Source organism: Aotus nancymaae, unplaced genomic scaffold, assembly GCF_030222135.1.
Source record: "Aotus nancymaae isolate 86718 unplaced genomic scaffold, 86718_ANA_hifiasm-v0.15.2.pri h1tg000040l, whole genome shotgun sequence".
Taxonomy (NCBI): domain Eukaryota; kingdom Metazoa; phylum Chordata; class Mammalia; order Primates; family Aotidae; genus Aotus; species Aotus nancymaae.
The window spans coordinates 67,021,549-67,093,637 of record NW_026988454.1 but is presented as its reverse complement, the minus strand read 5'-3'; the positions used below and the strand labels follow the sequence as shown (position 1 = coordinate 67,093,637).

General features: G+C 36.1%; 1 protein-coding gene across 1 annotated transcript; it reads right to left on the bottom strand.

The window, feature by feature from the left end:
• Positions 1-24,206: 24,206 nt before the first annotated feature.
• On the bottom strand, positions 24,207-57,213 carry MCHR2 (melanin concentrating hormone receptor 2). The gene is made up of 5 exons (XM_012444178.2): positions 57,032-57,213; positions 48,280-48,489; positions 43,848-44,042; positions 33,316-33,435; positions 24,207-26,294 (listed from the first exon to the last, which is right to left on the bottom strand). Exons 1-5 carry the CDS (start codon positions 57,211-57,213, stop codon positions 25,979-25,981), a joined length of 1,023 nt encoding a protein of 340 aa, XP_012299601.2. The 3' UTR covers positions 24,207-25,978.
• Positions 57,214-72,089: the final 14,876 nt, after the last annotated feature.

Here is a 72,089-nt window from a genome sequence, read left to right as displayed (position 1 = left end):
GGGCCAGTTTCTTCAGAAAATAACCTTCTAGTTATCTGCTTGGGGAGAATATGTATGCATGATTGTCAGCATTTGACAGCAAGAGTGGGGAGGAATAGATGAGGATCTTCTCTTGGCCACAAAGATGGTGAAGCAAATTTAGGGGTGTGTAATTACTCAACATCAAAACTTTCATCACTTTCCTTTTTAGTCTTGTGCCTTGCCCCTGCATTCCCAATATCTGGCCTTTCCTATGTCTTGCTAGATGTGCTTCCCTTCGTCCTCTTTCTCTGTAGACACTTAGGTTTCAGCCTCTTCTATATCAGTTACCACTTTTCTGTCCGTTTTCCATTTTTATGTTTTAAAAAATATTGTTCACTTGCTATGGTCTTCTCTTTTAACTCTTTGTCCTTGTGCATGTACATAATTTAAAAATTCCTTTACTGAATTCCTTTACTCTTTTTCAGAAGATAGAGGGCATGAAAATGTGTGCTCAATTAGCCATGTTGATCTGGAAGTCTTGCCTTTACTTCAATATAGGTTACCATTTTGGGGTTCAGGTGGGACTTCTTGCTTCAGATGTCATATTTCTGCTGTTCTCTTAAGTAACTTCTTAAGGACACATCTATTATTAACCCTTCTGGTCCAGATCTTGGACAAATCCTGATGCCCAAATATTCATTCTTTTAACCAAGCACATGAGTCTATGTGGGAGGCTGTCCTCCAAGGGTGATGGCCTAGCCAATGAGCCCTTTATCACCTAACATCTGCCTACTGGTCCAACTACCTACTCAAGTTGCCTCCTCCTCCCACCCCCATCCCTCCTGGTGCATGTTATACCTAAATCTGACCGAATTTTACTCTCCAAAACTTCTAAGCATGTGTCCTTCCCTCTGCCTAGTATGTCATGCCCCATTTTGTTTACCTGGTGAGCTTTTACTCAGCTACCAAGACTTAAGCCTAGAGATACGACTTCTTTTTAGTCTTGATGGATAGCTTTCCTGCTCTTACCCTTAGGCAGAGGTAAACCTTATCTCTGTGCCCCAAATCATCTTTCATTTACCTTCAATATATAGCACTGATTTTGTTTTACTTTATAAATTGCTGTGTTTTAACTTTAAGGGCAGTGACTTATTTGTCTTTGTGTCCTAGTGCTTGAAACTGTCTTTGCCACAGAATAAGCACTTGATACGTGTTCGTTGAAAGTACTCAGGACATGTTTCCTCTATTCTCCTGCTACTTATTGGTAGATGGAAGTCTGAAACACCCAGAACTCAGGGCCCTTTGTGCTTTTCTTTGGGAGTTCTGGGAAGGGAGAAATTATGACCTTCAGCAGAAGCCATTTACTCTCAGTTGACACCTTGTCCCTAACAACTAAAATCTCTCATGCTGCATTTAAGCCTATTTCCTCTGTCTAGATTTAGGCTGGGCACAGTGGCTCATGCCTGTAATCCCAGCACTTTGGGAGACTGAGGCGGGTGGATCATCTGAGGTTGGGAGTTTGAGACCAGCTTGACCAATGTGGTGAAACCTCATTCCTACAAAAAATATAAAACTTACCTGGGCCTGTAGTGGCATGCACATGTCATCTCAGAATTCCAGCTACTCAGGAGGCTGAGGTGAGAGAGTCACTTGGACCCAGAGGGTGGAGGTTGCAGTGAGCTAAGATGGCACCACTGCACTCTAGCCTGGGCCAGAGAGGGAGGCCCTGTCTCCAAAAAAATTATATGTATATATATAATTTAATTTTATATATTTATATGTATTTTAAATTATATGTAATTTAAAATACATATAAATATATAAATATATATATATTTAATATGCACATACACACACACACACACACACACATACACATAATCTTTCAACCCCAGTAAATTCCTCCTGGATCACATTTTCTTTTCTAGATCCTATAAAGTAGGATTGTTAAAATGAAGAAAAATGTAAGTAAGGGAACCTGATCCTCTAATTCTTTTACAGAAATTGCTGTGTGAAACACTAGGTCAATACTTCGAGCTTTATGCTGGGTAAAAGGATTGCCCAGTCTTTATACTAGAGTAGAGAATAGTGAATGGCACCTTTTCCCCAGAGTAAATGCTCCAGTTGAGAGCACAGTGGATATTGTCTTAGCAGGATGCTAACAGTTTCAGCATACTTGCTATGTTATTGTCTTTGATTTCAGAGAGTGATGCCTAATAGGTCAAACCAGAGGGCCTTAATCTTGTAGAAAGAAAAATCAGCTTGCTCCAGCCCTGAGTCATGGTGAAATTGGAGTTCCATGCCTGTCAGCCTACGATTCATGTACCCCAAAGGCTCATATAGTCTATCAGAGAATATTTTACGTAGGGCCACCATTTTAAGCAACAACAACAACAACACTACAACTGCCCAGAAAACAAAGGATACAAAGGAAATAAAGAAGAGCAAAAAATGTGCAAACAAACCTTTTTGAATGTTGGATGAATTTCAAAAAATGATAAGAGTTTACTTTTTTTCTGTTTACTTTTAGGGAATTAAAATTTTATGCAAAAGAGGAAGCATAAATACGTAGGTAGTTACTAAAATAAAGCTCACAAACTCAGGAGCATTCAGATGACAGCCAAATAACTTAAAAGGGACAAGGCCCCAAGGAATAACACTTGTAAGGAGTGGGTTCTGGGGAGACGGGTGTGTTTGTTTCTCACCTAGATGGATTCAAACTTTGAAAAACATCTACCACCATCTGGGAGTTTGGAGTTTCCTAATTAAGATGATGCTATCAAATCAGGCATGTGATCATGTGTTACCCAGAGTGTGGTTACAAGCAAGAATCCCAGGGCTTTCCTATAAACCTCTAAACAAGAAATTTCAGGGAAAGGTCCTGGGAATTTGTCTATCAATACAGCTATCTACTATTTATTTATCTACTAGCTAGATGATACTTATGATTAGGAAGTTTTGGGACACACTGAAATAAAATGTATAGCCTAGTGCTTTCCAACCAAGTGCAGAGCTATCTGACTGGGGAAGGGTGGAGGCCAAACAATGGGCTCCCTTGGGATGAGTGTCATGAGATGGCAGTGAGGGCAGGAAGAACATCCTGAGTGAGGAGATGTGGATGCTGTGAATGGCTTGAATCCAATTGAGGAAAGAGATTAGGGTTATGTTGAGGTCTTGCATGTGAGACAGTGGATTTACTAAGATTTCCACAATCACAGGGATTGATTTGAGTTATTTGGAACTTGATGAGTGGAACTGTCTTGAAAGTGCATTTTGTCTCTACAGGAAACATAAGCTTGGATTGGGAAAATGAAGCTTCTGCTGATAGGCCTACTGCTTTTTGAATGCCTCTGTTGTCATAAGGTATATTTGACATTTTTCTGGATCAAAAGATCCCAGAAATTGTCTAATTTTTATTTTTTCTTTTGTAAAAGTCATTGGCAATAGATCACTTGATCTGCCAACTTTTGAAGGTAAAATAAAATTCCATCATGAAAAATTGATGGTTTTCTCTGTGCCTTTTTGAAATGTCATATAGGTGTTAAGACAAAGATTAAAAATGCCCTTACTACAATTTGGTATATTAAAGGTAGAACAATTGTCAGATTGTAGTTACATGTCACTATGCTCCAGAAAAATAAAATAAGCTCATGATAAATGGAAAGAAGAATTAAACGAATGTAGTATGGCAGATAAATACATTGAAGTTCCCTTTTCAAATAGATTAAATAGGTATTGTACATAAACACAGATATTGGCCAACCAAGCTTGAAAAGTGTACTATTTATGTATGTTGTTTAGTGGTTTAGAACAATACTCACTTATTATTTCATAATCTCTTTAGGCCTGAGCATGGAATAACTGGATTTTTTGCTTACAAGACTAAAACCAAGGTATCAGCTAGGTTGTATTCTCATTTGAAGCCTGGGTCCTCTTCCAAATGCAATCAGTTTGTTGGCAGGACTTGGCTCCTTGTGGTTATAAAATTGAGATCCTCAGCTGTAGAGGCTGTCCCTCTCACTAGGCAGTTCATAGCATTAGATATTTGCTTCTTAAAGGTAGCAAGAGAGCATTCTATTGCTTGAAGTATCTAATTCAGGAAAGGCCTGAATACCCCTCTTTTAAAAAAATACACTTTACTGTATATATTTAAGGTATAAAACATGATGTTTTAGGAGATACATAGACAGTTAAAAGGTGACTATAGTGAAGCAAATTAACATATTCATCATCTTACATAGTTATCAACTTTTTATTTGTTTCTGTAGCAAGAGCAGCTAAAATCTATTCATTTAGCATGAAGGCCATATACAGTTCAATTTTATTACCTATAGTCCTCATATTGTACATTAGAGCTCTAGACTTGTTCATCCTACATATCTGCTACTTGTATCCTCTGACCGACATCTCCCTATTTCCTGGCCCCTCCTTCTGCCACCAATGCCCCACACCCCATCTTGCCCCTGGTAACCACTGTTTTGTTCTCTGTCTCTGTATATTTGAATTTTTAAAAGGTTCACATGAAAGTGAGTTCATGCAATACATTTTTTTCTCCTGTGGGCCTGGACCCTTTTAAAGAGCTCCAGTCAAGTCCACTTGAAACTTGGTCCAATTGAGCTCTTTAAAAGGGTCCTGGACCATAGGAAAAGAAAAAAAAAGAGGTGTGAAAACATAAAATTATAAGCCTCATATATTTTACCCCAGTATTGTCTAGAAAACGTATTAGGGCAGAAACTACTAACTTCAATGACTGTAAATGAAGAAACTTGGACAAATGGTGACTGTTGACGCAAGTGCTTTGGGAGGACAAGCACGCAGCTAGCCATCACTTACGATGAGAACAATGTTAGTGAGTTCTTGCATAATTGTTACTACAAAGTTTAATCACTATTTATTTGTATCCCATCACTATAAAGTTATCCTATCTCTATAAAGTTTGCTGATCCTAATCAGCAAAGAGCTTTGCTATAGAAGTGAAAGATTTTTTTGTTTACTAGCTCTCCAAATTGTTGACATATAACCTCTAGACTGAAATGTTTGTCATAAGAAACTACAGGCCGGGCGTGGTGTCTCACGCCTGTAATCCCAGCACTTTGGGAGGCCGAGGCGGGTGGATCACGAGGTTAAGAGATCGAGACCATCCTGGTCAACATGGTGAAACTCCATCTCTACTAAAAATACAAAAAATTAGCTGGGCATGGTGGCGCGTGCCTGTAATCCCAGCTACTCAGGAGGCTGAGACAGGAGAATTGCCTGAACCCGGGAGGCGGAGGTTGCGGTGAGCTGAGATCGCGCCATTGCACTCCAGCATGGGTAACAAGAGTGAAACTCCGTCTCAAAAAAAAAAAAAAAAAAAAAAGAAAAAAGAAACTACATTTACTAGAACACCATTATATAAAATTGTGTTCACTTAAGGTTGTAAGCAACATTTGGTTTTACTTATCAACTTTGGTATGCATTCATTTACAATGGCATCACTAGCTTTGGTAAACTTAACTTGTATAAAAGGTCTGTGAAAATTTTCTTGAAAATAGGCAGATAGCTGAAGGCATATTTCCTCCTTGAAAATGAATTCACAAGTAAAATACAAAAGTGTCTTGCACACTGACGTTAGGCCACAACTCAGAATTTGTTGTTAAGGTGGAATGGATTTCAAAGACCTAGGAAGGGTGAATGAGTAGAATGTGTGATTAACTGATGGTTGCAGGACATGCTCGGACATAGCTTCTTGCACGTGGGGACTCTTGTGCCCAGGACTCTCACTCATGTGGCTGAGGCAGAAGGAACTGACTATTCAGTTCTTGTCTTCACTGCCTAACTCATTGTTATAGGACTTCAGATAAATCTTTTAATATCTTGAAAGGATATCTAAGGTCCAGTGAAGTTCTAAAACACCATTCTTTGGTGGTTTCATTCTATTTTCATGGGACCAGTAGAATATATTTGCAGGATGACTGGGGTTTGAGACTAGCCACTGCCATGAAACTGAGTGGAACTAACTGGCACTTCTAGAGTGTGAGATCACGATTCTGTCACTATGCTCTGATTACTTTTAAATATATTTGACAGTTCAAAGAAAGGCAGTAATTGCTTCTCAAGACTCTTAGCATAATCTCTGATTTCTCAGGCAGCAATGCTGTTAGTTGCTAGTTATTTTAAGCCAAGATGGACAAAAATATGTCTTTGGAAAATATAATATTGCCATTTTATCAAACTTGGAATTTTTTGTAGCATTATATTTACCAAACCAAAGCTTTCATACCAAACTCCAAACATATTTAGACTTGGTTTCAATAGTTTCAAGGTCCACATATGTCTCAGAGATAATTTGATACCATATTTCATTTGATGTTCACTTGCACGTTCTGCTTTTGCCACACTTCCAAGTTAGCATTCTGAATTGATTCAGCAGAATTTATCTTCAAACACTCTTGCTTCCTTCTGCCAGCTGGTCCCTTTATAAGTTCTTTAGAAGATATTGGGCTGGCAAAAATAAAGTTCTTACTTTGTTAAGTGGTTATCCTACCATAAGAAGATCAAAATAGACACTAGTCGATTTTCAGACCAATCAATTGAATCCCCTTGGGCAGAAGTGGGCAATATAAACCATTTAATAGCTATTGAAGAGTTATAAAACTAAGAAATAATTTGTTTGGGTAAAGTTTATCTCCTTGTAAAAGTGATTGTTTCTTATTATAGTATTTAAGAGCTGGTTATGTAATCAGGGTAATATTTTTAGATCTGTTTGTAAAGCTGAAGTTTTGCTCTGCTGGCAAAAGAATCCACCCAAGTCATCATGAGCAGAAGATGCTTAGCAGTAAGCATTCAGTGTAGCATTCTTCTTTTCTCTTTTTGTCAGAACTAGCATGATATGTCATGTGAAAAAATGCTTAAGATTTAATTGTGTTTTAAGTGGCCCCTTTGAAGTGACTCAAGTTATCTCCCTTTTAGAGGGAAAAAACTCAGCATTAATAATAATTCATTAACTTTCCTCCAACAAGTTTTTCTAATCATAATAATACACATATAACAAAAAATAGGAATACTTTTGTACTCAGATGTCAAATCTTTCTTGGAGAAAAGGTTGGAAAACATATAATACAAACAGGGTGAAAGGAAATATGCCTATCTCTGATACTATATGTCTCATAGGAGTCTATAATTTTGAATGAAACACTTAATTGTTAAATTAATAAAATATAAGGAACAAAATGGGAGAAGATCAGCAGTGACAATAAGTACTTTCTGTATTTGTCAGAGTCCAATATGGAAAATAGAAATCACTTCGGGTATCTCAAGCAGAGAGGAATTAATGCAGGGAATTGGCTGAACACTTGTTGGAAGGATGGAGGAGCAACTCAGAAAAGGGCATGTTACCCAGTGATGAGCAGCCACCTCTCCTATTGCCACTGCAGCAACTGCTGTTGGAATCACGCTGCTGAACTCCTGCTTCTGCTGCTGCCAGAGGTACCACCTGGAGGTGAAAGGAGGTGAGGTATTTTAGCTGATTTGCCAAAGACTCTTAGGTGAGATGCATGCAGAGAGGGTTGGAAGAGTAATCTCAAGATGGACTGGAGGACAATGGCTCTGTATTTGCTGCAGACTAGGATTATTGAAGGAGATAGAGTCAGTAATGACTGAGACATTTTTACAGAAAATTGTTGAATCAAGGATGTTGTAGCTCACCTCAAGAGTTTGGGAAATTAATTGATTTTGAAAATATAATCAGAATATGTTCCAGTTCACCAGCATAGGGTGGTTATATTTCCTTTAGATACAAAATGCAAGCCCCCTCACATGTCTGAAGTCTACTGTTTTCTTTGAGTCTCTCTTGTCACGTAATCAAAAGCTTAATTTCTGGTCTATGATTTAATTTTTGTTTTTCATGTGCTGAAACTGTTGAGGAGAGAAAAAGCACACTTCCTTAGAGACTGACCTCCACATAGCTGACCCTGATCTGTCCTCTCTGCTTGTTCTTTTTGCCTCCAGTACCCTTTTCTATGAAAATATCTCTTTCCTGTGCTCTTCCATTCTCTTTTATATCTAACATATTAGTACTAAAGCCTGGGGTGGACACCACATATCCCTGCTCACACTACAGTAGATCTGGACCTAATACATTGACAACAGAAACAAATGCTAGTAATTTGAATATTAGCTTTCTTATATTTTGCAAGTGGTTGAGAGGTGGCTCTGTGTATAATAAAGGAATCAGCCATTTAAACTGGGTTAACTAGTCAGTTAAATCAAAGAACTATTTGTCTGTTTTTCTCTTCACCACATTGACCAGGTGCTTGACAGAACCGAGTGGTTAATTAAATAAAATGGACATTTCAGCACTTAACTTTATCCTACACATTTGTTACTTAAAAAGTTATTTTTAAATTGTAATCAGGAAATTACTGAAAATCAGTTTATAAACTATTGCTTTGAAGAACTTAATATTTTTCTAGAGATTCACCCAAGATCTTGAAACTGGCTTGAAATGCAGGTCATTAGCACCTCCATTTTCTTTATGTTCTTCATTTATCTATTACCTCTTATCAACTCTTTAAAGTTCAGTCATATCTTATGCCAGTATTTGGTTCTACTTGTGTCTTCCTCCTGCTCTTATCCAGCTCCAAAGTTGTATTGGGTGATTGCAGTGCCTATCTATCAATATCTAGATCTGTTCAGCATCACTTTGGTGGTGAGGGAATGAGACTTTTGGTCAACCATTATAGAAAATAGGAGCTATCACATTCTCATGCCCCTAGTTAAGAGGCTCTTTCTTTTGTGCAGTCACTGGGGTTGACTGTGGCCTTGAAGGTCTATTGCAATTGAGGAAATCTTAGAAAAGAGCGAAATATGTTTAATTCTGTCCCCTAAGCATATCAACATATCACCAAATGCTCATAGCACTTTTCTCCCCCACTAAGTCTCTTAAGAATTTTCAGAGTATCTACATGTTCTGAGGGAAAATTTCAACATATTTGGATCAAGATGTAAAATGCAGTTTACTGTACTTAAGTCTCACGGTCATTCCATGAAGTTTGTAATTTACCATGTAGCTCCACAACCAAATGCATGGCACTGATGCATTGGGATTTATTGGTGAGACAGTGTGATATAAGCTGAGAGGATAGTCAGGAAAAGGGGTATATGCAGGGCTTGGCAATAGCTATTTACTGAGGGTGAATAGGTACACAGTAGGGTCAATAGTGGGCTTGGCTAGTATCAGAGGTTCAATTAGGCAAGTAAGCCATAGTGATCAAGAAGCTTGGATTCCCAGATGTGGTTCAGGCAAACATTTGGCACCTTATATCTGAGCCAAAGAGGCAGGAGGCGAAAGGACTATGGCAATGAGAAATATGTGTATATGCTTAGTGTGTGTGAGTTTTACATAAATAATTCATAATGCAGATAGTTTATTTCTAGATGACTGATACTTAGCAGTAGAGAGAAGCAAGTTGAAAAGGCATGCTACAGGGAGGGTGTTTTATTCTTTCTGAGTCTGTGCTTTGACCTGGTCTAAGTTGTTTTTATCAGAAATAAATCGCTACTGACATTTCATTTTTAGTCACAACTCTAAAATCTTATTCTATGTTCTTGAAAAATCCATGGTTTGGCAAATAAAAATTGGCAGCTACTATCTGTAGAAATCCATTCTCTTGAGGTAAAGTTGACAGAATCATTTAATATAAGCCCAATTTTCCCACACAGGAGAGTTGTGAAGATTAATGAAGCCATTTAAAAATATTTTTTGACAGAATATTGTAGAAAATGCTTTTTAGAAAAATATTATTATATCTGGATTTTGGTGATAAGGATGTGATCTTTCCCTAAATAAATTAGAGTCTGTCTGTCCATCTATTCATCTCTCTATCTCTCTAGTCTCTCTCCCCCAGAGGAATGTCTTTCACATGTATTTGATTTTTAACCTGTAGTAAGAAATATATTTTATATCACATACTAGTGTGTGTATGTATGCACACCATACCTGGGAACATATATTGTATGCACAACTCTGCTCTGTTCTATTAATTAAGGGGGGAAAGGGGGTAAAACAGCTTGGTTGAGCCACTAAATTGGTTTCATGGCTTTCCGGATGCAACTTGTAGCTTAAAAAACACTACTAGTACGTATCCGAAATAAACAGATAAGCATTTAGAAATATCTATGCCAAAACTCTGTATAGAAATTATTCAAAACAGGAACTCAAAGCACAAGACTCAGATCATTGTTTAACTAGGTTAGGGTTGTTTTCTTTAGGGACCTGGCGGGGGTGGTAAAAGTCTATAACAAGCTGCCTCTGAGTTCGCCCTAATTGAGCACTGACTCCCCAATGAGGTTTCTGATTGAACTTGTTCTCTTTGTTGCTGTGAGCAATATACAAATTAATAGGCTAATCCCCATACCTGGTCCTTATTGTATCTTTTGACAAATAATAAGATTACTATTTAAATGAGTGTTTAAAGAGACTAACATTATTTCATATGAGTTTTTGCAGTCATATGCATCTTTGTGCTAGAAGATAACTACACACTTAGTTCTAGACCTTCTTCCATTGTTCTGCAGAAATCTAGAAGATTGTCTGTTTTCTGTCACCAGCCAGCATTGGGAAACCCTGAGACCATTCAGACATCTGTTCGTGTTGGCATTGGGACATCTCCTCAAGTCAAAATGGAGAATATTTCTGCCTATTTGCTTTCACTTTTTCAAAATAACTGGCCAGTTTTGCGGAAATAGCCTGATCTTATACCTTAATGATCACCTACACAGAAATTAACTACTGTCCTTGTTTCCCCAAGTTAGGAGGTCTAAAAATCAGTATAGGCCGGGCGGCAGTGGCTCACGCCTGTAGTCCCAGCACTTTGGGAGGCCAAGGTGGGAGGATCACTTGAGATCAGGAATTCAAGACTAGTCTGGCCAACATGGCAACCTCCTGTCTCTACTGAAAATACAAAAATTGGCTGAGCATGATGGCGGGAGCCTGTAATCTCAGCTACTCAGGAAGCTGAGGCAGGAGAATCATTTGAACCCGGGAGGCAGAGGTTGCAGTGAGCTGAGATCATGCCATTGCACTCCCAGCCTGGACAACAAGGCAAAACTCCATCTCAAAAACAAAAACAAAAACAAAACAAACAAAGAAAACCAAAAATTAGTGGGGCATGGTGGCACATGCCCGTAGTCCCAGCTACTCCGGAGGCTGAGGCACGAGAATCACTTGAATCTGGGAAGTGGAGGTTACAGTGAGCCGAGATCATGCCACTGCACTTTGGCCTGGGTGACAGAGAGAGACCCTCTCTCAAAATATATATATATATAAATAAATTAAATGAAATAAAAAAATAAAATAAAAATCAGTATAGCTCATACCACACTACATGATTTTTATAACTTGAATTCTGGTTTCATTTTTAAAGAGTATTCTGTATTCAGAATCTCACACTGTTTCATAAACCTTTCAGCACAAATCTGTACAGGGCAGTGACATGCTGTTTTGATTATGTCTCAGCTCATTTATTTAAAAGGCCCGAAAAGTTGTTTCAGCAGATTTCCTGCAGGTGTATCTGATTACCTGGGCTCCACTGATTCAGTAAGATAAATGGAAAACTTAGATCTTCATGAAATAGGGGCTTAAGGGAGAAATTCTGCAATGAATTGTCTTAAGAAGGAAAGAGTTCCCCATCTCTAGATATATTTAATCATAGGCTTGCTGACTACTTGTTTGAAACACTTTGGGAAGGACAGTGATGTAGAGTTAGATAGCTTGTAAGGTCTCAGCCAATTGAGAAATTCTATGAGTTTAAATTATGTGAAAAGATTGACATATGTAGCTTTCAGATCTATTGAATTTTTAGTGACAGAAGCATGGGCTGGCACCCAATATTCTAAGTTATCATTTGCAAAGTCTGTGTTCAGTATGGTAGCAACTTTAGGAAAGCTTGTGTTGAATTTGTTCTTCAGTTTAAAAACTCCAGTCATTATTCTTCAGCCTTATTCTTCTTTCTTTTCCTGGGGTGTCAAGCTCTACGGTTGTAGGAAAATTGTTAATGTTTAAATATTAGAGAATCCAGATAACATCAGGCATGAACATTCTCTGAAGAATCTCTAATGGTTCTTAATCATTTTGGAATCATAGATCCTTTTGGACCCTGCCCTGAACAGTGCACATTGAATTTTATAGGCTTAGGGGATTTACCCCAGATTAAGAATCCTTGTAATGAGCTATAGAAATTATCCCTGAAAGTATCTAAGACCCAAAACCATAAAACTACTAGAATAAAATATTGGGGAAATACTTCAGGACATTGGTCTGGGCAAATACTTTTTAAAATAAAACCTCAAAAGCACAGGCCACCTAAGCAAAAATAGAAAAATGGGATTATTTCAAACGAAAAAGCTTCCACACAGCAAAGGAAACAATCAATAAAGTGAAGAGACAACTCACAGAATGGGGGAGAAAATATGTGCAAGCTACTTGAGGGAATGATGGATACCCCATTCTTCATGCTGTGCTTATTTCACATTGTTTGCCTGTATGAAAACATCTCATGTACCCTTTGTGTGTGCTGTGTGTGTGTGTGTGTATATATATATTATATATATATATAATATATTATATATATATTATATATATATATAATATATTATATATATATACAATGTACCCATAAAGTTAATAAATAAAATATAAGTCAAGATAAAAAAATTATAAACTATTCACTTGACAAGGGATTAATAATCAGAATATATAAGGAGCTCAAATAACTCAGTAGCAAAAAAATCTGATTAAAATAATTGGCAAAAGATCTGCATATTTCTCAAAAGAAGACATACAAATAGCCAAAACGTGTATAAACAAACTCCAGCATCGTTAGTCATCAGAGAAATGCAAATCAGAAGTACAATGAAATATTATCTCATCCCAGTTAAAATGGCTTTAATAAAAAAGGCAATAATGAATGCTAGTAAGGATGTAGAGAATGGTGAAACCTCATACATTGTAGTGGGAATGTAAATTGGTATAGCCACTGTGGAGGACAGTATGTAGTTTCCTTCAAAAAACTAAAAATAGAACTCCCATATGATCCAGCAATTCACTATTGCATATATATCCAAACGAAAGGAAATTAATGTATCAAAGAGATATTTGCACTCCCAAGTGCAAATCGTAGCACTATTCACAATAACCAAAATGTGGAAAAAACCTAAGTGCCCATCAATAAATGAATGAATAAAGGAAATGTGGCATATATACACAACAGAATATTATTCAGCTATAAAAAATGAAATCCTGTCATTTGCTGCATGGATAAAACTAGAGGTCATGTTAAGTGAAGTAAGCCAACCACAGAACGACAAAGATTATATGTTCTTTCTTATATGTGGGTGCTAAAAAGGCGAATTTCATGAAGATACAGAGTAGATTGGTGATTACCAGAGGCTGTAGAAGGTAGAGGAAGGGGATAAAGAAGAAAAGTTGATTAATAGCTACAGATATACAGTTTGAGAGAAGAAATAAGTTTGTGTTAGAGAGGTCAATAGGGTAACTATAGTTTATGATAATTTATTATATACTGCAAAATAGCTAGAAAAGAATCTGAATGGTTCTTGCATAAAAAGACACATTTAAGGAGATGAATATTCCAACTACACTAATTTGATCTTTACAAATTATATTAATGTATTAAATTATTATATATCCCCAAACTATGTGCATCTATTATGTATCAATTAAAAAAAAATAATCCTTGCAAAGAAAAATGTATCCTCTCCAGTTATTAATATTCTTACTTTTTAGGGATTGTACAGGGCATGTCAGGACATGCCAAGTTATTCTCAAGAGTCATTAAATTTCTTTGTAAATGAAACCCATTAATGGAAATAATAAACAATAACCAAATTATATTTATATTAAAAACAATCTGAGAATGGAAAAGGAGTTCATAAAGCATAAAAGCATAAAAATTGAAAAACCCACAAAGGAAAAAAACTGATAAATATGATGTAAAAATGTAAAAATTAAAAATGGGGTCAGGCATGGTGGCTCACTGTAATCCCAGCATGTTAGGAGGCCAAGGTGGGCAGATCACTTGAGGTCAGGAGTTTGAGATCCATCTGGTCAACGTGGTGAAACCCTGTCTCTACCAAAAATACAAAAATTAGCTGAGCGTGGTGGTGCTTGCCTCTAATCTCAGTTACTCAGGAGGCTGATACAGGAGAATTGCTTGAACCTCAGAGGCAGAGGTTGCAGTGATCCGAGATTATGCCATGCACCCCTGTACACCAACCTGGGTGACAGAGCAAGACTCCATCACAAAAAAAAAAAAAAAAAAAAGGAATATGGTTCACTAAAAGATACTATAAAGAAGATTAAAAGGAAAATGAGAAATTGGAGAAAATAATTACAGCCAACATTTGGTATATGAATAGCCTTTTAAAATAAATAAGAAAACATTAAAAATATTTTTTAAAAGGCTAAAGCACATGAAAATACAGTTTTTCCTACAGCAGATATTGACTGATTATCATGTGGCAGACACAAAGGATCTTGGGATAGACAAACATCCTGTTTTCAAGGAGCTTAATTCACAGAATGAAAATGGTCAATTAACATATGAAATATGCCTGTTTTTACTTAGAAATCAAAGAAATGCATAAAATTGTTGGGAAACAATTCTGACCTGTTATATTAGTAGAGAAGAAAAATAATAATATTGAACGGTATTGAGAAGTTGGGGAACAGATGCTGTTATCTGCCTAGGTAGGTGGTTTCATGGTGTGTGGCAATAGGTATTAAGAATTTTAAGAACTGGGTATTCTTTTATTTATTTTTTCTCTTCTATGAATCTGTTCCAAGAAACTGCCAAAAACTCAGACAATACTTACGTATCAAAAATTTCCATTGCATATTAGTTATAACCTCAAAAAATTAAGAGTAACCTAAGTTCTGTTTAAAAATATATACCATTGCAAATTGTGTTAAGATAACCTACAGGCTTAGAAAAAATATGTAAACCATTTTGATTTTCATTTTACTTTTTCTTTTTGTATTTCTAAATTTTCTATTTTTTATTACTTTTGTAATAAAATGTTGTTATAATAAAATGTTAGCAATGATTATCTGGTTTCTGAATTAGGGATTTTTTTTCTTTTCTTTTTTTGAGTTGTCTTTTTACAAAATTGACACATAGTAATTGCACATATAAATGGGTTACATAGTGATTTTTTGATACATATAATAGTGATCATCAGGGTAACTGGCATATCCATCACCTTAAGCACCTATTATTTCTTTGTGTTGGAAACATTCAATATACTCCTTCTAGCTGTTTAAAACTATGCAATATATTATTGTTAACTATAGTCATCTTACAGTAATCTAGAACACTAGAACTTATTTCTCCTATCTAGATGTAATTTTGTATCTTTTTACAAATCTCTCCCTGTCTCTCCCTTCCCCATGCCTTGCCCAACCTCTAGTATCCTCTGTTCTACTTTTTGGTTCCATGAGATCAATTTCTTTTAGTTTCCACATATGAGTGAGAACATGCAGTGTTTAATTTTCTGTTGCCGGATTATTTCACCTAACATAATGTCTTCCAGTTTCATCCTTGTTGCTGAAAATGACAGGATTTCACTCTTTTTTATGGCCGAATAGTATTCCATTGTGTATTTATGCCACATTTTCTTTGTCCATTTATCTGCTGTTGGATATGTAGGTTGGTTCCACATGTTGGTTATTGTGAATAGAGCTGCAATAAACATGAGAGTGCAGATGTCTTTGATGTACTGATTTCTTTATCTTTGGCCCAGTAGTGGGATTGCTGGATCATTTATAGTTCTGTTTTTAGTCTTTGAGGAACCTCCAAGCTGTTCTCCACAGTGGCTGTATTACTTGTTTTCCAAATTCTCTAAAGTGAGTGTATTCTTATACCTTTTATAAATTCAGAGATAAAAAATAAATGTTATCTTTAAAACCCACATCTGGACTACAAGAATATATTTAAATTGTTTTTCAAATAATTCCATCAAATTATAATAATTCTATGTAAGCAAGATAGAAAGTATTCATGTAGAGAAGACACCTGGTATTATAGAACCAGCTGTCTTTAGAACCTGTAGATATTTAGCTTGATAACATTTACAGGAATTTGATTCATTGAAAAAGAAGATAGAACTGAGTATTTTCCACTTGATACCTAATCTAATTTTATAAATTTGAAAAGGTTATTCTTTGAACTTTCAAACATTCTTAAAATGTGCTAGACATTTTTGAAGTTAGAAATTGGTTTACAGAGGTGTGGGCTTTAAGTTAAACACTTGTATCATTTATTAAATACCTTTTTCATAGATTCACAGTAAGGCATTTAAAGCCACATTAAATCTTTTTATCTCATTTATTTATATTTTTTCACATGAAATCTTAAGGAATGCAAATTAGTTGGCTTTCAGAAAATTCTAGCTAAACTCAAATAAAGGCAAAATGTCTGCAAGAATTTTAATACATAAGTGATATGTCAGTACTTTATCACTACATTTAGAATACAGAAATAATAAGAGGAGGTTTAAAGAAATTTGTAAGGCACCTGAATGATAAACATGTTTTCTTAGCTTATATGACAAATCTACTTGTTAACATCTAGATGGATATCTTTCCACACCCATGTGTAACTAGGAAAATGCATATAAATATGAATATAAATATATGCACAATACATGCACAGAGATACACTTCAATATCCCTGAGAGTATTCTTTGTCTCTCTTCTTTTCTCATTAATTCATTCATTTATTCATTTCATCAACTAAGTGTTTCCTGAATACTTATTATGTAAGAGAAACTTAGGTACCACAGATACTAAGATGAGTCAGATGCATTCTAGATTTGAGAAGCTTACAATGTAGTGGATTAAACAATTATGCAAGTAATATCACTGATTATACTACAGTAGAGGGAGTCACAAAGTATTATGAAAGTACTAATAAGGGGATGACTAACTTGGCTTGCTTTGGAAGTAGGAATGGAAGAAAATAACATTTAAATGTGGTGTAATGAGTAGGGGTTTGTTAGGTGGAGGGAAAAAAACCCCTGGATTTGTGAATGGATACGCATGTGTAGGACTGACCAAACTGCAGGGTGAGTAGAGGAGAATGGTCACCACGGCTCAACTGTGAAAGGCTTTGTACGTCAGGCTACAGTGAAGTCTCAATTCCAGTGGCCTGGATCATGACTGTCATCAAGTGCCAAAGTGTCCTTTATCTCAAGGCCAAGGGTCATGTTGTTGTTTCTTCGTTCCAATTATCACAGAGTGCTCCTTGTAAATGTATAGTCAGGCCCCCTCTGGGCAGAAGGCAATCCTTCTGGGTTGCTGAAGAAGTGCTTAGAGCAGGTCCATTTTTCTCTTCAGGTGTACCTTTTGCAGAATCAAATAGTAAACAGTACTCACAGTGCTTTCAGGACACCTTCTCATTTGCAATGATCTGAGAATCCCAAACTCTGTTAAAAAGCAGCAAATACCTACTCAGGCTGGCAACTGGGTCAAAATGTTAATTACTCTCCAATAGCCACATTTTTTTTTTCTCTCTTCATTTGCTCTTTCACCTCTTCAGAGACTGTAATGGAGTTTGAATTTTTGTTACTGCTGAGACTACTGTGGTGTTAAAAATAAGTTAGCCCTTTGCCTGTCTCCCGGGCACGTATGATGTCAGACCTCATCGGTTTCTCTCCTTTTTCAAGTTAATTACATTCAGTGTGAGTTTGAATTTTCAAATCCATCTGTTTTCCCCATCTCTGTAGGCAGTTTATTTATATCTACCCTTTTAAATAGAAAAGAAATAGAATAACAGCTTCCTCATACTTTAAGCATTTTCTGTTTGATGCTATAGCTATTTCTTTTTAGAATAAAATTGCTGGAAGTGAATTTGTTTCACAGCTGCTCTCTTAAGTACTCATGAAAATCTGCCCAGTGCAGCTTGGATTTCTCTTTGTTATTATCTCCTATAGGTGCCTATTACAATTTATAGACTTATTTGTGTATTAGCACTTTCAATACTAACTGGACTATAAACTGTAAGGGTAGGAAAATGTTTTTTTGCCAAGCTATATCTGAAACATATTTTATATTCACTCTATAAATATTTATAGAGCAGCTAGCATATTCAAATGGAATAAATGAATGAATAAATCAAGATTCATAATAATTGCATGCTTTAGAGGCTCACAATTTTTTAAATGACAAGGACTATTTTACTAATTTTTACTTTCAAGGATCCTATTTTGGTAACGTATACTACAGTACAAATCACTGCAAAACTTATGACTTAAAAAACAAGAACAATTTGGATTGGGTGGATGGTTCCTTTGTTGGTTATGCCTGAGCCACTCTCATGGCTACAAATGCTGGATGGTCAGCTGGGCCAGAGGGTGTCACCCACAGGTCTGGCAGTTGGTACTGTCTGCCATCTCAGGTACCTGGGTTCTCCTTCATGTGGGCTCTCAACCTCCAGTAGGCTAGATTGGCTTTATTATGTAGTGTCTCAAGCAGGTTCAAGAGGCTTCGAGAACTGTCTCAAGCAGGTTCAAGGCTCCTTGAGGCCAACCTAGGCTTTGGAATTTACATAGTGTCATTTCTGCCACATTCTATTGGTAAAAGGAAGTTTCAAGGCAGTCTAGATTCAAAGTAGACTACTTGTCAATGGGAGAAATTGCAAAGTACTGTGGCTGTCTTTTCAATCAAATTTTTTTTTTTCTTTTGTTTAGATGGAGTCTTGCTCTGTCACTGGGCTGGAGTGCAATGGCATGATCTTGGCTCACTGCAACCTCGGCTTCCTGGGTTCAAGGGATTCTCCTGCCTTGGTCCCCAAGTAGCTGGAATTACAGGTATGCACCACCATGCCCAGCTAACTTTTGTATTTTTAGTAGAGACGGAAGATGGGGTTTCACCATGTTGGCCAGGATGGTCTTGATTTTCTGCTTGGCCTCCCAAAGTGCTGGGATTACAGGCATGAGCCACCCTACCTGGCCCTCAATCAAGTATTTTTAAGTGATGATGTTGATAATCATGATAATGAATATGACGGGGAGAATAAGAACACTAAAAGTACTGTTTGTTCTATCTAAGCAGTGTTTGAAGTGCCTTAAACATACATGTCTCACAATAACAGTTTGAAATGGGTGATGTTATCATCTTCAATTTACAGATAAGGAACTGAGAGTTAGAGTAGATATTGAAATTGTTCAATGTCTTGCAGGCACTAAGTGGCAATTTAGGGACGCAAACTCAGGTTTACTGGCTTTATAGCCTGTGGTTTTCCTCTCTTCCCCCACTTCTCTATATTCTTTATGCAATAATTATCCCCGGTGTCTGTATTATACTTTTCCATCTCAACATCAATCTTGATTTTAAGAAATGATATAAAACTATAAAGGGTTAATAGTGATATTATGAAACTAGAGAAATTATTGTGTGGCTGGGTTGCTAATGAACAATACAGTTGAATAAGCATGTAGATATGTATACACTGTTAACTTCTACTAGTAGCCCAATGTTGATAATTGCCAAAAAAGTATGTTAAATTCTTTTTCTTTTTAAGATTGATCTAGAAACACGTGGACAGAAATTCCATTTAATGAATACAGATTGCAGCTGATCCTTCTCCTGGGTTTTTATGGTAATCAGTAGCTTTCCCATTGGGTAGAAATCTCAAAATCATTTTGTCATCTTCTCGCTTCCTCATTCCACATAACCAACTTTATTTTTGAAGGTTTCTCTTATCTCTTTCCTCCCTTGCGTTTCTGTTGGACACAACTCCTTGCAGCTTAAGGTGTGTTCTGTGAAACAGCAGCATCAGCATTACTTGGGAGCTTGTTAGAAATGCATAATCTCAGATTGCACCCCAGATCTACCAAATCAGAATCTGCATTTTAACAATATCTCCAAGTGACATGCATCCATTGTGAAGCTTGAGAAGCATAGTGGGGTTGCTAGTTGAGTAACCATAGGCAGATTACTTAACCTTTTCAAGCCCTGGATTCTTCATGTATAAGATGGGGACAATAATGGTATGTAGCTTTGAGGGCTGGTGAGAGGATTATATGAGATTATGCACAATGCCTGGTATACTATATGCACTCAACAAATGGTAGCTATATGTATATACCTGTATTGTCATTGTACTGGTTGAGACATTATTTCCTGGACCATTGTGATAAGTTCCTATGCTTTTCAGCCTCAGGCTTTTCCCGTTCTTTTCATCACACACTCTAGTGCCAGCTGTTTCTAAGGGCACAGATCTGATTGTGATCCTGCCCTCCTCATAAAAGTTTCAAGGCATCTCACTACATTTATAAACCAACTTCTTGGCATGGAATCCACAGCCCCCTACTTTCTGACTGTATCCTGAGAAGAATATGGTGGAAACTGGGGAAGAGTTAAGAGTCAGGAGCTTCAAAATTTTGCCCTTGTTTTGACAACAAAAAGCTTTGTGATTTTGAGTTATCACTTTACCCTCTTTGGGCTCCAGTTTCCAAATCTATAAAGTTGAATAGTTTAGTTAACATTAAAAAATATATATATATATATTTTCTTCTGTGCAGGATGTACAGGTTTGTTACATAGGTAAATGTGTGCCATGGTGGTTTGCTGCACAGATCAACCCATCACCTACGTATCAAGCCCAGTATCCATTAGGTATTCTTCCTGATGCCTTCACTCCCCTCAACCCCCTAACAGGCCCCAGTGTATGTTGTTCTTCCCAATGCGTCATGTGTTCTCATTGTTAAACTCCCACTTATAAGCAAGAACATGTGGTGTTTGGTTTTCTGCTCCTGTGTTAGTTTGCTGAGGATAACAGTTTCTTTTTTTTTTCTATTGTAAATCCATCCATTTTTATATATACACATTATATATATATATAAAAAATATATATATGTAACTAATATATATAATGTATATATTATATATATATTTTATTGACAAAATAAATTTTTATGGACAAAAATAAATTTATTAGTCACTCTTTTTATTTTCTACTTTGATTAAATGCTAAAGCTCCTTACGACTCTTAGTAAATATAATTTAAAATAATTCACTGACCAATTATTTGAGAACTATTGGGAATGCTACTAGAGAAAGGTCTGTGGTTTAAAACTATTTAAGTCTTTAAAATCATAATATTTTCTGTATGAAAAAAGACAATGAAAGTATAATGTATATATATTTTATTGAATTTTAGGTTTTGGGGTACATGTGAAGAACACGCAAGATTGTTGCATAGGTACATACATGGCAATGTGGTTTTCTGCCTTTGAAGATAACAGTTTCTAGCTCCATTCATGTCCCTGCAAAGAACTTGGTCTCATTATTTTTCATGGCTGCATAGTATTCCATGGTATATATGTACCACATTTTTTTTAATCCAGTTTATCATTGATGGGCATTTGGATTGATTCCATGTCTCTGCTATTGTGAATAGTGCTGCAATGAACATATGTGTGCATGTATCTTTATAATAGAATGATTGATATTCCTTTGTGTATATACCCAGTAATGGGATTGCTGGGTCAAATGGTATTTCTGCTTCTAGATCTTTGAGGAATCACCATCCTGTCTCCCACAATGATTGAACTAATTTACATTCCCACCAATGGTGTAAAAGCATTCCTTTTTTTCTCCAACCTCACCAGCATCTGTTGTTTCTTGACTTTTTAATAATTGCCATTCCGATTGGTGTGAGATGGTATCTCATTGTGGTTTTGATTTGCATTTCTTTAATGATCAGTGATGTTGAGCTTTTTTTCATGTGTTTGTCTTGCATGAATGTCTTCTTTTGAGAAGTGTCTGTTTGTGTTCTTTGCAAGGATTTTACATCTAGTAACTGACCAGGGTGAAACTTAAACCAAGTCTACTGACACCAGGAATTCCAACGCTTTCAACACAACATTGAAAATTGAGGAGTGAAACCTTATTCCTTATTTCTTAGTTCTAGAAATAATTTTGTCAATTGCTTGGGAATAGACCTACACATGACATTTTAGATAGCTGTTATTAAAAAGTCTCTAGTGATATTTATATCTATTAGCAAAAGATAGATATTTGCCTTGAATGTTTTTCAGAGAAATAGCAAATGTATTCAGTTTTATAAATTAGGAAGAACAACACATTTTAATAAGCTATAGGGACCACCTGTTGTCTCAGTAAAAATCATGCAGTTTTTTAGGAATATTTTCCCCCAACTTTTGATTAAAGGGCTACTTATACTTTTATATAGGTTTCTGATAGAAGGGAATACCTTTGAAGTAGCATCCCAGAATTAAACTCCCAATGATGGTGTGATGAGGCAGAGGTAGCTTTTCTTCCTCAAGAAACTCAAAGTTTTATTTTCATAATGCAATGTTAAGTTTTTCTGTTGTTAATGTAGCAAATTCTTTTGGTTTTGCTGTTATTGCAATACATTTAATTCAACATTATTCCCATTTTTTCTCAATTCTTACATGAAAAAAGTAAATATTTTTTGTGAGATATTTAATCAATTTTGACCCTTGATGTGATTCACTTTTGTCTTTAAATTCAGACATTAGTAGCAATGAAATCACTTAATGAAGAATCCTTTTATAGACTGATGAGTTGAGTGCAGTTAATCTTAGAAGAAAATGTACTGACAGTTGTCAATACTGTTTCTTTTCTTCCTTCAGTTCTGTGATGTGTGTTCCATGTTTGTTTCTGAAATTAGGGTATATCTCTTAATGTGAATGTTGTGTTTTTACTTCCCAAAGCAGTTATTAAATTAGTGGCATGTTTTATGAATTGTATTTTAGAATCAAGAAGCCACTGTAGATTGTTCTTTGGGACACCTAAGTGGGTACAGTTGATCTACAGAAGCATAGGAGACACTGGATTTTCAGTTCTTGAGATGAGGTAGTGTCTTAGGCATTTAAAAAAGTTATTCTCAGTGGAGCTCAGCATAGTGCCTTGGAGATACAGTGTTCTGTAAATATGGGTTAAATGATGAATTTACAAACACCAGAAATCAAGATACCAATTAAGTATAGTCTTTTGAGTGGACTACAGCTATATCTAAACTAATTGCTAAAATGGCAAATGGAAAAATTTGATGCTACCCCTGCTAGGGTGAAGTCATAAAGGAATTGTAACTGTAGGAACTGTAGCACTGTTCCTAACTAGGTAAGAGAGGAGGCACTTTGTAGAATGAACTAAATTATTGGTGTAGAGAGCTGTCAACCAAAAATTGGGGGCAGTAAAAGAAAATATTGTTAATTTGTCTATTTTGCTTTGGGCTGATTCCATAGAACTCTGTGACATGAACGGGTAATTACTGTCTGCCATTCTGACAGGAAATCCAGGTAAATTGTGAGTCAGGTATTTCTTTAAAATTTGACAATTTTTAAAGCATAATTATACAATCTTGATTTATTCACTAAACTTTTACGTATTTGTTATAGCTATTACCCACTGTAATTTTCTCACTAGCTTTTTCACACTGTTCTACAAGGGAGGGACTACGGCTTGGTAGAAAGAACTCAGGGCTGACTTCTAGCTGCTTTTTAGGTGTGGGTCTCTGGACACACAATGAACTGTGCTAAAAATAATTTGTTTTATTTGTGGCTCACTTTTCTCATCTTTAACATTTGATAATCTCTAAAGTATCTTTCAGATTCAAAGTTCCATGACCCTGTGACATTATAACCCACAAAAAGCAGTAATTTCCAATATATAATACAAGAGTCTAGGTTTCTGGCAATTTGGTATGATAATAAGTGCCTTCAAACTACTGGCCATATTTAAGATACATTTTACTAATTCTGAAACATTTGGTCTTTATTCAGGAGAAACTATTTTGATTAAGAGAATATAAAATTATAAAAAATGTTACAAGTAGAAGCTACAAGCCATAAGTAAATTAATATATAAGCAATTTTTACTCATTCATTTTATTAATTGATGATCAAAGTTTAAATGAGAAACATAGAATTGAATAAACATAGAATAAGGATACAATTATTATTTGATCAAGTGACAAATATCCAAGTATCATTATTAACTTCACTTGAAAGTAAACATGTATACATACCTTGGCCAAACATATAAAACACATAAAGAATCTTTATCAAACCACCTCTGATAAATCTGCATATAAATATGCTTATTCATAGTAAAGCTATATAAAGGGACAAAAATAAATTTATTAGTCACTCTTTTTATTTTCTACTTTGATTAAATGCTAAAGCTCCTTACAACTCTTAGTAAATATAATTTAAAATAATTCACTGACCAATTATTTGAGGACTATTGGAAATGCTACTAGAGAAAGGTCTGTGGTTTAAAACTATTTAAGTCTTTAAAATCATAATATTTTCTGTATGAAAAAAGACAATGAAAGTAATTATCACATAATAAGATGTTTCTGACCCATTGTGCTGGGTCTTCAGAAGTTCGTATTAGTCACTGACTCCTGACTGTTGCACCTTAGAAAAGCGAGAATGAAGACCCCTGAAATTGTGACCATGACACAGTTTCTGATTGACGTTTTACAGGAGCATCTGGCTGTGTATGTAGGTCTCTAGACCTCAGCTATGGAAATAAAATGTCTCAGATGCTACCTGTCTCAGTTTGTAGTTCTCATGTTGTTTACAGAACCATTCAACCAGATATGCACTTAAATATATTATCCAGTTCTGAAATGGTGCCTAAAAATTCTAGAGTAAAATTAATTGGGTTCAAATTCACATCTGAGTTGGTTCAAATACAAGTTTATCCAAACACAAATGAGATATAAAAATAATGGAGATCAGGTGGTTAACTCTTTTTCTAGAAAGGACTGATTGAAAACTGGTTTCAGATGTTTATGGAGCAAGCAATTTTATGTATTTAGATGAAGAAGGTGGGTTTACAGATTTTGCCCACAAACAAAATAACAATATTTATCTTAGTGTAGGACCCAGGCTTTAAATGCATTGTTTCCTTTTTTAACTGTATGTAAGTCTAAAGAGGCAAAGATAGATGTAATGAATACCGTGAAAATTTAAGGGCTAATTACTTTTTGTACCTTGGAACAAACATGTATACTGTAACATAAAGGGAATGTTTTTAAAATTGTAACCTGAAGGAACTGTTTCTTAATAGTGCTACAAGTCCAGAAGTAAAGTATTATTATTATTATTAAAGTGCAGATGCTAGTTTCTACAGTTTGCAGGTGTGAGAACAAAGGTAAATCCAAAAGAACGCTTAAAACATCAACTCATTTCTATCAGACTTTAGTTCTCCTCTTGTAGGGCTACAGGAGAAAGCAAAAGAAACTCCAAGTTACTGGGTTCTCCAGTATGATGAGTACAGGTTGTCAAGGTGGTGCAGTAGAAAAGAAATGGGTAGAGTTGAATGTTAGCCCAGCTCCTAGATAGCTGTTGCAGCATTAGGCCTATCACTTCTCTTCTCTGAGCCTTAGTAAACAAAGGTAATAATACTTATTTCACAGATTACATGTAATTTTACACATTGCATGTGTGCAATAAATGATAACTGTTACTCTAAAAGGTGGGGCTTATTGAAGATATTAGATTGAACCATATAAAACTGGCATTTTTGTAGATAAAAAATAGCCGAATTTCAGACTTCATTGTAAGGTGATACCCTCCTAGAAACCTTGAGGACACTGTTACAGTGAGGCCACAGTGTGGAGGGCAAGGTCATGTTCCTTGGTGAGTTTTGAGTCAATGACCATGGATGGCCATTTTCATTAGTGACTAGTTTATAACATGCTGAAATAATATACACCATCATGAAGCTTAGGTATCTTAAACTATCCCATTCCCTACCCATAACATTGATCAACATTTTGCATCTTGCTAAAGTTAGCATATTAAACTCATTGCATTTGCATGCTCACACTTCTGTTCCATGCTGCTAAGAGTCACAAGTACACAAGAAGAATGGGCATTAACATATCGGTACACCTATCCTTTCTAATAATACCAGTAACATAGACAATCACGTTTAAACTTGTGGTGATCTTTCCTAAAAGTGTGATTTCAGAGTATTTTCCATATTGTTGATTTCCTTCTCAGTCATTTTCCTTTGGATTTGAGGCAGACGTTTCTGGAAATTTCCACTCAGCAGGATGTAGAGAAAAGGGTTAATGCTGCTGCTGGCATAGCTGAGACAGATGGAGAGGTAATAACCCACATAGAAGGCCAGTGTGGGCTGTTCCATCTGTAAGTTCACCAGTTGTATCACATGATAAGGGGCAGCACTTAGGATAAAGACTGCCACCAGCACCAGCACCATCTTTGTCAACTTCATCACTCTCTGTTTTGGTACACTGGGATTGCAACTGCAAAGGAAACAATCAGATAGACAGAGTATAAACAATCATAGAAATTACAGGGCAATATGTTCCTAGAACCTTTTGGACAGTTCATAATGGCTTTGCAGTGAAATACGAAGCTCATTATTATATTCCTATTTACTCAGAGCATTGTAATACATTCTTTTTTATTCTTGTTGAAAACTTTCCAAAGTTTCCAAAGCTGGAACATTTTTTTTAAAAATTAAATTTTTATTTTTATTTTTTGTGGGTACTTAGTAGGTGCGTATATTTATGGGATAAATGAGATGTTTTGATACAGGCATGCAATGTGTAATAATCATATCATGGAGAATTGGGTATCCATCCCTTCAAGCATTTATACTTTGTATTACAAACAATCCAATTACACTCTTTTAGTTATTTTAAAATGTACTATTATTATTGTCTATAGTCACCTTGTTATGCTATCAAATACTAGGCCTTATTTGTTCTTTTGAACTATTTTTTAATACCTATTAACTATCCTCACCTCACCTCCAGGCTCCCACTACCCTCCCCAGCCTCTGGTAACCATCTTTCTACTCTCTGTGTCCATGAGTCAATTGTTTTGATTTTTAGATCCTACAAATAAGTGAGAACATGTGACGTTTGTCTTTCTGTGCCTGGTTTATTTTGCTTAACGTAATGACTTTCAGTTCCATCCATGTTTTTGCAAATGACAGTATCTCATTCTTTTTTTGTGGCTGAATAGTACTCCATTGCATATACATACCACATTATCTTTATCTATTGATCTGCTGATGAATACTTAGGCTGCTTCTAAATCTTGGCAATTTAGATAGCCAAGCTTTTCAACTTATGTGATCCTATTTGTCCATTTTTGCTTTGGTTGCCTTTGCCTGTGGAGTAAGAAATTTTTGCCCAGACCAATGCCCTGGAGATTTTCCCCAATATTTTCTTGTAGTTTCAAAGTTTGAGGTGTTAGATTGAAGTCTTTAATACATCTTGATTTGATTTGTATACATAATGAGAAATAGGGTTCTAGTTTCATTCTTCTACATGTGGATATCCAATTTTACCAACACCATTTATTGAAGAGACTGTCTTTTTCCCAGTGTATATTCTTGGCACCTTTGTTGAAAATGAGTTCACTGTAGGTGTGTAAATTGGTTTCTGGGTTTTCTATTCTTTTCCATTGGTCTATGTCTGTGTTTTTATTCTAGTACCATGCTGTTTTGGTTACCATAGTTTTATAGTATTATATAAAGTCAGGTAATGTGATTCCTCTAGTTTTATTCTTTTTGCTTAGGATATATTTCACTATTCTGGGTCTCCTGTGGTTCCACATAAATGTCAAGATTGTTTTTTCTGTTTCTGTGAAGAACATCATCGGTATTTTGAAAGAGGTTGCTTTGAATCTGTAGATTGCTTTGGGTAGTATGAGCATTTTAACAATATTGATTCTTCCAATCAACGAACGTGGGATATCTTTCCATTTTTTGGTGTGTTCTTCAATTTTTTTCATCAATGTTTTATAGTTTTCATTATACAGATCTTTCACTTCTTTGGTTAAGTTTTTAGGTATTTAATTTTATTTGTGGCTATTATAAATGGGTTACTTTTAAATTTCTTTTTAAGATTGTTGACTTGGCATATAGAAATGCTACTGATTTTTGTATGTTGATTTTGTATGCTGAAACTTTACTGAATTTGTTATCAGTTCTAATAGTTGTTTTGTGTGTGTGTTTGTGTGTGTGTGTGTGTGTGTGTGTAGTCTTTAGGATTTTCCAAATATAAAATCATGTCATCTGTAAACAAGGGTAATTTGGCTTCTTCCTTTCCAATTTGGATGTCCTTTATTTCTTTCTCTTGTTTAATTGCTCTAGCTAGGACATCAATATTATATTGAATAACAGTGGCGAAAGTGGGCATCCTTGTCATGTTCCAAATCTTAGAGGAAAGTCTTTCAGTTTTTCCCTCATTCAGTATACTAGCTGGTGTCTGTCATATATGGCTTTTATTATGTTGATGTTGAGGTATGTTCCTCCTATACCAAGTTTTTTGAAGGTTTTTATCATAAAGGGATGTTGAATTTTATCAAATGTTTTTTCAGCATTTGATATTTCAATTTGATATATTGAATTTAAATGATCATATGATTTTTATCTTTCATTCTGTTGATATGATGTATTACATTGATTGAGTTACATATGTTGAATCATCCTGGCATCCCTGGGATAAATCCCACTTAGGATGAATGAGATTTCTAATATATATATATGTTTTGTTTTTTTTTTTTGAGATGGAGTTTCGCTCTTGTTACCTAGGCTGGAGTGCAATGGCGCGATCTCGGCTCATCACAATCTCCGCCTCCTGGGTTCAGGCAATTCTCCTGCCTCAGCCTCCTGAGTAGCTGGGATTATAGGCATGCGCCATCATGCCCAGCTAATTTTTTGTATTTTTTTTTTTAGTAGAGACGGGGTTTCACCATGTTGACCAGGATGGTCTCGGTCTCTTGACCTCGTGATCCACCCGCCTTGGCCTCCCAAAGTGCTGGGATTACAGGCATGAGCCACCGCGCCCAGCCCCGAGGTTTCTAATATATTGTTGAATTTGGTTTGCTGATATTTCGTTGTGAATATTTACATGAATATTCATGAGAGAGACTGACCTGTAGTTTTCTTGTTTTGATGTGTCTTTGTCTGATTTTGCTATCATGGTAATACCAATCTTGTAGAATGAGTTTGGAATTATTCCCTGCTCCTTCATATTTCAGAATAATTTGAATAGAATTTGTATTAGTTAAATGTTTGGTAGGATTCAGTGAAGCCATTGGGTCCTGGGCTTTTGTTTCTTGGGAGACTTTTTATTTTGGCTTTCATCTTGTTACTTGTTATTGGTCTGTTTAGGTTTTGAATTTCTTCCTGGTTCAATCTTGGTAGGTTTTATATATATAAAGGAATTTGTCCATTTCTTCTAGATTTTCCAATTTAATGGCAAATAGTTGCTCATGATAGCCACTAATGATCCTTTGAATTTCTGTAGTATCAGTTGTAATGCCTACTTTTTTATTTCTGAATTTATTTATTTAGATCTTTTTTATCAGTTAATCTGCTAAAGGTTTGTCAGTTTTAAGTTTCCAAAAAACCAGTTTTTTGTTTCATTGATCTCTTGTATTGTTTTTTTTTCCTTTCCAATTTCATTCATTTCTGCTTTGATCTTTAGTGTTTCTTTTATTCTACTAATTTTGTGTTTGGTTTGCTCTTGCTTTTCTAGTTCTTTAAGGTACATTATTAGACTGTTTATTTGACACTTTTTCATCTTTTTTTCATGTAGGCACTTAGAGCTATAAACTTCCCAGTTAGTACTGCTTTTGCTGTATCCCATAGGTTTTGGTATGTTGTGTTTCCAATATCATTTGTTTCAAGAAATTTTTTAACTTTCTTCTTAATTTCTCCATTGACCTACTTGTCATTCAGAAGCATACTTTCTAATTTCCATGTGTTTGTATAGTTTCCAAAAGTTCTCTTGTTACTGATTTACAGTTTTATTCCATTATGGTCAGAGAAGATGTTTGGTATTATTTCAATTATTTGAATTTTTAAAGACTTGTTTTGTGACCTAACATATGTTCTATCCTTGAGAATGATCCATGTGCTAAGGAAAATAATGTATATTCTGCTGCCATTGGATGAGATGTTCTGTAAATATATATTAGATCTATTTGGTCTACATTGCACATTAAGTTCAGTGTTTCTTTGTTGATTTTCTGTCTGGAAGATTTGTCCAATGCTAAAAGTGGGTTATTAAAGTCTCCAGCTACTATTGCATTGGGTCCTATATATCTGAGTGTTCCACTGTTGGGTGCATATATATTTTAAATTGTTATATGCCCTTGCTAAACTGACACCTTTATCATTATATATTAACCTTATCTCTTGTTAAAGTTTTCGTCTTTAAATCTATTTTGTTTGATGAAACTACTCATGCTCTTCTTTGGTTTCCTTTGGTATTAAATATCTTTTCCATTCCTTTTTTTTCAGTCTATCTGTGTCTTTATAGTTGAAAATTTGTTTTCTGGTTGTTATGTGGTGTTCTCTTCCTTCTTTCTTTCCTTCCTGTCTTCCTTTAGTGAAAGTGATTTTCTTTGGTGATAGAATTTAATTTCTTGCTTTTTATTTTTTAGTTTATCCATCATATGTTTTCTGACTCGAGCTTGCCATAAGGCTTACAAATACTATCTTATAAGCCATTATTTTAACCTTATAACAACTTACTACTGTTTGCATAAACAAGCAAAAAGAAAACTAGTAAAATCTCTACTAGTTTTATATCTTATTGTATTATCTATGTTTCAAAAGTTGTTGTAGTTATTATTTTTGATTGGTTCATTGTTTAGTATTTCAACTTATGGCAAAAATAGTTTACATACCACAGTTACAGTGTTATAATATTCTACATTTTTCTTGATATTTACTATTGCCAGTGAGTTTTATAACTTCAAGTGATTACTTATTGCTCATTAATGTCCTTTTCTTTCTGATTGAAGTACTTACTCTCTTTAGCATTTTTTGTAAGACAGGTCTAGTGTTGATGAAATTACTCAGCTTTTGTTCATCTGGGAAAGTCTTTATTTCTCCTTCATGTTTGAAGGGTGTTTTTGTGGGATATACTATTTTAGGCTATAAGTTTTTTCCTTCAGTGTTTAAATATGTTATACCACTCTCTCCTGGCATGTAAGGTTCAAAGCTGGAACATTTTCAGAGACCAAATAAATAACAAAGCATTAAATTATGACTCAATGTATGAAAATAAATATATCAGTCTATACTAATATGCATATTGAATAAAATGAGGAGAGAAGAGCCAGACCTTCTTTGCAGAAGAATTACAAATAATATAGGGATTCTTATATAGATACTCCTCTTTCAGTAGATGGAGCTTAATTCCCATCTTTTTGCTTCCCCCTTGAAGGTAAGCTATGTTTAGTGACTCATTTCCAAAGAATAGAATAGAGAAAGGGATAAACAGTAGTTTCATGGTGGAGAAACCTAGCAAACACCACCTTAACCGTGTAATCAAGGCTAGATAAACAGTGATATAATGTAGCTGTCATGTGACCCCTGATATACCGTGATGAGAAGAGTTGATTCTTTTCCAAAAACATGAAGTACAGTCTAATCATGATACAATACCAAACAATCCAGATTGGGAACATTCTACAGGATACCTGGATAGTACTCCTTAAGACTATGAAGGTCATGAAAAATAAAGAAAGAATGAGAAATTCACAGATTAGAGGACACTGGGAAGACATGATAACTAAATGCAATGTGCTATTCTGGATTGAATCTGGAACAGATTGAGGACTTTAACAAAAAAACTAGTGAAGTCCAATAAAGAATAGAATTTAGTTGGTCGGGCGTGGTGGCTCACACCTATAATCCCAGCACTTTGGGAGGCTGAGACGGGTGGATCATGAGGTCAAGAGATCGAGACCATCCTGGTCAACATGGTGAAACCCCGTCCTACTAAAAATACAAAAATTAGTTGGGCATGGTGGCAAACGCCTGTAGTCCCAGCTACTTGGGAGGCTGAGGCAGGAGAATTGCTTGAACCCAGGAGGCGGAGGTTGATGTGAGCCGAGATGGTGCCATTGCACTCCAGCCTGGGTAAGAAGAGTGAAACTCCATCTCAAAAAAAAAAAAAAAAAGAATAGAGTCTAGTTAACAGTAATGTAATGCAATTTTCTTTGTTTTGACAAATGTCCTAGATGATGTAAGATGTTAACAATGGGAAAACTGAGTGAGGGGTATTTGGAAACCCTGTATACATCTGCTGTACTATCTGTACTATATTGCTACTATCTACTTTTCAGAAATGCAAATTATTCTAAAATAAAACATATTTTAAGATTCCCATATTTGGCCGGGCGCGGTGGCTCAAGCCTGTAATCCCAGCACTTTGGGAGGCCGAGGCGGGTGGATCACGAGGTCAAGAGATCGAGACCATCCTGGTCAACATGGTGAAACCCCGTCTCTACTAATACAAAAAAAATTAGCTGGGCATGGTGGCGCGTGCCTGTAATCCCAGCTACTTAGGAGGCTGAGGCAGGAGAATTGCCTGAACCCAGGAGGCGGAGATTGCGGTGAGCCGAGATCGCGCCATTGCGCTCCAGCCTGGGTATCAAGAGCGAAACTCCGTCTCAAACAAAAAAAAAAAAAAAAAGATTCCCATATTTAATTGTTATTTCATATTTAGGCATTTAATGAAAATGTTTCTAGGACACGGGGGAAACAGATGAACAAAACTTGGGAATAATTTTAAAAGCATGGGAACTAAAAATTCTTTGAAGACAATGATTTCCCTGCAGTTTATCAGAGTAGGCACTGTCATTCCTCTAATTTCTTGCATGTGTATGAGATTTGTTTCATAAGATCCTCTTAGCATTTCTGAGAAGAGTGTCAGAAGCAAAATGATCTGATTTGGAGAATTGTTTTAAAAAGTCTCAGGCATTCTCTCCGGCTATTGGTGTCTGATATTCCATATGATTTCATTTTAACCTTATCACTAACTCAACTCCCTGGGATATATTTATAAGCTAATTTTTTTCTATAACTGTGGCTACTTCCTTTTTCTTCCCAAATGGACCATGCTTAATGTAAGACACAAAAATTAAAAGGTTGCACATAACATCTAAGATATTTACATATGCATGCAAATCTGCAGAATGAACAACAAAAACAGTTAAATAACCGTTAATAACAAATATAAAATTATTCTTGAAATAGAATCTTGAGTTCTGTATGCATTTTAATGAAACCATTACATCAGTGATTTCAACATTTGTCACTGAGAGATTCTTAAGCAGTTTATTTAGTACATGCCTTATTTTCAAAAAATTCTTTGTATAGACACATATCAATGTCCACATGTCTAAATATGGTATGTTTCAAATCACTGTTGCCTAAGTTTTTGTTGTAGATATCTTAGGCTATCAGAATTGTTCTTTCAACAAGTAAAGCAAAATAAGGCAAACACTTACCATCTGGCATCCTTATTCTGTTGATACATCTCCCAAGTATAGCATAAAATTAAAATATAGCACACCAAAATCAAGGGTAGAGGGAAAAAAAAAGTTGTTATCGTCAAATAAAGTGTATACCTGTAAAATGAGAGAGACAGAGAGAGAGAGACAGAGAGAGAAAAAGAGAGAGAGAGAAACACCACCATTATATTAATTGAATTAGAAATTGGCTTTTGCAGTTTCCAAGGTATGATTCTTTCATTTTTCAGAGTCCAGGATAAAAGTCCTTGTGGAAAAGCTCAAGATCTTTGGTTGCTTTATTGTAGAGAGGCCCTGATCTTCATTGTTCACTAACAATGCTTGTCTCTTCTCTAGCCAAACCCAACTGTACTGAGTGCAGAACAGGTGAGGCTACCTATTATTAATCTTCAGTGTTTAACAATGACAGGCAACAGTATGTAACTTTTATTGTATAGTAGGCACTGTTCTAAGCATTTTGTATATCTTTACCCATTGAATCCGTGAAACCCCGTAAATATGATGTCATTAATACCCTTACATTACAGAAGAAAAAACTGAGGCACAGAGGGGTTAAGTGGCTTGCCCAAGATTACCCAGCAGTAACTGGCAGGGGTAAAATTTGAACCCAGGCAAGTAGCAGGAGGTTGGATTGTCAGGTGAGTCCACTCCATTTCTGCACAGATGCCAAGTGTCCTCTTTCCTGACAGAATCCTAATCTCAGTGAAAGGAGGTAGGCCCAATTTATGTGGGTGTGGCAAGAATGGCAGAGAGAGCACATGGGACCAGAGGGAACCTGAATGCAACACAGTTGTTCCAACTTCAACTTAAAGACTTAACTCTAGGAGGAATAAGAGAGGTTGCAACCTCTAAATATCTTTTACAATGACAAACCAAAAATAGGAGAAGCAGAAGCAGATGTTAGTGCAAAATAGCACATCTTTTTTGTTGTTATTGTTTGTTCCTTTGACACAGGCCAAATTCGTATAATCATATAGTCAGCCTCAGGTTGTGCTCTCCTTTTAGATAGGTTGGGACCCATATTTATCTATTAACGCCAGTGATTAAGGACCTCTTCACTTTTCAATTGGCTGATGGCTTTTGTCTGTGAGGATAGCCAATGCTGGTGGGAGAAATATGAATAAACAATCTTATCTATGTTTCTTTTAAACAATTTTTACTGATGCATAATAGATATACATTGTTTCAGAGTATATGTGATAGTTTAATACATTCATATAATTTGTAAAAATCAAAATAATTTTTGGAATATCATCTTAAGTATTTGTCTTTTTTTAAATGCTAGAGACATTCAAATTATTCTCTTCTAGCTATTTTAAAATGTACAATAGGATATTTTAAACTATAATTATCCTGATTCATAAAACACTAAGTCTTATTTCTTCTATCAAAGTGTATCTTTGTACTCCTTAATCAACTTCTCTTCTTTACCCACTTCCTCTACCTTTCCTGGTCTCTGGTAACCACCAATATACTGTCTTTATGAGATTAAATATTTTAGCTCCCACATATAAGTGAGAACATGTGATATTTGTCTTTCTGTACTTGGCTCATTTCACTTAACATAACCTTCAGTTCTATTCATGTTGCTATAAATAACAGGATTTTGTTTTTTATGGATGAATGATAGTCTATTGTATATATATACTACATTTTCTTTATTCACATATTGATAGGTACTTAAAGTAATTACATATTTTGGTTATCTTAAATAGTACAGCAATAAACATGGTAGTACAGACATCTTTTTGATATATTAACATTAATATTGTTTCTTTTGGATATAAACCCAGTAGTGGAATTGTTGGATCATATGGTAGTTCTATTTTTAGTTTTTCAAGGAGACTTTATAGTGGCTGTAAATAATATACGTTCTCACCAACAATGTATGAAGGTTCCCCTTTGTCCATATTCTTGCCAGCATCCGTTATTGCCTGTCTTTTTGGTAAAAGCCACTTTAATTGGGGTGTGATGATCTCTCCTTGTGGTTTTGATTTGCATTTCTCTGATGATTAGTGATACTGAGCACTTTTTATTTACCTGTTGTCCATTTGTACGTCTTATTTTGAGAAATGTCTGTTCAGATTTTTGTCCATTTTTTACATTGGATTTTTTGAGGTTTTTTGCTATTGAGTTGTTTGAGCTTTTTGTATATTCTGGTTATTAATCACTTGTCAGATGGATGGTTTGCAAATATTTTCTTCCATTCTGTGGGTTGTCTCTTCACTTTGTTGATTGTTTTCTTTGCTGTGCAAAAGTGTTTTAGTATGAGGTAATCCTATTTATCCATTTGTGCTTAGGTTGCCTGTGCTTTTGAGGTCTTACACAGAAAAGTCTTTGCCCAGACCAATGTCCTGGAGCATTTCCCTATGTTTTCTTCTTGTAGTTTCATAGGTTCAAGTCTTAGATTTAAGTTTTAAATTAATTTCAATTTGATTTTTGTGTATGGTGAGAGGTAAGGGTCTAGTTTCATTCTTCTGCATATAGTTTTGCAGTTTTCCCAGCACCATTTATTGAAGAGACTGTCCTTTCCCCATTGTATGTTCTTGGCAACTTTGTTGAAGATGAGTTGGCTATAAATGTGTGGATTTATATCTGGGTTCTCTATTCTGTTCCATTATTAACTGTGTTTTTTTATGCCAGTACCATGCTTCTTTGGTTACTATAGCTTTCTAGTGAATTTTGAAGTCAGGTTGCATGATGCCTCCACTTTGTTCTTTTTCCTCAGGATTGCATTGGCTATTCAGGATCTTTTGTGGTTCCATATAAATTTTAGATTTTTTTTTCTGTTTCTGTAAAAACTGTTATTGGTATTTTGAGAGAGATTGCACTGAATCTGTACATTGCTTTGGGTAGTATGTCATTTTAACAATATTAATTCTTCCAATTAATGAGCATGGAATATCTTTTTTGCATTCTGTTTCTTTCATCAGGTATCTATGTCTGTGTATTTTTTATCAGAGTTTTATAGTTTTTCTTGTATAGATATATGACTTCTTTGGTTGAATTGAATACTAGGTATTTTATATCCTTTGTAGCTATTTTGAAGAAAATTGCATTCTTGATTTTTTTGTCAGATTTTTCATTACTGCATATACAAATACTATTGATTTTTATATGTTCATTTTGTATCCTGCAACTTTACTGAATTCATTTATGAGTTTTAATAGTTTTTTCGTGGAGTCTTCAGGTTTTTCTAAACATAATATCATGCCATCTGTGAACAAGCCTATTTGACTTTTTCCTTTCCAGTATGAATGCCCTTTATTTCTTTCTCTTTCCTAATTGCTCTGGCATTATGTTGAATAAAAGTGGTGAAAGTGGGTATCATTGTCTTGTTTTGGATCTTATAGAAAAGGCCTTCAATTTTTCCCCATTCAGTGCAAAATTAAATATTGGTATGTCATGTATGGCCTTTGTTACTTTGAGGTATATTTCTTTTATAACCAGTTTGATGAGGGTTTTATCAGAAAGGGATGCTGAATTTTATTGAATGCTTTTTTGGCATTTATTGAAATCATATGGTTTTTGTTCTTGGTGCTGTTAATGTGATATATCAAATTTATTGATTTGTGTATGGTGAACTGTCCTCACATTTATTGATTTCTGTATGGTGAATTTTACTTGCTCGTAATATATGATCTTTTTAATGTGTTGTTGAATTCTGTTGGCTGGTGTTTTGTTGAGGAGTTTTGCATCTATGTTCATCAGTAATATTGGTCTGTAGTTTTCTTTTTTTGTGTATCTCCGGTTGGTTTTTGTATCAGAGTAATGTTGGCTTTGTAGAATGAGTTTGCAAATATTCCTTTCTTTTCATTTTTTTTGGAAGTTTGAAGAGAATTGATATATAATTATTTAAATGTTTGGTAGAATTCAGCAGTGAAGCCATCAGGTCCTGGACTTTTCTTCGATAAAAGACTTTTTGTTACAGCTTCAGTCTCCTTATTCACTATTGGTTTGTTGAGGTTGTTTATTTCTTCATGGTTCAATCTTGGCAGGCTGTATGTTTCCAGGAATTTATTTATTTTCCCTAGATTTCCCTGTTTGTTAGCATTTAGTTATTCATTACAGTTTCCCACGATTCTTTGTATTTCTTTTTTATCTTTTTTTTTTTAATTGCATTTTAGGTTTTGGGGTACATGTGAAGAACATGCAAGATTGTTGCATAGGTGCATACATGACAGTGTGATTTGCTGCCTTCCTCCCCTTCACCTATATGTGGCATTTCTCCCCATGCTATCCCTCCCCAGCTCCCCACCCCCCGCTGTCCCTCCCCTATTCCCCCCCTACAGACCCCAGTGTGTAGTGCTCCCCTCCCTGTGTCCATGTGTTCTCATTGTTCAACACCCGCCTATGAGTGAGAACATGCGGTGTTTGATTTTGTGTTCTTGTGTCAGTTTGCTGAGAATGATGGTTTCCAGGTTCATCCATGTCCCTACAAAGGACGCGAACTCATTGTTTTTGATGGCTGCATAATATTCCATGGTGTATATGTGCCACATTTTCCCTGTCCAGTCTATCATCGATGGGCATTTGGGTTGGTTCCAGGTCTTTGCTATTGTAAACAGTGCTGCAATGAACATTCGTGTGCATGTGTCCTTATAGTAGAACGATTTATAATCCTTTGGATATATACCCAGTAATGGGATTGCTGGGTCAAATGGAATTTCTATTTCTAGGTCCTTGAGGAATCGCCACACTGTCTTCCACAATGGTTGAACTAACTTACACTCCCACCAACAGTGTAAGAGTGTTCCTATTTCTCCACATCCTCTCCAGTATCTGTTGTCTCCAGATTTTTAATGATCTCCTTTCTAACTGGCGTGGGGTGGTATCTCAATGTAGTTTTGATTTGCATTTCTCTAATGACCAGTGATGATGAGCATTTTTTCATATGTTTGTTGGCCTCATATATGTCTTCCTTTGTAAAGTATCTGTTCATATCCTTCACCCATTTTTGAATGGGCTTGTTTGTTTTTTTCTTGTAAATCTGTTTTAGTTCATTGTAAATCCTGGATATCAGCCCTTTGTCAGATGGGTAAGCTGCAAAAATTTTTTCCCATTCTGTTGGTTGCCGATTCACTCTAACGACTGTTTCTTTTGCCGTGCAGAAGCTGTGGAGTTTGACTAGGTCCCATTTGTCTATTTTGGCTTTTGTTGCGAATGCTTTTGGTGTTTTGGTCATGAAGTCCTTGTCTACGCCTATGTCCTGAATGGTTTTGCCTAGATTTTCTTCTATGGTTTTTATGGTGTTAGGTCTTATGTTTAAGTCTTTAATCCATCTGGAGTTAATTTTAGTGTAAGGTGTCAGGAAGGGGTCCAGTTTCTGCTTTCTGCATATGGCTAGCCAGTTATCCCAACACCACTTATTAAACAGGGAATCCTTTCCCCATTGCTTGTTTTTGTCAGGTTTGTCAAAGATTGGATGGTTGTAGATGTGTTGTGTTGCCTCCGAGGCCTCTATTCTGTTCCATTGGTCTATATCTCTGTTTGGATTCTTTGTATTTCTGAGGTCTCAGTTGTTATGTTTCCATTTTTTGTTTCTGATTTTGTTTATTTGGATCTTCTCTCTGTTTTTCTTAGTCTAGCTAAAGGTTTGTTGGTTTTTTTTATCTTTTTGAAAAACCAACTTTTCATTTTGTTGATCGTCTGTATTTTTTTTAGTCTCAATTTTATTTATTTCTTCTCTAATCTTCATTATTTCTTTCCTGCTACTAATTTTGGGTTTGGTTTGACCTTACTTTGCTAATTCTTTAAGGTACATTTGTGGGTTGTTTAAGTATTTCTGCTTTTTTGATATAAGCATTTATTGCTATAAAATTTCTTGTTAGTACTGCTTCTGCTATATCTGATAGATTTTGTTATGCTGTATTTCAATTTTCATTTGTTTCAAAACAATTTTTAAATTTCTTTCTTAATATCTTCATTAACCCACTGATATTCAGGAGCATGCTGTTTAATTTATATGTGTCTGTGTGGTTTCCAATGTTCCTCTTGTTATTAATTTCTAGTTTTAGTCCACTGTGGTCTAAGATACTTGCTATAACTTCTACTTTTTTGAATTTAATCAGATGTGTCTTGTGGCTTGATAGGGTTATTCTGGGGAATATTTTATATGCTGATGAAAAGAATTTTCATTCTGCAACAGTTGGGTGAAATGTTCTGTAAATGTCAAGTCTATTAGGTCTAGTGTGTAGTTTAACTTTGCTGTTTCTTTGTTGATTTTTTGACTGGATGATCTGTCGATTACAGAGAATGGTGTGTTCAAGTCTCTGTCTATTATTACTTGGCAGCCTCTCTTTTCCTTCAGATCTATTAGTGTTTTTTCTTTATATTTGGGAGCTCCAATGTTGGGTGCAGAGATACTTAAAATTGTTATATCCTTTTGCTGAATTGACTCCTTTATCGTTATAGAGTGAGCTTCTTTGTCTTCTTTCACAGTCATTGATTTGTAGTCTATCTATTTTATCTAAATATAGCTACTCTTGCTCTCTTTTTTGATCTTCAGTTGTATGTACTGTCTTTTCCCATCTCTTCACTCTCAGTCTATGTGTGTCTTATAGGTGAAGTGGGTTTTTTGTTGGCTGCATATAGTTGAGTCTTGTTTCTTTATTAAGCCACTCTCTGCCTTTTAACTGGAAAATCAAGACCGTTTACATTCAGTATTATTATTGATAAGTAAGGACTTAACTACTGCCATCTTGTTGCTTGTTTTCTGGTTTTGTAACGTTTCTCTTCCTTTCTTCTTTTCTTACCATCTTCCTTTGTGGAAAAGTGATTTTCTCTAGTGGAATGTCTTAATTCATTACTTTTTATTTTTAAAATCTATTATGGATTTTTGCAATGTGGTTACAGTGATGCTGCCAAAAACTCTTACACATATAACAAATTATTTTAAAGAGATGATAATTTATCTTACATCACAAAAAATAGAAGCAAAGAAAAAAATGGAAAAAATTTTATACTTTAACTCCATTCCCCCATATTTTAACTGTTAGTTGTCTCAATTTACATATTTTCATATTATCTGTCTCATAACAGGTCGCTATAGCTGTTATTGTTTTTGATAGATTCGTCTTTTGGGTTTCATGTTAGAATTATGAATGGATTGTATACCACAATTATAATATTAGAGTATTTTAATACTTGCTGCTTGTTGCTTTTAAATGTATTTAGTTTTATCCAGGGGTTTCATACCTTCAAATGTTTTCTTTTTGCACATTAGTGTTTTTTTTCTTTCTTTCTAAGAGAAGAACTCTTTTTAGCATTCCTTGTAAGACAGATCCGGTCATGGGGAATTCCTTCAGCTTCTTCTTGTCTGGGAAACACTTTATCTCTTCTTCATAGTTGAAGGATAATTTTGCTGACTGCAGTATCTGGTTTTTTTTTTTTTGCAGTTTGAAAGTGTCATTTTACTTCCTCTTGGCCTATATGGTTTCTGGTAAGAAGTCCATTTCCAGATGAATTAGAGCTCCTTTATATGTTATTTGCTTCTTTTCTCTTCCTGATTTTAGAGTTCTATCTTTTTCTTTGACTTTTGAGAATTTATTATCTTCTTTGGAGAGAGTCCCAAGCAGATAATAAATTTTGGGTTGATTTTGTTTGGTGTTCTCTGATTTTCCTACATCTGGATATTTACATCTTTCTCAAGTCTTGGGAAATTTTCTGTTATTTCTTTGCATAAGCTTTCTACTCCTTGCTCTTGCTCAACTCCCTCTTGAACATGGATAAGTCTTAGATTTGGTCTTTTGAAGTAATTTTTTCTGTATCTTCATTTCTTTTCATTCCTTTTTTCTTTCTGATTATTTTTAAATAGCCTGCCTTCAAGCTCACTAATTCTTTCCTTTGCTTAACCCATTCTGCTGTCGAGAATTTTAGTAACTTTTTCAGTTCAACAAATGTATTTCTCAGTTCCAAGCTTTCTTTTTAATGTTTTAAATTATTTCAATCTCTTATGTTAAATTTCTCTATTTCTGAATTGCTTTTCTGTGTTATCTTGGAGATCACTGAGTTTCCTTAAAATTACTATTTTGAATTATTGGCCAGAGAGCTCACATATTGCTGTCTCATTAAGGTCAGTTACTAGTTCCCTGCTTTGTCCATTTGGGGAGATCATGGTTTACTGTTTGCTGTTGCTTCTTGTGGATGCACATCTACATCTTTGCACTGAGGATTTGCTATTTATTTCAGTCTTCTCTGTCTGACTTGTTTAGGTTTTTATTGCATATATTTGCCTAGAGATTATTTGGCTCTAGGTGATGCCTTAACCACCTAGTTTGGCCCTCAGAAAATCAAAAACAAATATACAGCACCGAGGTTATTATTAGCGATATCCCACAACTCCAGAACTCAAATATGAGGATGAGACGCTAGTAACCCATCAGTCACAGCCTCTCCTTAATGGGAGAGGTCCCAAAGAATATATCCTGGAGGTGTGGGAAGCCTGGCTAGGGGTTTGTGCCCAGAACACCTGCTGAATGTACCTCCTGCAGTGTGGTGCTGTTGAATAGCCATTCAGATTTAGTGTCTTCTTTGGCTGAGTTACAGAGCAAATGTCCCACCTATCCACTTTGTCTCTGTCTGTTCTCAGGGATATTTCTCCCTTCCAGCACTTGTGATACTTTCCATAGGTTAAGGCAGAGACATGTATTTTGTTAGGGAACCCAAGGTGGTGGGAAAGCTGGTTGTCTACCTTGATCTCAGTTTTTTCAGAGTAGAAACTTGAGTTGGGGGGAAGTTTTTCATGTGTTTGGTGTCAGGCAGAATGGGGGAGAGGGTGTCATGGATGTGGAAGTCTGACTTTGTTACAGTCTGCTTAGAGGTTTTTTCATTTTGTTTTTTTCACTTCTCTGAAGCCCAAGGAACCGTCTCATCCTCATATTTGAGTTCTGGAGTTCTGGGATATTGCTAATGATAACCTTGGTGCTGTGTATTTGTTTTTTATTTTCTGAGGGCTTGTTGGGGGTGCAGTTAGCTTGCTTCTATGCTGCCATTTTGGAACTGGAAGTCCAATCCTATCTATGCTACACTGTTATGTTCTAAATGTTTGTGTTCCCTCAAAGTTCCTATGTTGAAAACCTAACCCCCAATATAATGGTATGAGGAAGTGGGGTTTTTGGGAAGTAATTAAATCATGAGAGTAGAGCCTTCATGGATTGGAATAGTGTCCTTATAAGAAGGGACACAAGACAGCTTGCTTCCTGTCTCTCTTTTTTGCCACATAAGGCTAGAATGAGAAGCTGGCAGACTGCAACCTGGAAGAGGGCTGTCATCAGAACTTGACCATGCTGGCACTTTCATCTTGGACTTCCAGCTTCCAGAACTGTGAAAAATAAATTTCTATTGTTTATAAGCCATCTAGTCTATAATGCTTTGTTATATTAAACTGAACAAGACATTCACACATATGAATTTTTTTTTACTGGATTTGTGCATTTGCAGGTCCTTTACCTCCATTCTTCTTTGGCTATGTCCACATAATGCAGAAATGACTCATCTATTTGATAAGTGATGGAGTAGGAGAAAGGAATCTGCCAGGCTGATATGAGACAGCACATGGAAAAATATCTAGCAGTTATTGGCCATTGGTAGTTGCTCAAAGAATTTAATCATGAATTCCAATTCTGTGTTCACATATCAAATTAAAGACTTTTAATTTCTTTTTAAATTACATTGTATAAAATGGCTATGATAGTTCTATTAGTTTCCTAGGAAGGCTGTAAGAAATTAGCAGAAACTGGATAACTTAAGACTATAGAAATTTATTCTCTCACAGTTCTGAAAGCTAGACATATGAAACCAAGGTGCTGGCAAGTTTGGTTCTTTATAGGTTCTGAAGGAGAATCTGCTCTATGCTCCCTCCTACCCGCTCTGCTGGTTTCTGGCAATCCTTGGTGTTCCTTGGCTTACACACATATCACTGCAATCTCTGCCTCTGTCTTCACATGTATTCTCTTTTCTGTGTGCCTCTGTGTTTCTTAAAATCTGCTTCTCCTTATCAGGACACAGTCATTGGGCCTACCCTAATCCAACATGACCTTAATTTAGCTTGATTACATCTGAAAAAACTCTATTTCAAAATGAAGTCACATTCACAGGTATGGGGGGCGCTGGTGTAGGACTTGAACATATCTTTACAGGGGACACAATTCAAGCAAACTACAATTGCATACTGATGAGGTTTGACTCTGGGTGACTCTGGAAATTCTTTACCTCCCTTGATTGCTGCATTCCCACTGCATCTGGCTGCTATGACTCTTTAAAATCCATATTTAAATATATGTATGTCTACTGAGGTTACATGATTGAATTAAAAATCTTTTTCTAAAGGTTACCCTCCCCTTAAAAATCAAACTATCACCTTGATTGCATGTGTGGAGAAACATAAGCAGAGAAACTGGTAAGAAGAGGATCCACAAGGATGCCCTTCAAGGCTGCTCACACGTTGACAAGGAGAATGAAGTACTTCACAACTTAATTCAACTCATTCTTCTTAAGTTTTAACAACTTACCAGAGTACATCGTCAGGGGATGTCAAATCAAAAGCACAACTCTCGACACCGTCTTTAAATCTGATGACCTTCGAGTAGACCCAGACAGGCAATGCCAGGATAAAGGAAGCTGCCCAAAGGCCCAAATTGATGCGGATGGTCTTGTACCTTGTTCTCCAACTTGTCAGTCGAAAGGGTTGGACGAGGGCAAAGTACCTGCAAAGCCGGTTAGGAAGACTTTTAGAACAATCAATAAAAGCACTGAGCTCCAAGGATGAAAGGTTCACGATGAGAGTAAATTATTAGCATTATTGTGAAGCACACCTCTATCAGAGCAAAAGAAAGTTACATTTTTTAAGAGCTGCCTAGTATCTGTAGAGAAAACAATTCTTGACCCTGCAAGTGTGAATAAACCACTCACTGAAATAGCTGTTCCTTCTGTGAACACACTGATAATGGTAAAATTCTGCAGTGCAAACTCTTTCTTTACAAAGGGGCTTTTCCCATAAATGAGACTCTGGAAAGCTTTGTCTCTGAAAAGGGATTTCCTCCAGGAGGAAATGACCCTTTTCCCAGCAGGATTTACTGACACAGAGGCAGGAAGGAGGGGAATGTGTGGGGCTAAGAGAATCCCTCAGCAGAAGGGGGTTCAGGCACACAGAACAAACATTTTGCCCAGATGGCTTTACACTAAAGTCACCAGGCCCATGGAGTTTCAGCTCACAGAAGTCACAGTGAGGATGAACAAGTGTGACTAGTATACACAATGCAAATTCCTTAAGGAACTTAGGCTAGAAACCAGAGGGAAGAAATGTGCTCATTTCATGGGGAAGCATTTTTCTTTATCTTATCTCTTTTCATTTTAGAGCCAGGGGAAAAAAAGGGTAATCATTAATCAAACTTGAAATTCTGATATATCAAATACATTTGGTCCTCCAGCAAATCCAAGAATTTTTCAGAGCAAAATGAAAGCTGAAGAGTGAAAAAGAGAGCTCAGATTCAGAAGGAAGGCTATTTGAAAAAGTACAGCCTTGCTGGGGTCTGGGGGTGGTGGAGGATAGTATTAGTAGAAATTTGACAAATGTAAAAATGGTTTCTATGGTCACTTAATTTTCTCCAAGTTTTTGTAAAGCTATTTAATGAAGACTCATAAAAATGAAAAATGTCTTGTCCTCTTGTTCTTTCAATTTTGCACCAGAAGCAGGATATTTTGCATTCAGTTTAGGGACCTTTGGCATGCAGAGAGTGGATTCTGGTCAGGGCTCCACAGCTACCCATCCTTTGCACACTGCACACGCATTCCCCGTGGCTAAGGAGAGAAGAGCCTCTTTTCTCCCTGCTGGGGAAGTGGATGATGTAGTGACTGCATAGCAGCCCAGTCATCATTTTTACTGGAATTATAGGATGATGATGTCATGGCATCAAGCAATTAAGGAATCTTCTCTGATAGCATCCCTCCCCAGCTGAAAACCTTTCAGTGGTTTTCCATCGATTTTCAGAATTCCTCCCATGATCCACAGGTCTTTTTTTTCACCTGGTCCTGCCTACTGCTCAAGCTGGAGCCTATGCTAGTCTCTCCCTTGACTTCCTCAAAGCTCTTCCCATTTCAAGGTCAGGCACATGCTGTTCTACCTGCCTGACAGGATCTGCCTCTGCTTCTTCCTACTCTTCCTTCAAGTTCCTATTTAACGGTCTCCCTCTTAGAGAAGGCTTCTCTGACCACCCATTCTATACTAGGAACATAACTATAAAAGATTATAGGTAGACTCTGCTTTTCCCTCCTAGTGTGTTATCACTATGTGGAAATATTTACCTGTGGGACTCCTCACTTAATGTCTGTCTATACCACTAGAATGAAAGCCCCATGAGGGCAGGAGCCTTGATTATTAGTTTAAGGCCACTATATCCCCTGTGTCCAACAATCTCTGGCATATGGTTCATGCTCAATAAATATTTTTGAATAAATTAATGAATAAATTGCAAATTTTGGCTCCTACTTACTCTTGATGTTTTACAGAATTTATTTATAAAAGTAGCCACTAATGAAAGTCTAGGTAGCTTTCATTTGAAGGCAAACATTTTGGATGTTTATATTGTTTTTGTATGGCTATAGAGGTAAGAGTCCACTACTAAATATTCTACACACTTGCAGTTATTACTAATTAGGGAAAGAAAAATGAGTTATTGGAAACACTTGAAATGTATGATCCATAAACTGGCAATTAAAATGATTTAAATATGTAAACACTAAGGCATATTGATGGCACTGACATTTAGTTATGCTCTTATAAAGCAAGCCTCATTTCTCTTTTACAAAATTGCAGATTTTCTTAAACTTTTATGAATTTAGTAGAGTTAGAATTACAAGAAATGTGAGGAGGGAAATGGTTCCATTTTATATCCTCTTCATTTGTTTCTTACCACCTGATTTTCCAGAGTGAAGGCCAGGGGAAGGAAAGGGCAGAATGTCTTAAATGTGAAATGAAATTTTAGCATACTATGTCCATTGGATTAAAACAAAACAAAACAAAACAAAACAAAAGGCTAGGTGTAAGATACACATGCATGCATGTGTGCACACACACGCAGAGAAAAACCTGTCAATATTAGGAAATACACACAGTTGGTCTGCTCCAAGACAGAAAATGCCCATTTACTTCATTTATAGTAAGAAATTTACAGGAGAATACATCTTTTTTTTTTTTTTCCCAAAAAAAGTCAATATTCTCTTGCATCCAAGGCACAGGGTATAAAGAAGCTCATATTATCCCCAAGATGGGATTACTATTGGTATGGCCTGTACTTTAAGTTGCTTTTCTACAGTGAACCTGGTCTGTTCAAGGCCTCCTTCCTGGTGTTGGAACCCAAACAAGCTTCTGGGGCTTTTCTCACAACACGGTCACATTGGCTGGCATCAGCTGAGCTAACTAGACCTATGCCATATATTGATTTAAAAATGTGTTAATTATAAGTTGAGAAGCACATTCTATATTTTGGAAATTCTCTTGCAGAAAAACAAGGATTTTTAAAAATTTGCTATGATTATTCATTTTTTTTTAGAGTGAATGATTTATATGAACCTTGCCTTTTTTTTTTTTTTGTTCATCTAAAGAATGGCTCATCACTTCCCCACCGACAGTCCCATTTGGAAGAATGAAAGAGGCAGGGTTAAAGAAGATTTTTGGATGAACCCAGGGAAATTTAACATATCCTTCAATACATTCATTCATTCATTCATTCATTCATCAATATTTTTTGAGCACCTGAGTGCCAGGCACTGTTACACACACACATTTAGGATATATTGGTGGACAAAGACCTTTGTGGAATTTACATTTGAGGTTCAGGGTAACTAGACAATAAATCACACACTCACAGACACACAAACACACATAAAGTGATTTATGTAATATATTTGTATCCAAGGAAAAAGACAGTAGATCAGAGCAGGAGGATTAAATATGTTGGGTTAAGGTTGGGTTGGGAAGAAGGCAGATGGAGATTTTAAGTGGGTTGCTCTGGAAGACAGAGTAGCACTGTTGGAAATACTATGGTTGTCTTTAGGCCCTGTTTCTGTTTGGGGTGAGCTGCTAGGACCTGGTGTGGACATTCTGCATCTGGATAATGCAGGTCTCATCCTAGATTGCAAGTTTTCTAGACAGGCCAGATAGTGGGGCAGTTACAACTACCTGCCATTTCTACAGTCCGATGACTTGGATCTGAACTGAGCTCTCCCACTCACTGACTCCATAAGTAGTGACCACCATCATCATCTCCTCAAACAACATTAGCTTACATGGATGGTGAAAAGGGCTAGGGCACATTCCAGGACATAGTGGAATACATTTCTAATGATATAAAACGACAGCATTTGTATTAACCAATCACAATAATGTTTGTAAAAGATGGTCTTCCTGGCACTGGGAAATTGCTTCATGGTTGTATAGGAACCTCTACTCCACCGATTCCTTAGAGCTGTGAAGTAATAACAAGTATATGAGACAGTAAACGTATCAGAAATAGCCCTGGACAGGGACTAAGGAAACCTACTTTAATTCTTGGCTCTGCCACTAATTCTCTGTGTCCTTCTAGCAAATCTCCTCACCTCTCTGGGCCTCAGTTTTCTTACTGTAAAAATGATGGGGGAAATTCATTCCAGTTTCTAATATTTCATGGTTTTGTGATTTTCTTCTTACAGTGAATTGTAAATAAAGCAGAGTCAAAAAGAATGATTAGAAAAAAAGAGATTGTTGTGTTTTATTTTCCATTAAAAATAGACCTCTGTGAAAATTAAACAAAATATTCTTAAGTAATCAGTCCTGAAGTGAAACAAACAAACGAAGAAGAGCTGTGCTGTTATAAACCAAAACTGATGTTGCTTAAATTGGAATGAGCTTGGGGAAGCACAGGCACTGCTGAATTATATTAAGATATTTCGAAGTCCTTCACTTACCTGTCCACACTCATTACAGTCATGATGGCACTACAGGCAAATTGGTTGCAAGTATCTAGGGATGTGATGATGGTGCAGAGAGGGCCCCCAAACACCCACTCTCCTCCTTGGACCCACTGGTGAATAAGAAAGGGCATTCCAACTATGTGGACCAAATCAGCCACAGCCAGGTTGCAAATATAGATGTCAGGGACTGTTTTTTTCCTGGATCTGAAAGAGATGGAGGAAACTGAGGATTGACATTGAATGTATGCAGACTCTTCAATATATGCTACTTGATACAAATTTTTAATTGCCATAATGCATTTTAAATGTTAAAGGAAAACCTACACAAATGCATAGAGGAAATGCCTAGACTTGTGTATATTTAAGCATTTTGAACTATTTATTTGGTAACTTACCGTGGTGGTTTAAAAATATGTCCACAAGTCAGGTTCAGTGGCTCGCGCCTGTAATCTCAGCACTTTGGGAGGCTGAGGTGGGTGGATCATCTGAGGTCAGGCATTGGAGACCAGCCTGGCCAACATAGTGAAACCCCATCTCTACTAAAAATACAAAAAATTAGCTGGGTATGGTGGCAGGCACCTGTAATCCCAGCTACTAGGGAGGCCAAGGCAAGAGAATCGCTTGAACTCAAGAGGCAGAGGTTGCAGTGAGCCAGGATCACACCATTGCACTCCAGCCTGGTCAACAAGAGCAAAACTCCATCTCGAAAAAAAAAATGTCCACAAATTCTTTGATATTCCTTTCAATAGTTGAAGCCTAATTCCCTCTCCTTGATTACTGATCTTATTAATTTGCTTCTAACAATAAGAATATGGCTGAAGTGACAGTGTGACTTTGAAATTAGGTCACAAAGTTATTGTGGGGGTTTCTCTTTGCTCTGTTGGATTGCTCTCCCTGGTGGAAGCCTTCTGCTATCTTCTGAGGATACTCAAGTAACAGTATGGAGAGGTCCATGTGGAGAGGAACTGAAGCTCCAGTCAACAACCAGTCAGCACCAGCTTGCCAGATATGGGAGTGAGCTATCTTGGAGGTAGATCCTCCAGCTGCAGCCAAGCCTTCAGGTGACTGTAACCCTGGAAGACAGCTTGACGGCAACTTTCTGACAGATCATGAGTGAGAACCAACTAGCTAAGCTGCTCCTGTATTCCTGACCATTGGAAACATGTGAGACAGTAAATGTTTATTGTTTCAGGCCACTATGTTTGGGGTAATTTTTTTTGAGACGTTTGGGGTAATTTTTTATGCAGCAACAAGTTATACCAACTTTAAATACACTCAGGCAAAAGATTTAGTCTTTTAAATACACCCAGGCAAAAGATTTAGTCTTTACTCACTCCTAGTATTTAAAACAGCTGAAGACTGAAAATAAATGATTTCTGTTGTCTAATGCATTTTCTTCCTGTTGCAGCTGAGGCCATTGTTAAGATTTCAACAATGACTTAGAAATATTCCAGTAAAATCTAACGATTAGCAAATACTGTTAATAAAGACCCCGAGATCCAGACAGGGAGGAGAGTCATCTGAAAAGAGGGAGCTGGCAGACGGCACTGAGAATGATCTCTTGTCTCCTGTGGGGAGCAGGGGGTGGGAGAAGTGAATTCAATGCTATCTAGATGTGGCATTCTCATCACCAGATGAAATACATTTCTGAGAGCAGAAATTTAAAATTTAATTGGTTCTTATTTTAAGGAGCTGGCACATTCAATAATAAACAGGTATCATCTTTCGGAGATGCTGTTCATTAATTCAACAAACACTTTATTGAGCATCAATTATATGGCAGGCATAATATTGTGCTCTAAAGCCGTAAAGCTAAATTATGTATAAACCTTGTCATCAAGGAGCTTATCGTGTAGACATGCATAAATAAACAATCAATTAACAATTTGATAGGTGAAAACTAGAGACAAGTACAAGAAGCACAAAGAAGGGGACCCTCTCCTCTTTCCTAGGAAGTGTCAAGACAGGTTTCTTGGCAGATGTGGACAAATATGAATTTAAAGAGCATATAAGAAACAGTCCTAAGATTATGCCACAGTTGCTAGTTTACTCCTATTTCAGGGCTAGTGCTTTGCTGTTTGGAAGTTATTGTGTGTCTTCATTATTCATTGGCTACAACTTCTATAGCCCATGAACTTCATTTCTCAGCTGTCAGATTCTCATGTGAAACATCAGACGGAGTGAGCCCATCTCTTCTCCAGGCCTTGGCAGCATTTGGAGAAGTTACTGCCATGGAGTCCTTATTCAGCAACCATACCATTCAACAACACATTGTTGTTGCCACTAAAAAAACAGGTTGGTCTCTTGCCCTCAGGAACTTGGTGGCTCACACCAGAATGACCAAGTGGGAGAAGAGACAGGAAGAAAAGATCATGTCAAACAAAAGAGCAGCCAGCTGACTGTCCTTGTACTCTCATCCCCTGTCCTCTCTGGGTCATTGAGAGTGAGAAATGGAGAAGGGACAGAGAAGAGGGACAAATATTAGCAGTCAGAAAGAGCTCCAAACTAAAAAAAAAAAAAAAAAATCATAAATCTTAGTCTATAAATAGATGTTATTTGCATGTGAATTGGGGTATAAACCATAAGCAGTTGCTTAGGTCTCAATTGTAGCAATTAGATCCACGGCTCTTGCTTTTCTCTGGAGGGGTACCCATCGTTTACTGATAATGAATTATGGTAATTCTATTGTGGGGACAGTGCAGGCCATTAACTGGCAATTAAAAAGAATGAAATAAAGTGTTTCTAGATGATATTCTGTATAGTACAAAGAGAATTTGAAGCAATTGATAACTGTATCTGGACATAAATTACTAGGGCAATATAAATAATGCATTATATTTATTGTTGTCTTCTTTACTGAGAGCCGCAACATCAAAATTAAAAACAACTAAATAGAAATTGTAGAATCTCTAACACATAAATTATATTCCTTTTTAGGTCTCATTTATCTTCAGATTTCCTGTTGTCAGACTTCATGAGATTTATATTTCTTATGATGTATACATTTAAAATAAAATACAAAGACTTGTGATAATTTTGGCTAACATGTGTTCCATATGGTTAATGTGGTCATAGCTAATGCTCATTAATTTGAGGAATGATAAAATAAATTATGGTACTCCACACTACCACATTCAATAGGATGTAGCTGTTATAAGTCATAGTTTGAAAGAATATTTAATCAGATAGGAAAATACTTATACTATTAAGTTAAAAAAATTAAATAAATTTAGAGTCATGCTATATACATAATCAGTATTCTTTCAAGAAATTCTTTTTTTGCCCCTCCCCCCAAGAAATTGTTAAATATACATAATCAGTATTCTTTTTTAAGAAATTTTATATAATTCTTTAATTATATAAAATTATGTATATAGCATGACTCTAAATTTATTTGTTAAAAATTTTGCAGGAACAATATGTTAGGTGATGACAGTAATCACCTATTTGAGACTGATGTTTTACTTTATTGTTTGTATTTTCTGACATTCTTTCAAAATTTCTATTAAAACCATGCGGACCTTTTACAATCAGAAATAACAATATATGATATGGATTAAGTAAAACTAACAAACCGTAACACTACATATGTGGGCTGCTGTGCTTGTCATTTGCCAGCCTGTCCTCAGGCTTCTTTGCCAACTGGCTTCTGATTAGGTTTGGCCAATCAGAAGCACCAGTGGGAACTGGAGAGTAAGGAGGAAAAGAGAAGCCAGAATATTTCTTTCTCCTCTCTGCTGTCGGCATCTTGGGCAGTGGCTGCATCTCTCTCATGGTTCCAGCTTCTCCTGTAGCCCTCACTCCATGGTCCAAAATAACACTGTGGCTCCAGCTCCCACCAGGCAGCCTAGACTCCTGAGGTCTGTAAAATTTCTTTCTCTCTTTCTCCCTCCAGCTTGGGGCAGGGAGAGGAAAGTAGCATTGGGGCGAGGGATGTAGAACTGACTTCCTGCTCTTGTTAATCTCTGGGTTGCCTTACTATCCCGTTTGGCATTTAGTTGAATTAAATTGCTATCATGAGCCAATGCCAATGGATCAATAGTCATTTCCTGAAGCACTGTATTGAGAAGAATTCTGAGTCCTTACACAGACGCTATACAGGACAGACCTGTGTGATTAGAGATGACTGCTAAGGGTGAGAGTTTACAGCAGAGTTACATATTTGCCAACCCCGCTCTAGATACATAGAGTAATATAGTGGAAAGAGAACTTAACTGGGAATTTTATGTTCATTTCTATGGCATCACTCATTGTGCCCTTAGGCAAGCCATTTAACTCCTTTGGATTCCTAAGCCAGCTGAGGATATTGGCCAACTGGACCACAGCACATATGAACAGATGTTGTTGCATTGTACTCTGGCATCTAAAACATATCTGTGCAGCCAAGGATGGGGGTCAGTTCCAACAAGATGTGTGTATGGCTGACACTTGGAATGGTAGAGGGCTGGGTAGAGGGAGCTGTTAGTTATTGTTTAATCTGGGTGGGGTAAAAAGGAAGAGACCTCTGTTCTAAAACGTTTCCCATCCCTGTCAGCAACTGGAATTCTACCATTAGATAGTACTCCTGTAGGTTAACACATTGTCCATCTTGTAACCTCTGTTTCATGAATTCATAACTTAATGTGAATTAGTTGACTTGACAGGGAGATGAGGGCAGGAAGTGACAAAATGGGAACTCTTTATTTTTGGAGGATAGGGCACCTTTTATAGAGACTCTGCCCACTTCAAGGGAGTCTGTTGGTAAACAGAAGAAAGATGAGTTCAGAAGGTGGATGAGGGGACCTGACAAAAAAAAAGTTAGTCCCTTTATTGAAGTACAGGTGATTCCCAGGGCCTGCTGTGCTTGTGGAGAATAGCTGAGAGTAAAGGGGTTGAGTTCATTAATCTGTCTCCTGGGAATGCAAGAACAAAATATTATAATTGGCTCAATTTTCTGCGTACATTTTCTAAACTGGTTTCCTTTGACCTGCTAATGTACAACAGGCTACCGATGATCTGGCCTCATTATTTTACAGTCACCCTCTTAATGCACAAATCGCTTCTTGCTTTTTAAAAAAGGCACATAGAACATCTTATTCTTGAAGCTCCATCTTCCTTAAACATATTTATTTTATATATGCTTCTAGTCTTCATCTGGCAAAGTCAGAAATTAGTTCATTGCTTGCTTTCCAGCATCATTAATGATTTTACTAACTTTTAGTTCTATTGATGAATACTGGTTTTGATACAATTATTACCATAAAAGGGAAAGTCATTAAATATTGTTTAAATGTTATTTCTCCTTATTTTTATTATATATTTAATAAATAAAATATATTTATTAATAAATAAAATATTTATTAATATTTTATTTAATTCACTTGTCTGTTCAGAAAGTAACAAATAAAAGATCATGGAAAAGCATGATGAAAACATTAATACAAATTGCCTTAAAATATTTAGAGGGCAATTTGCAAACAAGTTGATAAATTCCTAGCCAAATAAATAAATAAAGGTAAGTTGCTTTCAAATGACTTTTGAAATATTAATAAATTTTTAGAGAGCAATTTGCAAAGAAAAGTATTAAAGTCTTAGCAAAAAAATTAAAACTGTTGTTTTAATTGAAAGTTGTTCCCAGTACTTTTTGATATTAAAATCTTTATTTTAAAAGCTCCATTAGCATTCCTTTATCTAATGTATATTCTCACATTACATATAAAATGATTATATGAAGAAATGATATATTGTTCACAATAATGCAAACAAATTGGTCAGTATATTAGTTCAGGTGTTTTTTCCCCACTTTTTGACTACTATTAACTTTATGTTGAAAATCTGTTTTCATAAATTATAGCTCAGAATTAACTTTAGAAGAGTTCACATTGCACATGTCTTCCTTTTTTCCAACTTTTTCTCTATATACGTAGATGGGATTAAGCTGTTATCTACTGGTGTAAATTGAGGAGTCCAAGAAATTTCTCTAGCTCAAAATATCTCTTCAACAGCTGGTCACAAGACCTGGAATCCCACACTAAAGAGTTTTTGCATATAAACATTGCCTGTAAAGATGCAAACATTTCAGAAGGGCTAGCAACTAATAAGGACTTGGTTTTTCAATGGCGGTACCAAGGCTTTTGGGTGTAGGACACCTTATATGTATCTGTAGAAGAGCAGGGCAGAAATACCGAGGGGCATGAGGGAGAGATGGAAGGAGAACTAGGCAGGTCCAATAGGCCAAAGGGGGTGAGCTAGAAACATTCTCAAGTCTCTGGCTGTTCACTCTCTACTCAGCACTATTGCCTCTTTGAGGCTCCCTTAGAATATTTGATTACTTCCATTTTCTTTCTTGGAACTTATCTGAGCCATCTTTTTCTCCTTCAAATGATTGTTTTTAATGTCTTTCTTGTATTATTTTTCAAATTATTCCATGAGTTTAGATCTCATCTTCTCCACTAGAATATCAACTTGTTAGATAGATGCTGTCAGTTTTTTGGTATTTTCATAAACCCTAGGGCAATGTGGGGCAGGCAATAGGTATTTAGTAATATATATTGAGTTGAATTTCTTCCAGCACTCAAAAAGTGTTTAAAATGCTTGATATTCATAAATGTCTTTATAGGACACAATAAGGAATGCCTGAATTTATTAAGAGTAGAATCCCAATGTACTAAATACATCTTCAGCTATGGCTGGTATAAAAAATACCATTGTTCTCTACTTCTAATTGCAGAGATGGCGAAAATGAAAGTTTGAGAGAGGGCTGGCTGATGAGATGCCACCTGGGGAAGTGACGAGTTCTGAGCCTTCTCAGGGGTGATGAGCACCATCTGCATGACCATCCTGAGGGCTCTTCTTGCTCTCAATTAAGCCTGTGAGTATTCTTTTATCTTTATGGTAAATCCAACAACTGTCTCTCTAATTTTGATGACCTCTTTGTTTTCATTAGTTTTGGAGAAAATAGCCTAGAATTCGGAATAAGATTTGAGTTCAATTGCCAGGATTGCTCTTCACTAGCTCTGTGATGCTGGACCAGTTATTTAGTCATCTGAGCCTCTTTCCCAAAATAGCTGTAATAATAGTACTGACGTTTGGAGACTAAATGAATTCACAACTGTGCTTTTTAAGTGTAATTTGTGCCACAAAAGTTTGTTGCATGTATTAATATGATGCTGAAAACACCTATTAGGTAGCACAGCTTGGGCATCCCTAACTTGAAAATCTAAATCTGAAATGCTCCAAAATCTGAAACTTTCTGAGGAATAACATGACCCTACAAGTAGAACATTCCACACCTGACCTCATCTGATGGGATGCAGTCAAAATGCTGCTGCACAACAGACAGCGTCTCCAAGGGAAAAATGGCCCTCCTAGCCCCCTCAGCTGCTATTTCGCAGCCAATGCAGGTATTCTGGTGATGTTACTAAGCTGCCTAGTTACCCTGAACACATTATTTTTTCACTGTATTAGTGGTATTAATGGTCATAGTTTTTACTGCTAAGTACATTTGTTTGAATAAGTGTAAGAAAGTGATTGTTTATCAGTTGGATGTAAATATGGAGTCAGAAATGACAGTGATGCCAAACCACCACAGATGTCCACATGGGTGGCTGAGAGAGTGATGCCTTTGTTTTCTGATGGTTCGATGCACAGAAACTTTGTCTCATGCATAAAATTATTTAAAATATTACATAAAATTACTTACAGGCTATGTTTATAAGGTGCAAATGAGACATAATGAATTTTATGTTTAGACTTGGTCCCATCTCAAGGATATCTCATTATGTATATACAAACAGTGCAAAATAAAAAAAAATTGAAATTTGAACCACTTCTGGTCCCAAGCATTTTGGATAAGGGATATTAAACTTGCAGTCTAAAATATCTTTTGTAACATATAAATATGGACAAACATTTTAAAAGTGGCGATTTTAAGTATAATCAGAAATCAGGATGAAAAGGTTAACATCCTATATTTATTAAAACCAGCAAAACTTACATGTGAAAATAATCAGGATAGCAAATATATATCAACTGGTTATAGGGCTTGTGTGCATTAATTCTGAGTCCATTTGGTCAAGTCCCTAGAAAACAAATAATCAGTTCTTATTCTCCAGGTGAAATCTTATGCTCTACTTGAGACAAAGAAATTACCTGAATTAGGTGGGAGATGTGGTACCCAGGCAGTAGGTACTGGGGGGCAGATGTCTCTCAGTTTGAGTAATATAGGCTGGTCTACATGAAGGAGAACAGCCCATGACTCCCTGCATCCTCTGGTGATCAGATAAAGTCTCTCTTTTGCCCAAGTGAGTAAAAGAATCTCTTTCACCTGCCTAAACAGGTCAGCTTTTTAGGATAATTCTTATTGCTGGTAAATAAATTGTTGCATTGCAATTTCAAATTCTACCCAGGCCCTAGTCCTAGAGATTCTGAGTTAATGGATCTGGGGTGAAACTGCATATCAGGAGTTTTTAAAGCTCCCCAGGTGATTCTAATATGCAGCTAAGACTGAGAATCATTGCTCTAAAATCTCACTGACCCAGCAGTAAGCATTGGCCTAGGTCTTAGCTTGTTGAGATCTGCAACTGAGATGTTACCTAACACATGATGAAAGTACTTGTAGAGTCTTCTTTACTTATCTTAATTATCTTAAGCAAATATTTCCAAAATTGCATTTAATTAAGCAAAATACTACAGGGGAAAGGATTTATTTTGGGAGATTTGAATGTAGTTTTCTAAAGTATGGAAGGAAGTAAAAAGGAGCCCTTACCTTATTATAGTGAATACAATGAGGATGTTGCCAACCAGCCCTGTTGAACAGATAATCCCAATTATGGAAGGGAGGATGACTGTATCTACAACACTGGCAGTTTGATAAGCAAATTCTTTATTCCAGGATTTGTTTAAAAGTTCAGTAGAGGTGTTCCAATAAGATGAGTGAAATGGATTCATTGTTCATGGACTTCCAGGAATTAAAGCTGTGAAGTAATAGGAAGTGATTGATTTAGTGAACATTCCCTCAATAGAATTTCCTTTACTTAATTCAAATAATATTTACTGGGACCTCTTTTTTTTTAACCAAGATTCCATGGAACTCAGGATTCCAGAGTGAGTATGATTGGTCCTTGTTCATAACAATCTCACAGATTACCATAAAAGATAAATAAATAGCAAGTTACAGAACAGCATGAGAAGCCCCATGATAGTCTTTGTATCTTACCACATCTTACTGTATTACATGTTTTGTGCATAGCTGACATTTACTTAGTTTATACTGGTCCTGGTTGTTTATAGATCACATCTATTCTTATTGGTCTGTAGATCTGTTCATATTGCCTAGTACTCCTGTAACACTTATGTTGTTAAATATATCCTCTCTGTCTGCTATAAAGTGCATGGGGTCTACTGAACTTGGATTGTTTAGAAACGAAATGGGTAAGCCTTCCTGATGTGATTATTGGACTATCTTGAAGTATGAGGAAGAGTTAGCTTAGCAAAATACAGGTGTGGGAAAAGCGCTGTAGCTAGCAGAGGCACCATGTGCAAAGAAGTATTCAAGGAGGAATATTCACTGCCAAAAAATAAAAAAGTAAATAAAGCCAAATAGAACTGGAAAATTATCTGCTCAATCAACTGTTTTGATAAAAGACATTTTTAAAATGTCATCTAAGTCTGGTTTTTAGCAATGATAAATTAGATTACTCAGATTAATCTTCCCACTGAAAATAAAATATGTTAGACAAAATGTGTGTGTGTGTGTATGTGTGTTTGTATTTATATTTATGTGTGTCTGTATATGTACAGCAACTAAAAAATATTCAAGATGTGAAAAACCAGTGGGCCTTCCCTGGCTGGGTTTTGAATGAGATCTTGGGAGGTAAGTGGAATACTGTAGCACCAATGCTATCTTGATCTAGAAGGCACTTATTGATGACATAACATTTGAAGTCTGGTTCCATGTCGAGAAGAAGTCCAGAGAAAAATCAGGGTCCAGGGCCTACTGAGGCTGGGGAATCTTACAGGATATCCCTTCTTCTGAGCTGAAGCCTCAAAAGCTTCATGATTAAGTGTATTGTATCTAGCTAGATTAAGGAAGTTCCCTTCTGTTCCTAGTTCATCAAGCATTTTTTTGTCATCAGTGGATTTTTAATTTAATATTAAAGATGCTTTTTCCATCAATTGAGAGAGTGATGTGATTTTAAAAAAATGTTCTTAATTTTCATTTGGTTCTTTTTCATGTCTGTCATGTTACTTTGATAATTGCATCTCCCCTGAAGAAAACTTTAATCATGGAATGCTGAACCATTTCACTTTCAAAACATGAAAGAATGTCCACTATCAGCACTTGTCTTCAATATTGGGCTTCTCTAGTACAGTGGGGAAGAAAAAAAGATAGGATGTATGAGACTTGGAGAGAAAGAAAGTCTCAGGGTTATTATTATTATGTCGCTATAAGAGAATTTAGTCAGTTTTCTGGATATAAAAACAAGCAAAAAAATTAATTATATTTCCATATATTTGCTACAAACCATTAGAAAAAGAAAATTTAAAAGAGTTAACATTTTTAACTGTTAAAAATATATATACCTAAAGCTGAACCCAACAAAAATATGTAAGAACTCTACTAGAACAATTATAACATTTTACTGATGTTAAAGAAAACTTGTAAATGAAGAAAAATACCAAGTAATTGAATTTGAAGACTCATTATTCTATAGATGTCAGTTTTCCCCAGATTGACTTATAGGTTCAATGCAATTCCAATGAAATTCCAAGTTTTATTGTCTGTGAGAGATGATAACAAGCTACTTCTGAAATTTAATTTAAACACAAAGGCTAATAAACACAAATAGCAAATAAATTCTTGAAAAAAAGAGAACCAGATAGAAGGACTTAATTTATTTGATACTAAGACAAATTAGAAAGATATAGTAATCTACACTGTGTGATATTTGAATAGGGATAGACAAATAGATCAAGGGAACATTAAAGAGAGCCTTCAAACAGACCCCACACATGTATTTTACACTTGATATATGAATAGATGTCACTTGAGAGAAGGGAGGAAAGAATAGACTCTTCCATAAATGGTTCTGGGACAACTGCCTATCTAAATGGAAAAAATAAAACAATCTCACCTATATAAATATATATTTTACATACACATATACATGAATTCATATATGGTTACATACATTAATATGCATATAGATTTAAACTCTATACATACATAAAAATCAACTGCACGTGGCTTAAAAACAAATGCAAATGGATTTTAGAAGTGCATATAGAAGAATATCTTTATGTCCTTGGAGTAAAACATTTTATAAACAAGACACAGAAAACACAGATGTTTAATAAAAACCTGAAAAATTTGATTACAATGAAAAAAATCTGTTCATTAAAAGACACCATTAAGATGATAAAATAGGAAATCTCAGACCCTCTTTCTTCCATGGCAGCACTGATTCAACAGCCATGCGTGGACCAATTCCCTTTGTGAGAAATCCAGAAACCAATTAAGAAACTTTTGCATCCAAGGTAAATGGGGAAACAGCTACATCAAAGCCAGTGGAAGAATCTGTGGCACTCTCCTGCCATAGTCTCTCTCTGTGGCACAGTACCACGTGATCAGGGGGAAACTTCTAGCTCCTGGCTTCTCCCTGGGGAAAGAGAAAACTGGAGCATATGTCCATTGTTCTGACTTTCAAGGGGCTTCTTTGGGGACAGGCTTTTGTCTCATGTATCTCAGTGTATTGGAAGGAAATGGCATATTCTGGATACCTGGGGGATCCTTAGAACAAAAGAGCTGGGCAGTGTGCTGCTGCTCCAGAGGAACTGTGGTATAGCCAACAGAGGTCAATGGTGCTTGGCAGTCTCTTCCTTAGGAGGAGAGAAAAGTGGAACACATATGTGATATTCTGGCTTTTGGGGGATTTCCAGAGGGACTGGTTTCTATATAGCCCAAATTAGGGCACTGATGAAACCTCATGTACTCTGGATGCCTGGAAGGCTACCGGGAACAAAAAAGAGGTGGCATGCTGCTATTTTGGAGAAGCTGTGGTACAAGAGATAGATACGAAGGGAGAAAGAGATTATGAGTTCCAGGAAAAAAGAAATTGGTAAATCTCTCTAATTAGGAACCTAGACACACATGTTCAGAGGAGACACACCTACAGAAAATGTTTGAGATGTCCCCTGAATCTGTAGCTATGCTGCTTGGTGAAGATGTTTTCCTGTCTGGAGCCAGTCTACAAAGACTGGGAGAAGTAGCTATATTGTTAAAATATGTAGATACCAATGCAAAGTTACAAGGAACACAAAGAAGCAGAGAAAAATTGGTCCAATCAAATGATCCAAGCAAATTTTCAGAAATTGATACTAAAGAAACAATTAGATACTAATTACCTGACAAATAATTCAAACTAACCACCATAAAGTTGATTAATAAGCTCATTAAAACAATACAGGAACAAAATGAAACCTTCAGCAAAGGGATAGAAAATATTAAAAAGAACTAAATAGGTTTTGGAGCTGAGAAATGCAACAATTAAAATGAAAAATTCATATAAAGTTTCAACAGCAGACTTAGGCAAAAGAAAGAATCAGAAAATATGAAGAGAAAGTAAATTGTGACTGGTAAGTGATTCAGAGGGACCCTGATGAGCCAACAATGTTCTACTTTTCTTGTCCTTGAAATCCAGTGTTTTATGTATGGCTCTGCAGGTCATAATAACAGTAATAGTGTTGTTAAAAAACCAGTCTAATATCTGATCATATAGTTTTGAGGCAATAATCTAAATCTCTGTTATCTTCTTTATTAATGTTTATCTTAGACTTAATTTTCTGCTACTGCTCTCTTTTACTTTCCAATTTGATTATTTCAAAGTTTAAACATCAGCTAATATGATGTTAACTTTGATTGTGGTTCTGTTATATGAAAATTTAATGCCAAAAGGTTTACAAAAATGTAGCAAAAGAGCAATTTTCAGGCAACACAACTATATATGACTGACTGGCTGAACTCATTGAAGAAATTGGTTTGGAGAAACATATTCAGTCACCTCATGTTGTTTTAAAAACAACTAATGTGGCTTTTATTAGAAGTCAAATGATTATTTTAATTTTCATTTTATTGTTTAGATAATGAAATACTAGTGTTTAAGAGAGATTTAGAATACACAAAAATCTAGTGTTCTGCAATTATAAAATTTAAGATAACCAGAGAAAGTTAACTTTTTAAAAATTATACTTTAAGTTCTGGGGTACATGTGTAGAATGTGCAGGTTTGTTACATACACGTGCCATGGTGATTTGCTGCATCCATTACCCGTCATCTACATTAGGTATTTCTCCTAATGTGATCCCTCCTCTAGCTCCCTACCCACCTGCTATTCCTCCCCTATCCTCCTAGCCCCCAACAGTCCCCAGTGTGTGATGTTCCACTCCCTGTGTCCATGTGTTCTCATTGTTCAACATCCACTTATGAGTGAGAACATGCAGTGTTTAGTTTTCTGTTCTTGTGTCAGTTTGCTGAGAATGATGATTTCCAGCTTCATCCACGTCCCTGCAAAGGACATGAACTCATCCTTTTTATGGCTGCATAGTATTCCATGGTGTATATGTGCCACATTTGCTTTATCCAGTCTAACATTGATGGGCATTTGGGTTGGTTCCAAGTTTTTGCTATTGATAACAGTGCTGCAATAAACATATGTGTGCATGTGTCTTTATAATAGAATGATTTACAATCTTTTGGGTGTATACCCAGTAATAGGATTGCTGGGCCAAATGGTATTTCTAGTTTTAGATCCTTGAGGAATCACCACACTGTCTTCCACAATTGTTGAACTAATTTACACTCCCACCAACAGTGTAAAATGTTCCTATTTCTCCACATCCTCTCCAGTATCTGTTGTCTCCAGATTTTTTAATGATTGCCATTCTAACTGGAGTGAGATGGTATCTCAATGTGGTTTTGATTTGCATTTCTCTAATGACCAGTGATGATGAGCTTTTTTTCATGTTTGTTGGCTGTATAAATGTCTTCTTTTGAGAAGTGTCTGTTCATATTCCTTGGCTCACTTTTTGATGGGGTTGTCTGTTTTTTTCTTGTAAATTTGTTTAAGTGCTTCTTAAATTCTGGATGTTAGCCCTTCGTCAGATGAGTAGATTGCAAAAATTTTTCCCCTTTTTGTTGCTTGCCTGCTCACTTTAAGGATAGTTTCTTTTGCTGTGCAGAGATCCTTAGTTTAATTATATCCCATTTGTCTGTTTTGGCCTTTGTTGCCATTGCTGTTGGTGTTTTAATCATGAAGTCTTTGCCCATGCCTATGTCCTGAATGGTATTGCCTAGGTTATCTTCTAGGGTTTTTGTGATGTTAGGTGTTATGTTTAAATCTTTAATCCAACTTGAGTTAATTTTTGTATAAGGTATAAGGAAGGGATCCAATTTTAGCTTTCTGCATATGGCTAGCCAGTTTTTCCAACACCATTTATTAAATAGGGAATCCTTTCCCCATTGCTTGTTTTTGTCAGGTCTGTCAAAGATCTGGTGGTTGTAGATGTGTGGCATTACTTCTGAGGCCTCTGTTCTGTTCCACCAGTCTACATCTCTGTTTTGGTACCAGTACCATGCTGTTTTGATTACTGTAGCCTTGTAGTATAGTTTGAAGTCAGGTAGCATGATGCCTCCAGCTTTGTTTTTTTTTTTTTTTTTTTTTTTTTGCTTAGGATTGTCTTGGCTATGTGGACTCTTTTGGATACACATGAAATTTAAGATGGTTTTTTTCCAATTCTGTGACGAAAGTCAATGGTAGCTAGATGGGGATAGCATTAAATCTTTAGATTACTTTGGGCAGTATGGCCATTTTCACGATATTGATTCTCCTTAACCATGAGCATTGAAGTTTTTTCCATCTGTTTGTGTTCGTTCTTATTTCCTTGAGGAATGGTTTGTAGTCCCTCTTGAAGAGGTCCTTCACATCCCTTATTAGTTGTATTCCTAGGAATTTAATTCTCTTTGTAGCAATTATGAATGGAGTTCACTCATGATTTGGCTCTCTGTTTGTCTGTGATTGGTGTATAGGAATGCTTGTGATTTTTGCACATTGATTTTGTATCCTGAGACTTTGCTGAAGTTGCTTATCAGCTTAACGAGATTTTGGGTTGATATGATAGGGTCTTCTAAATATACAATCATGTCATCTGTAAATAGAGACTGTTTGACTTCCTCTTTTCCTATTTGAATACCCTTTATTTCTTTTTCTTGCCTGATTGCCCTGGCCAGAACTTCCAATACTACGTTGGATAGAAGTGGTGAGAGAGGGCATCCTTGTCTTGTGCCGGTTTTCAACGGGAATGCTTCCAGTTTTTGCCCATTCAGTATGATACTGGCTGTGGGTTTGTCATAAATAGCTCTTATTATTTTGAGATACATTACATCAATACCCAATTTATTGAGAGTTTTTGGCATTAAGGACTGTTGAATTTTGTCAAAGGCCTTCTCTGCATGTATTGAGATAATCATGTGGTTTTTGTCTTTGCTTCTACTTACATGATGAATTATGTTCATAGATTTGCATATGTTGCACAAGCTTTGCATACCAGGGATGAAGCCGACTTGATTGTGTTGGATAAGCTTTTTGATGCGCTGTTGGATTTGGTTTGCCAGTATTTTATTGAGGATTTTCGCATCGATGTTCATCATGGATATTGACCTGAAATTTTCTTTTTTGGTTGTATCTCTGCCAGGTTTTGGTATCAGGATGGTGTTGGTCTCATAAAATGAGTTAGGGAGGATTCCCTCTTTTTCTATTGTTTGGAATGGTTTCAGAAGGAATGGTAACAGCTCCTCTTTGTGTGTTTGGTAGAACTTGGCTGTGAACCCATCTGGGCCTGGACTTTTTTTGGTTGGTAGGCTATTAATTGCTGCCTGAATTTCAGACGTTGTTATCGATCTATTCAGGGATTCGACTTGTTCCTGGTTTAGAAAGTTAACTTTTATGACACTTGTTTTTTAACCACTTCTGTACGTTTAAAAAAGAAAATATGGATCATATATGCAAACGAATAGGTTCGGGAGGCATATGCATATTTTAAAATGATGATTTAAGTTTAAGCCATAGGCAAACTTTTTCCAATGAATTATGTATAGCAATTTTTATGATCTCACAAATCATTTATGAATTTCAATATCTCTTCTCCAAATATAATCTACAGGAATATGGCTCCCTACATGTGTTTTTAAGACTAATGGCTTCATGTCATAAGATTTGAGAGTATAATCTATTTGGCTACATATTAATTTATTTTAATGCTTAACCAAGAAGAATTGCAGTCAGAAGACTTACTTGTTATTGACAACTTGTAGGCTAATGAAATCTCAGCCTAAAGCTTTGTAGCTTTACCCTTCCACCTCCCTATACATCTTGCTTTATTTATTTCCTAGCTCTCAAGTCCTTTGAGGAAGATGGAAGCTTCAAAGAGTAGAAAAGAAAGAAATGTGTTAAATAATACTGTGTATGGAATGAACTTTGAAAGTAAACTATAACCTCTATATCCTTAAATACTTGAAAAAGTAAGAGCTCTTTTACCTTAGCTGTCACTGTTTTTCTTCGGTGTCAATTAAAACCTCATGTTTAGCATCTCCTGTAAATGTTCGAATTTGAAGTAAAGGCAAATTGGTGTATCAATGAAAATTAGACATAAATAGAATTTTGTGAATCCTTGTCATATTTGTAAGAAATTATTTGCTTTACCAATTAACTTAATACAATTTCAAATTGGGAAACTCATCAAATCAAATAATAAATCTATGTCAATAAAAATAACCTACTTGTCTTTCATCTCGGTTTGAGAACTGTGTATAAGGTATATGGCTCCAGGTATATGGATTCTAAACTTTAAAAGTGAATACCCAACAATATTTGGTATTCACAAGGCTCAGCAAGTACTATATTCTTATCTTTGGGTTTTTAATAGACTGTTTCATTAGCTAAATATACAGAAACAAAATATTAATTCACTGATGGCTATTAAATATTAGCTGTCAAAAAAGTTTAAGCATTAGTATTTAAATTATGTTCATAATTTTAATTATTAATATTTAATCAGAAGGTTGTTTTAAAGAATCTTTTGTATAAAGAATCTCTCAATTCTTCCGTGTGATTTCATTATATGTAGGAGCCATTTTCATCCAGGAAAACTCCCCCTAATTTTATAATGAAAGCCAATGCTAAATAAGATTAGCTGCATAAAAACTCCTTTGCAAAAACCCCCTTGCACTGTCTCTCCATCTGTGCTCATGTGGTACCTTTATGTTGAACCCATCCACCCTGTATATTAAAGAAAAAAGTACTTTTTTTCTTGATACTTTTCCAAGTATAAACCTTTTTCTCATTCCTTCAATTGCAAGTTTTGACACTTATTTGAAATATGACCCCAGGAAACATGTCTTAAACAGTTGAGAATGTCTTTTTGTAGCAAGATTATTTTTCTTAAAAAAAAAAACATGGAAATTTATGCTTGTGAAGTTGGTGTTGAAAGAAGACTGACAGTGTCAGTTTAATGTATTCTGATTCACATCATTCATCTATACACACTGACATCTTCATACATACACAATTTATTCATGATGACTAGGACAAGCAACAGGAGAAATGCATTTAAAGAACATTAGGCTTTTTAAAGCAAAAAGACAGTGTTATGAAGTCCGAAAAGTGATAATAAAACATATATAGCAAAGAGGAACATGATGCAGAGATTAAATCAAAAGAACTAACAGATGATGAGCTTACTTGCATTGCAGTGATAATTTCATAGTTTTATCTTTTAACATAAACCCTAAAATAATTATCTTCAACTTATTTCAGTAAACAGTCATGATGATGAGATTGAGTGAACTGGTCAGTCAGCTTTTGGCTGCTTGTTTTGTTACTATTTTCAAGTTAAATATCAGGGGGAAAAAACCTACTGCTACTAATTAGGAAAACCACTGAGGATATTTCAATAGCCACAATATGCAAAATAGAGCAATCACATTTACCTGTCAACAACCACCCTCTCCATACATACCTATGGATCCAAGTTTTATGCATTTGCTCTCCAAGTTATGTCCCAACTAACTGGAGGATCCCATTTTTCCTACTTCAGTTCACCTTCTGGCACCTGCTTTTGCAGCATCCCCATCCAGTCCTGCATATGGATTGCTTAAGCCCTGCTAAGGTAAGGCCTGCTGGCTAGGAACCAGAGACTAAACCAAAACTGCTCAAATTCCAGTTTTGCCTTTAAGAAATTGATGCCCTTTGCTGGCATTCTTGCCTCACACACTTGCTGGCCCCTTGCCACAGAGAATTCTTTGTCAGCAACTCACACATTCCACAACATCAAAAGCAACCTTATGCGTATGGAGGCCAGAATGCCAATATTTACCTGACCTGCTGATTTTCTTTTGACTTCATTTTTATAACAAAGTTATATTTTAGGGAATTTGGTTTGATGTAAGTAAATACTTAACTTTTGATAAGCAACTGGGGTCTAAGATGCAGTCTGACATGTTATCCTACTCATTCATGAATCACTCTCAAAATGTGTTGATAAAAGTTAATTTTCTTCTGTTTAAGCAATAGCTAACATTTTAATTAGCATGTTCAAAATCTCCTTTGACCTTGAACTGTATTAGCTGGAAGGGAATGTTCTTGAAAACAAGTAAGGGAGTTCAGACTCAAGTTTTATGTTTTCTAAGACCTATTAGATTTTTAGGAAAACTCCAGCTCATCATTTTGCTAGAGAAGTTTTTATACATAGTTGCAGAGAAATTTTGAAGAAAACTTACTCTGCTTAGGAAGAACAGAAGAAAATGTACCCTGCTCCTGAGACCGTTCATAGGAGTTGTGATACCATCCAGAGTAGGGCTGCATCATTACTTTCACAGGCTCTAGAAGCTTTTGTCTTTTTGAGCCCCTTCCTCTACAAAAAAATTAAAAATCATATTTTACCACTGCATTGGCATAAAGGCAAATTGTACTCCAGGTTGGAGTACATTTATTTTTTTCCCTTCTGAATTTAAAAGAAATGTAAACATTTCCATTGGCCCCTAGAGGTCCTGTGGGTCCTAGGCTTAGTGGCTACTATGTTTAGTGGATAAGTCGGTTCCACTTATTCTTATCCTTTTTCAAAAACATAGCATAGTTTTAAATTAAAAACTTGAAATGTCATGCTATTTCCTCAGCTTCAGAATTAACAAGACTCATCTACTTAAAAACAAGGCTACTGCTAGCTAATTCAACCATAATAAAGTTTGCTAGATGATAAGTGCAATTTGTGATGTTAATATTCAATCTTGGTCCATATCATTGCTTTTCTGGAAACTAGTACAAACAATATAAATACTTCAAATATGTGGTAAACTCAAGATTTATACCCATGAATTGAGCAGGCAAGGGGAAAAAACACTTTAGGAATCAATATAAGCAGGGATCCCGACACGATGTGGCAAAAGTATAGAGGAATGTGAATGAAGAAAGTGCAACCGATGGGCCTTTCTGGCAGGGCCACAATCAGAGGCACGGTAGATTCCCACTTGGTTAGCAGCATTTCAGCAGCTCCAGGAAGATGTCCCTCCTCTTACTTATTAGACATTAATTTAACTGAGAATGTAGACTTTCATCTCCATAGTACAAATCGTGCTTATAATGTGAAAACCCCTGAGAAAGATGAAGTATTGTATTCAATGAATGACATAGAATTAAGGACTGCCATCTGACTCTTCTCTGAAAGCAGGTTGTGTTAAGAGGATATTTCCTAGACTTGCCCATCTTATAGAGTCTGAAAGAGGCTATGGGAGGTCAAGACAGTTCTTTAGAAGTACAGCTCATCCATTGGCCCTCCCTGAAAGAGGATGATAGCATGTTGGGGGTGGCTAAAGGAGGCTAGGACACCAAAAAATGTATCCTGCTTCACAGTTTGTGCAGCAGTCAGTGTGAGATGGTTAGTGGGCTTTTAATTAGACAGTCCTGTTCTGATGTTGGTTGGAGTACAGGCAGGGAAAGAACTGGGGAGAAAAGATGCCACGGGCAGTACTAGGCCAAGGGAATGAACAGGCCTTCTGATATGGCTGTGTAGGTTGTGCACTGCTCAAAGGTGCCACATCCAAGTGGTGGGAGGTGGGGCGGAGGTAGGTGGGTTGCATGGGGGAATATCATTTTCTTCACAGACATCATAGATTGGTGTATTTATTTAAACACTTTTCCAGTTGATACTAGTAGAGTGTTTCATTTTAATAAAATCAGCACATTATGCCCATTTTCTGACATATAGGAGTCAGGTGACTTGGGAACACAGAGAGTCTCTAATTGGCAGAAAGGTCCACAGAAGCAGCACTGTACACCCAAGGAAATAATCTGTCCCAGCCTAAAAGAATCCCTGTACTTCACCCTCACTGAGGGCAGGAGTCATGTTTTATTCATCTTTTTTTTTCCTGTCACCTAGGATAGCAGCAGAGTATGCATGTTCCACTGAACTTTCCTACAATCCTACAACCACAGTAGCCACTAGCCACATGTGGCTATTAAGTACTTGCATGTTGACTTGTCTGAATTGAGATTTGTACTAAGTGTAAAATACATACCTGATTTTGAAGACTAAGTATAAAAAATGTAAAATAAATGCTTAATAATTAGTTTACATTGATTACATATGGAAATAACGTTGTTAATAGAATAGGTTAAATGAAATATATTATTAAAGTTAATTTCACCTGTTTCTTTTTACTTTTAAATGTGGCTACTAAAAAATTTAAGATTACATATGTGATTTGCGTTTGTGCCTCATATTTGTCTTGGGCAAAGCTCCCTGGGAGGGCTGACTATAGAGAATGTCCTTGACAGCAATTTATACAGTGATCATTTATGTTGTTGTTAATTTAATACCCTTTAATTAATATAATTCTGATTTACCTTATATCACTTTTAAGAATTCCATGAGGAGAGATCTTTAAGAGGGTTAAAGAAGAAAATTTTTGAAAAATGTATGCTCCTTTGTAGAGACAGTTAAAATGGGAAGAAAAAAAATTTTTAATGGCTTAGCACTTTGCTCAACAGATCTACAAGCTTTTATTTGGTGAAGAGAGTTTGTTGTTGAAATTTGCTAGCATTAAAGTAGTCTCATATGAACTTGGTGACACATTTGTTAAAGATCTTTGTTTGATTTGATCATTTTAACTTATGTGACGATTGTTCTGCTTTGTAGTTTATCTATAAATTAATGAGAAAGTAAACATTTTAAAAGCACACTAGCACACTTTACTTGACCTGCTATGGGCCCTTATAAAATGCTAGTTCTCAGGTGCACATGTAAATTTTCCCAGCACCACAGTCTCACCTATGGGGATGAGTGAGATGTTTTGAAAGAAGGCAATGTGCTCCACTGAATCTGGACTAAGCTCACTTTAAGGAAAAATAATCTTACCTGGGAGCATCTGTTTGCCAGGTCAGAGTAGGCTGAGACTGAAGTTGTTTCTGCTAATGTCCTGGTTGGATCCAGTTCTGAGAGCCTGAGGGAAGCTATCAGAGGTTGAGATAATTCTATAGAACTATAGTTCATCCATTGGCCCTCTGAGAAGCAGGGAAGAGCTGTCCCATAGTCAATGGGATGGACTTGAAAAACTTCATGTGAAAGCATATGTGTGTGTGTGTGTGTGTGTGTGTGTGTGTGTATGTGCACGCGTGCACGTGCTCTAGAGAGTGAAAGAGAGGAGAGTGACGGAGACAGAGAAAAAAAAATTTTCTAGATATAACCTTTTCAAGGACTAGATACTACCATCAACATAAAATACCTTCTATATTGGGATTTTCACTGACAAATCAAATCATGATGACTTAAAACTGGGAGTGAGGTATTTAATAGCAATGAAAATGTGGAATAATTTTTTATTCTGCCAATATTCAGTGCTCCACTGACAGGTGCTGATTACATGACACTAGCTCCAAAAACATCAAAGAAAAGATATATCCATTCAGACAGTGGAGTCCCAGAAGGATTGCATGAAAATATTAGCATTCATTTCTGCTGCAGGTTTTATGATAAAAAGTTATTACATATTTGAGTGGATGTCAAAGCAGGGTTACAAATTTAACAAAGGAAAAATCCTTAGGTAATCTTCATGTCTTTCAAATAGGTCAAATGCTTATAAAATAAAAGACATTTTACTTTGATAATCAGAAATCTACCACAGTAAAAATAAGCGTCTAGAGGTTTTTCTAGCTGTCAATCCTTTTAGCTTATTAATTAATTAATTATTATTGTTGTTACTATTTTTACTTAAAAGTATAGATTTTCCTATGCTGTGGTCCAAACATTAACTTAGCAATCCTATGTCTATCATGTAACATTCTAGATTGAAGGCAGAAAACAAAGATGTCTTATTAGAGATGAGATAAAACTGACCAGTACTTTTCTGCTTAATGCTTCCCTGTTGGGGTAGGAGTTTCAAGAACAAAGAAGAGGGTAGCCATAAGAAAAAACATTTTTCACTACTGGGCAGCGGCTTATGACTGGAGCTGTTTTCTTGAAAACTGGAGTTTGGCCGCTGGGAAAATCCTCTTTCTCTGTGGGGATCTGGCCAGTGGTATGTATGGTTAAACATGGAGATGTTGGGGCTGAATCCAGGTTCTACCCTATAAGGATTAAGAACGGGGTCAAATTCATTAATGTCTTTTGTAACCTCAGTTTCCTATCTGTCTAGTGGGAATAATAAAACCCATTGCATATGGTTGTTGTGAGGAAATGAGATGTAAAGCACCTGGCACACGGCAACTAGGAAATGAGTGTTGGTTATCACTGCTGTTACTGTTAATTTCACATCTGTGCTTTCACTCATGTTCTCTCTGCATAAAAGTCTCTTTCCCTCCTTGTCGATGTGGAAAGCTCTTCTTTTCAGAAATGGCTAACCCTTAAGAAACAGTCCGTGATTAATTCCAGCTCTGCAAGTCTCCCCTTTCTGCATACTCTCAGGCTTTATACATACCTCATAATTATAAGTTGTGTATTTACATGCACTTCCCCAAAACTACAGGCTACTGTAAACACATGGTGTAAGCTCAACACAATGCTTGTGGACTGAGTTGATGTTTTTTCTCTCCAACCCTTTATCCCTCCTGACAACTTCCCATATATCTTGCATCTAATTCCATATTCTAGATTCTGATTTCACATCTCTCTAAACCCCCTGCTTCCTACCTGTCTCTTCTATTCAGATGGAACTTCTGGATTTTCCTCCTTACAGCTTTGTTGCTTCCTTCAGTATTTCTTACAGCAGTTAAGGCAGTCTTGTCTCCCACTTCAGCAAAATTCCTTCTCAATCTTTCATGGTCCATTTCAAAGTTGCCTCCTAAATTAAGCCTCAGTTAATGACTCACATCAACCCACCTTCCCCAACTCTACTGAGGATGGCTGTTCAGAAATTTAACATTGATGTGTAAAACAATTTTAATTAGGGCTGGGAGTGGTGGCTAATGCTTGTAATCTCAACCCTTTGGGAGGCTGAGTAGGTCAGATCACTTGAGGTCAGGAGTTTGAGACTAGCCTGGGCAACATGGCAAAACCCTGTCTCTACAAAAATTAGCCAGGTGTGGTGGTGCACAACTGTAGTCCTAGCTACTCAGGAGGCTGAGACGGGAGGATTGCTTGAGCCCAAGAGGTGGAGGTTGCAGTGAGCTGAGATTGCACCACTGTAGTCCAGCCTGGGCAACAGAGTGAGACCTACCCTCCAGAAAAAACCACATCCAATTTTAATTGGGGTGCTATTATTGGTGCCATATGAGTTGGAT

What these genes read in the sequence shown, in the direction of transcription:
- MCHR2 (XM_012444178.2), bottom strand. Translation starts at nt 57,213, where the DNA reads ATGAATCCATTTCACTCATCTTATTGGAACACCTCTACTGAACTTTTA. An exon ending in ACTGTAATGAGTGTGGACAG is followed by an intron (nt 44,043 to 48,279) that starts GTAAGTGAAGGA and finishes CCGGCTTTGCAG; the next exon opens with GTACTTTGCCCTCGTCCAAC. An exon ending in CAGAATAAGGATGCCAGATG is followed by an intron (nt 26,295 to 33,315) that starts GTAAGTGTTTGC and finishes TTTCCTTTGCAG; the next exon opens with TTGCAATCCCAGTGTACCAA.